General features: G+C 42.7%; 2 protein-coding genes across 2 annotated transcripts; one reads left to right on the top strand and one right to left on the bottom strand.

Annotated features, from left to right (window-relative positions):
• Window positions 1-9,374: 9,374 nt before the first annotated feature.
• Window positions 9,375-48,250, bottom strand: sec16b (SEC16 homolog B, endoplasmic reticulum export factor). Its single transcript, XM_055944090.1, has 25 exons — window positions 48,122-48,250; window positions 47,593-47,661; window positions 42,358-42,777; window positions 41,290-41,381; window positions 39,590-39,692; window positions 39,415-39,502; window positions 39,101-39,242; window positions 38,708-38,859; window positions 38,375-38,436; window positions 37,997-38,135; window positions 36,879-36,975; window positions 36,526-36,671; window positions 34,532-34,629; window positions 30,626-30,707; window positions 30,260-30,377; window positions 28,433-28,544; window positions 24,243-24,348; window positions 23,875-24,012; window positions 16,043-16,162; window positions 13,805-13,889; window positions 13,124-13,405; window positions 12,903-12,931; window positions 12,402-12,581; window positions 11,872-11,976; window positions 9,375-10,317 (listed from the first exon to the last, which is right to left on the bottom strand). The coding sequence occupies exons 3-25, from the start codon at window positions 42,735-42,737 to the stop codon at window positions 10,198-10,200; spliced, it is 2,976 nt and encodes a 991-aa protein (XP_055800065.1). The 5' UTR covers window positions 42,738-42,777; window positions 47,593-47,661; window positions 48,122-48,250; the 3' UTR covers window positions 9,375-10,197.
• Window positions 48,251-48,980: 730 nt separating this feature from the next.
• gadd45ab (growth arrest and DNA-damage-inducible, alpha, b) lies at window positions 48,981-52,386 on the top strand. The gene is made up of 4 exons (XM_055944091.1): window positions 48,981-49,211; window positions 49,511-49,612; window positions 49,817-50,030; window positions 51,083-52,386. Exons 1-4 carry the CDS (start codon window positions 49,066-49,068, stop codon window positions 51,191-51,193), a joined length of 573 nt encoding a protein of 190 aa, XP_055800066.1. The 5' UTR covers window positions 48,981-49,065; the 3' UTR covers window positions 51,194-52,386.
• Window positions 52,387-53,458: the final 1,072 nt, after the last annotated feature.

Genomic DNA, 53,458 nt, shown 5'->3' on the forward strand with positions numbered 1-53,458 from the left:
ATTATATGATGCATAACGCATCATATGATGAAAAATGCATCATACAGGGATGATTTATGTATTTTGAAGACTTTATATCTGACAAGCAAAACATTTTGGGACTATGTCAACAATGGAGTTTTCGTTTAATGCTGAGTGCCAGGCAGAGACACATCTGGTCTAATTTTTACATTATGACTCAGCTGGGGATCAAACTCCCAACCTTCCAATATCAGGGTGGACACTAACCACAAGGCCACTGAGTTAGTGTGTCTCAGGCTGTGTCACAAATGGCACTCTTTTCCCTACATAGAGCACTACTAAAGTAACACTGAAGTAGAAAAATACCATCACCACACATATACTTTAAATGCACACACGTTCATTTTCAGTTCAAGAGTCACAGTACAGTAGACATTACAGAATTGATGGAACTGGTGACAGGCACAACATACAGGTAACTGCCAAAATAAAGGAAACACTTGATTAAATGAGGGATGCAAAGTGTATTGAAAGCAGGTAATTCCACACAGGTGTTGCTCCTGAGTTAATTAATTGCTTAGGATCATGTATAAAAATGCCCAGTTGCCCATTATTTTGACTACCATGGCTAGAAGAGATCTCAGTGTCTCTGAAAGAGGGGTCTCAAAGAGGATGTGTAGGTGTGGGGGGGTGTCTGCGTGCGTGCCAGTCACCAGATCTCAACCCAATTGAACACTTATAGGAGATTCTGGAACCACACCTGATAAAGCAATTTCTACCACCATCAACAAAACACCAAATTCGGACATTTTTCATGTATATATATATTTCCACATTATGAGGTTGGAATAATACTGTGAAATTGTGAACATTATGATAATGCCCCTTTAGTGTAAGAGCTATTCGAAAAGACTGCTTGAAATTACAACTTGCTTTTGTGGGATGGAGTTTTGGCCTGCCTAGTAACATTGCCAGGTGGTAAATTAGTTAATAGACCATTAAGCTAGTTTTCAGGTTTCCCCCTCCCACTCAGACCACTCCCAGACAGTCCTAGCAACATTATTGCTTGAGAAATTTCTCTTTGCTAAAAACCTATTTTTGTTTCTTTTTGACTATTTTAATTGAAAACAATCACAGTAAGGTACTTAATTGTTACCCAGAAATGATTAGATATTTAAATAAAAACAGCTGCATTGGACCTTTAAGACACTTAATTGTTGGCATGTGTTTATTTCAGCTGTTACCTGTACATATATTTCACCCTACAAGATCCTGAAAATAAAGATGACAAAGAAAAGAGAAAGAAAAAACAAAGAATCATATAACAATAGGCCTTTTTATAAATTCTGAGTAACTTTTTCATGTGTGTGTTATACATTTTCCATTGTGGAACTTACTTTATAATTACCAGCACCGTTGCCATCTTATTTGTTTATCCATGAAATACTCCCACGTGACATCCGAGGATTGCATTTAGTCAGTGTCCCCCCCCCCTTTTAAACATGGAGACAACACTACATCATCCAGCACATGTAGGCCACTTTGTATCAGTCTATTTAAAAAGTCACATTTCGCCACGCCTTCTTTAGGGTGATGCGAAACAACACAATCAGGAATGAGGGATAGTTTTCACTGTTGAGATGTGGTCCAGACCAGTGACATGGCTGGGAATCTTACTAGCAGCTGTCTTTCTTATCTCTAGTGCTGAGAATAGTGACCCAGTGTCCAGCCAACGTGTCCTGGAATCCATTACACTGGCAGCCTCAGTAGCCTAGCACGAACCTTGGTTTGTGCCAGCCGAAACAGGTCATAGGAGCAGGTCCCTGTCTCCTGTTTCTGTAGCGTGAGGCAGCTTGATGTGCACAAAACATTAGGAACACCTGCTCTTTCCATGACATAGACTGACCAGGTGAAAGCTATGATCTCTTATTGATGTCGCTTGTTAAATCCACTTCAATCAGTGTAGATGAAGGGGAGGAGACAAGTTAACCCTTTACTGCAGTGGGCTAGTTAAAATCTACTTTGAAACAAAGTCACCTCACACATGGTTATGGGCTTAAAAAAAGAAGACACCTGTACCGTGTCAGATATAGAGTTGAAATGTATTCAATGTTGAGTTTGCACTTACTGTACATCACAAAAGACTGAAATATAGCAAAACCGTTTTTTATATATAATGTTTATTGATGCTTAAATTATGAAAAATTTGAACAACATTCCACCAAAGAGGGAACTAGAGGGCGTTTTGGTCATTTGACTGCAGGAAAGGGCTACGGATTTTTAAGCATTGAGACAATTGAGACATGGATTGCGTATAATGTGCCATTCAGAGGGTGAATGGGCAAGACAAAATATTTAAGTGCTTTTGAAGAGGGTATGGTAGAGTGTGTTAAAAACTGCACCGCTGCTGGGTTTTTCACGCTCAACAGTTTCTCGTGTGCATCAAGAATGGTCCACCACCCAAAGGACATCCAGCCAGTTTGACACAACTGTTGGAAGCATTGTAGTCAACATGGGACAGCATCCGTGTGGAACGCTTTCAACACCTTGTAGAGTCCATGCCCCAATGAAGTGAGGCTGTTCTAAGGGGGGGGTGCAACTCAATATTAGGAAGGTGTTCCTAATGTTTTGTACAATCAGTGTATAGTGCACTACTAAAGTAGCACTGAAGTAGAAAAATGGGAATAGTGTTCATTTTGGACACATCCTGAGGCTGCCAGTGTAACGGGTGGGGGCCTGAACACGTTGGCTGGACACTGGGTCACTATTCCCAGCCCTAGAGCCAGGAGTGTTGACTAATGGTAAAAGGAGATGGGACCAGGCATAATTCGAAATTCTTCACTCCTGCTTGAAAGGCATCATATGACATTTAAATTATGGACTTGCTATTCCCATGTAAATTAACATTTTCACAAGATTCAGTTTCACTGGGCCTTAACTGCAATATATTTCTGTAAAACACAGTGGTAAATAATTGTCTATCATAAATAGATATAGTAACATGATTGAATACCACTTCTAAGTATATCAAACCAAAGTTAAAACACTTGTCAATTAATATTTCTTGTAAAACATAACCAAGAGATTTAATGAATAAGGTTCTGTATTAAGCAAACCATATACAAATTACTATGGCCATAAATTACTTACCTAAAATATAATACATGTTTGCACATTGGTTTCTGGGCCTATACTTGTCTGATTAAATTAAATAAAAAACATTGATAAGACCCTGAAGGAAATTCCTTACATTTACAAATACAATGACAAGGCATTGTTTTCTGAGAGAAATATAATGAAAATAATCATACATATTGCATATCCCTTCTAGTGATAGGCTAGTTTAGATTACCTCTATGGAATAATATACTGTTAACGGTACCTGTTTTGTAGGCCATGTGGTCAGGGCCAGACTGTTCCACATGCGTATGTGTATCTGTGTCACAGAATACAGTTTATAGTGTGTGACTTTCTTCATTTTTATATACAGTACCAGTCCAAAGTTTGAACACACCTACTTATTCCAGGGCTTTTCTTTATTTGTACTATTTTCTACATTGTAGAATAATAGTGAAGACATCAAAACTATGAAACAACACATATGGAATCATGTAGTAACCAAAAAAGTGTTAAACAAATCAAAAGTATATATTTTAGATTTCAGATTCTCCATACTTTTGACTGGTACTGTAGATTATTCTCCGTTAGTCAGCACCTTTACAAATATTGTGAGGTGTGTCAGCTCATGCTTTTTATAGAATACAGTTTCCCCTCAATCCTAACATGTGCCATACTGTCTCAGAGCCAGATTTATATTTTGGCTGATACTGTGGCACATACCCCTAAGGAAAAGTTTGCCCTTGTGGTCCTGGCTGTTTGGCCTCATTATACAGGCTCCGGTTGATCAATAGGGTTTGGATGGTGTCCTGATTGAGGCACAGTATATCCAAACCCTGTACTACTCCCACTACTACGCACCATCCAATGTCACCAAAGGGAATCCTTCTCTGACGTCACGTCACCACTCCTGACATAACCAGAACATTTCTCAGGGGGGCCCTGACCTATGCCTTAGTGTGAGTTATAAACAAACTAAATAAAAACGTTCAGTCCTATACACAATACCTAGGGTATCTATCCTGTAACCAGGATTACAACAGACATGTAAAATAACAGAACTGATGCTGAGGTAAAGCTGAGATGGCTGTTATTACACATCACTCTTTCACTATCGTTGTTTCTACTATAAACTCTGTCCTCTCCTCAACTCCATTGCACTAATCTGAAAGAACTGACCAGGTGAAAAGAGACAGCCTGCCTAATTATGAACTTTCACCTGTCAAGACTTTTCCATTTATGTATGTTGGCCTGTGTCTGTTTAACTGTTTATTCCATGTCCCTGTTTAGTTGTGAATGTAACGCATTGCATTATCTGTACGAAAAGTACATTTCTGTGAACGTTTACATATTTGTCATATAGCAGGCCCTCATCCAGATTGATTTACAGTAATGCACTCATCTTAACAACAAGACAATAGGGTATATCTAATAATGTAATATACTATACAGTAATCAGTGCAGATGAAGGAGGACAGCTTTTTTGACAATTGAGAAACAACCATAGACCATGGTCTATTAAAATCAGTCTCAATCTTGACGTCTAGGGGAAAAACATCCACCTATACAGAACCTGCTGAAAAGAAGTTGCTGTATAGATCTATTTTCAACCAGCAACTATCATAGAATCACACTGATCACATTTTTTATACTATAGCGTGTTAGCATCATCAGCTATTTACTTTTAATTAAACTTCAAATTATAATTTGCAGCTAGGCAGCAACTACAGTGGACAAATCTTTCAGCCAATAACCAACATAAAGACCTTTCAAGGTCAAGATATCAGAATAATTCATGCAACCGGCGACACCTAAGATAATATGGTCCTACTGAATAAAAATATACAGTGCCTTCGGAAAGTATTCAGACCACTTGAATTTTTCACATTTTCTTAACCTTTTTCCAAAATGTATAAAATAGTTTTTTCCCTCATCAATCTACATCAATACCCCATAATAACAAAGAAAAAACAGGTTTGTAGAAATTTTTGCTAATTTACAACAAAGAAAAAACTGAAATATCACATTTACATAAGTATTCAGACACTTTACTCAGTATTTTCTCAAAATACCTTTGGCAGTGATGACAGCCTTGAATCTTCTAGGGTAGGATGACACAAGCTTCGCACACCTGTGTTTGGAGAGTTTCTCCCATTCTTCTCTGCAGATCCTCACAAGCTCTGTCAGGTTGGATGGGGAGTGTTGCTGCACAGCTACTTTCAGGTCTCTCCAGTGATATTCGATCAGGTTCAAGTTCGGGCTCTGGCTGGGCCACTCAAGGACATTCAGAGACTTGTCTCGAAGCCACTCCTGCGTTGTCTTGGCTGTGTGCTTAGGGTCGTTGTCCTGTTGGAAGGTGAACCTTCGCCCCAGTGTGAGGTCCTGAGCGCTCTGGAGCAGGTTTTCATCAAGGATCTCTCGGTACTTTGCTCCGTTCATCTTTCTCTCGATCCTGACTAGTCTCCCAGTCCCTGCCGCTGAAAAACACCCCCACAGCATGATGCTGGCACCACCATGTTTCACCGTCGGGATGGTGCCAGATTTCCTCCAGACGTGGCGCTTGGCATTCAGGCCAAAGAGTTCAATCTTGGTTTCATCAGACCAGAGAATCTTGTTTCTCATGGTCTGAGTCTTTAGGTGTCTTTTGGCAAACTACAAGCGGGCTGTCATGTGCCTTTTACTGAGGAGTAGCTTCCGTCTGGCCACTCTACCATAAAGGCCTGATTGGTGGAGTGCTGCAGAGATGGTTGTTCTCTCATCTCCACAGAGGAACTCTAGAGCGCTGTCAGAGTGACCATCGGGTTCTTGGTCACCTCCCCAATTGCTCAGTTTGGCTGGGCGGCCAGCTCTAGGATGAGTCTTGGTGGTTCTAAACTTCTTCCATTTAAGAATGATGGAGGCCACGGTGTTTTGGGGACCTTCAATGCTGCAGACATTTTTTGGTCCCCTTCCCCAGATCTGTGCCTCAACCCAATCCTGTCTCAGAGCTCTACGGACAATTCCTTCGACCTCGTGGCTTTGTTTTTGCTCTAACATGCACTGTCAACTGTGGGACCTTATATAGACTACTGTGTGCCTTTCCAATCATGTCCAATCAATTGAATTTACCACAGGTGGACTCCTATCAAGTTGTAGAAACATCTCAAAGATGATCAATGGAAACAGAATGCACCTGAGCTCAAGTTCGAGTCTCATAGCAAAGGGTCTGAAACTTATGTAAATATGGTATTTCTGTTTTTTATTTGAAATAAAATTTGCAACAATTTCTAAAAACCTGCGTTCACTTTGTCATTATGGGGTATTGTGTGTAGATTGCTGAGGATTTGTTTTTATTGAATCCATGTTAAAATAACGTAACAAAGTGTGGAAAAAGCCAAGGGGTCTGAATACTTTCCGAAGGCACTGTATACAGCTAGAAATTGATAGCTTGACTTATCACACAGCAGGATTTACAAGCTTGCATTGGAGTTTGTCGTAAAAGTGTTATTTTATGTATAAAATGCATTGGCAACTACACATGAGTTAACGCAAATGTCTAGAAGATACTGAATTACCAAGAACTTGAGACTTGGGGCATAAAACGTTAGGACTTGCACTTGCCTTGATTTGAGCTTACAATTCACAATTTGAGACTTTTTCTACATAACTTTTCTTAGACTTTAGTACTTGAAATTAACTTGTGACTCGAAATCAATGATTAGACAAAGATAGGTCTATCTAAACATGAGTCATTGTTGCATATAGCTGCAAAATATGACCAATGAGACCTGAGACTTGCTCCAAAAATAACTTTTCTTGGATCCTTTACTTATGACTTGAGATTTTTTGTGAGATTTACTTGACAAGCTTTACTACTTTCACTACTTTGCAGCGTCCGATGCTGGCCATTTCCCCATCTGTCAGCTCAGGGGAACCAGATCTCAGCTGTTACGTTATCTCAGTGAACACTGAGCCCTTAAAAGCCCACTCACTCCCGCTGCCTGCCTGCGTAGCCTACCAACTCAACACATGATGTCAAAATACTGTCCAGCTGAAAGGGCATCTGAGAATAGATATGTGGGTTGTGGCCTGGTTGGCATTGGGGTCCTGCACAGTGTTCATACATTCATACAATCCCAGTTCAGACATTTAAGGGGTCAGTATGCTGGCCTTCTGTAGATTTTGTTGTGCTTCTCTTCTGGTTCAGGGTTATTCCTGAGTGATATTGAGCTCTATTGTATATGAGATGTATACACTAGCGTTCAAAAGTTTGGGGTCACTTAGAAATGTAATTGTTTTTGAAAATAAAGCACTTTTTTGGTCCATTAAAATAACATCAAATTGATCCGAAATACAGTGTAGACATTGTTAATGTTGTAAATGACTATTGTAGCTGGAAACGGCAGATTTTTTAATGGAATATCTACATAGGCGTACAGAGGCCCATTATCAGCAACCATCACTCCTGTTCCAATGCCACGTTGTGTTAGCTAATCCAAGTTTATCCTTTTAAAAGGCTAATTGATCATTAGAAAACAATTTTGTAATTATGTTAACACATCTGCAAACTGTTGTTCTGATTAAAGAAGCAATAAAATTGGCCTTCTTTAGACTAGTTGAGTATCTGGAGCATCAGCATTTGTGGGTTCACTTACAGGCTCAAAATGGCAAAGATCTTTCTTCTGAATTCTTCTGAGAAATGAAGGCTATTCCATGCGAGAAATTGCCAAGAAACTGAAGATCTCGTACAATGCTGTGTACTACTCCCTTCACAGAACAGCGCAAACTGTCTCTAACCAGAATAGAAAGAGGAGTGGGAGGCCCCGGTGCACAACTGAGCAAGAGGACAAGTACATTAGAGTGTGTAGTTTGAAAAACAGACGCTTAACAAGTCATTAACTGGCAGCTTCATTAAATAGTACCCGCAAAACACCAGTCTCAACATCAACAGTGAAGAGGCGACTCCGGGATGCTGGCCTTCCAGGCAGAGTTGCAAAGAAAAAGCCATATCTCAGACTGGCCAATAAAAATAAAAGATTAAGATGGGCAAAAGAACACAGACACTGGACAGAGGAACACTGGCTAGAAGGCCAGCATCCCGGAGTCGCCTTTTCACTGTCGATGTTGAGACTGGTGTTTTGCGGGTACTATTTAATGAAGCTGCCAGTTAAGGACTTGTGAGTCGTTTGTTTCTCAAACTACACACTCTAATGTACTTGTCCTCTTGCTCAGTTGTGCACCGGGGCCTCCCACTCCTCTTTCTATTCTGGTTAGAGACAGTTCTCTGTTCTGTGAAGGGAGTAGTACACAGAGTTGTATGAGATCTTTAGTTTCTTGGCAATTTCTCACATGGAATAGCCTTAATTTCTCAGGACATGAATAGACTGACGAGTTTCAGAAGAAAGAGCTTTGTTTCTGGCCATTTTGAGCCTGTAATCGAACCCACAAACGCTGATGCTCCAGATACTCAACTAGTCTAAAGAAGGACAATTTTATTGATTCTTTAAATCAGAACAACAGTTTGCAGCTGTGCTAACATAATTTCAAAATGGTTTTCTAATGATCAATTAGCCTTTTAAAATGATAAACTTGGATTAGCTAACACAACGTGACATTGGAACACAGGAGTGATGGTTGCTGATAATGGGCCTCTGTACGCCTATGTAGATATTCCATAAAAAATCTGCCGTTTTCCAGCTACAATAGTCATTTACAACATTAACAATGTCTACATTGTATTTCTGATCAATTTGATGTTATTTTAAAGGACAAAAAATTTGCTTTTCTTTCAAAAACAAGGACATTTCTAAGTGACCCCAAACATTTGAACGGTAGTGTATGTGTGTGTAGAGTGTGTGTGCTGGCGTGTGTGTGCGTATGTGTGTGTGAATATCACACTCATGTTGGACATAGGAAAAACATTTCCTTGGCTGCAACTTATCTAGATTAATGACAGAATGTATGGTACTTAAAAAGTATTATTAGATTGGTTAAAGTTTTTTTTGACAGTATGTGTTGCAGAGTTTGTCAGGGTTATGCAGAGTAGTGCAATGGTTGAAATGCATACTTTGCTCCAGATTCAAAGCTCAAAGGGCAGCAATGATTTAGCAACAAGTTGTATACAACTTGTTTGTGAATAATATGACAATTAAAAACCATAGTTTAAACAAGTTAACCATATTCATCTATAGTTTAGATAATGATAAAAGGGAGGGGTACTCATAGAAATCAAGGTTATGTCTCATATACAATAGTATTCAGGTCAAATAGTACATGAGCACTGTTTTCTGATTGAGAAAAAAATATTCACAAAAAAGCATTGTTATAAACCATTTGTATTTCTCTGTTGTACCCATTCTGTTGTTTAAAAACTACTGAAAGGATTCTACAGCAGACCAAAGTTCAGACAATCACTCAATGGCACTAACACTCGAAGCACTAACACTATCAATGGAAGCACTATCACTATATGGCAGAGCATGTTGGGTATTTCATTACAAAAGAAGCACCAGTCAAAATTCCTCACTTCATGTTAGCCAAGACAAGCATACAGTTGTCATTCAGCATGAATATGTCTGGTTCAAGAGCAGCTCGACAGGAAACAATATATCGGGAGCACTACAAGTATCCCACAAAAACATCCACCATCACTCTGGAGTGGGGAATTAAAAATCTGAAAAACAGGAAAAATCCAACTAAAGAGTATAAAATTGTTTGACAAGTCTAAGTTCCAGGCACTCCAGATGGGTTTTACATTTTAAAAGCCTTTATCTACAAGGCATAGAGCAGTTCAAAAAATGTAAAGTCCCCAACCTGTTTCAGCATAGAGCCTTCATCAAAGTGTAGGTGAAAGAGAAATAGAAAACCAGCCCAAATTCGCTTCCGGGAGAATTAGATAGTGATAAGTGAGCTTTGCAGCCTCCTGTCCACAACTCTGGACAGTATTGGACACTGTTCTGCACATTATTAATGCATTTCTGCAGTTCCAACATGCAGTAATCCATTAAATATCAATATCAATTGTCACCACAAATATTTTATTATCATTAATGATTTGTGTATGTGTACTGATGTATGGTGGGTGGTTGCAGAAAAACATAAAAACTTTAGTCTATGTGTTGTCCAATACATTCCGGCCTGTTATTCACCCGCTTTCCGAGAAAAGACGTTGATACCAGTAGATGCAGGCTGGGTAGGAAAATTGGTTGCAGGGATGTTGGTAGTGGAAGGGAAAGAAAATAGGGAAGTGGGAGGCGTCTCCTGAGGAAATACACATAAATGATGTTACATTAACGCCCAAGACCCACTGACCTAGTATTGCACAATGACTTAACCGACGAATACATACCGAGGGGCACTAAGGATGCAGATGTAGGATCTTAATTTGACCAGTATTGTCATAGCAAAATAATCCTGTTGCAACAGGATTTGAACGTTTAGTCCATAATGTTGCTTGATCGGTGGTTAGGCTATTAGCTGGACAAAAGTAGGCTAAATGAAAAGTGCAATACTGTTGATTTATCCTGTGTTAGTGCGGATTTTCAATTAATTTATATAAATCACGAAGCTCATCTGCAACAAAAGAGTGATCAAATTAAGATCCTTCAGCTGTACTAAGGGGTCCTCACTCGGAAAGTCAGCCACCTTACACTAAATTCATTTTACGGCACTAGGACACGTTAGGTTTGCTTATCTCTCAGAACCTCCAGTTTAAGGGGCATACATAGACTCAATAGCTTCTCCATGGTGAGTTTTGAGAGTTTACTGTCATTGACATAAAGAAAGCTACTTGTTTCTGATTATGTAATCATGTTTTTAAGATGTTTCTGAAAAGCTTTACTTTGACAATTGGTAGGTTATATTTGCATTGTTAAAAACTATGTTTAACTTACAACAATTTATCAGCCCGTTAGTCTCAAACATTTTAATATACTGTTATCACTTAATAACAAAAAACAATAAAATCCTTCAAATTACTTGTGACTTGACTTATTGGCATATTTAGAGCAAGTTTTAAAAATCACTGTTTTAATCTAACTTGCATGATACAATGCTCTCAGGAAAGTAGTAGTTAAACCTCTACCATTTATGACACAAATAGTTATTGTATCATTGTAGCTTATGCTTTATCATTGTAACTTATGGATCGTAGCTGTACAATTCAGATGCTATGGACAACAAAATAGCTAAACTACCGTATTTATGCAGAATGTGTTGCAAACATTGCCATTGAACTGGAAAGAGTTGGTTGACCGACAGCAAATACCATACCCTACTTAGAGCTAGTACTTAAACGACAGCAAATACCATACCCTACTTAGAGCTAGTGCTTAAAGGACAGCAAATACCATACCCTACTTAGAGCTAGTGCTTAAAGGACAGCAAATACCATACCCTACTTAGAGCTAGTGCTTAAAGGACAGCAAATACCATACCCTACTTAGAGCTAGTGGCTAACCTTCATTAAAAAGGTTCAATGGGTCTACATTCAAACTAAACATCGTCACCACCTCCAATGGGTCTTATGAGAGGTACAAGGAGATCAAATTATCTGAATATCATAATAATAATAATAGCCAAAACTGCCTTAGTGGTTAATTTGAAGAATCCTTTTCATTTTAAAAGATTGTTTTCAACTAAGTTCATAATTTTCTTGCCCATCATCATCAAAATAGTATTATGTCCATCAACATCATTTGTTGGACTGTAAACTACAAAACCTAAACTTGAGATCACTGACTTGACAGCGCACACTGTTATGTCCCCCATCTAACAGCTAGCTAAGAGTTAACAGTAGGTCTGCTTGACCCTTACCATAGTGGGAACTGGGTCAGCTGAGTCTGCATCCTGAGACGCCTCACTTTGCTCCTCTGTGGGTTTGTGTTTGAACCAGCCGCTAAACCACCCCGACTTGATGCTCTGATCAGACACAGACACAGAGAGAGACAGAGAGAGAGACACACAGAGAGAGAGACACACAGAGAGAGAGAGAGAGAGAGAGAGAGAGAGAGAGAGAGAGAGAGAGAGAGAGAGAGAGAGAGAGAGAGAGAGAGAGAGAGAGAGAGAGAGAGAGATGGACACAGAGATACACAGAGAGAGAGAGCGAGAGAGAGAGAGAGAGAGAGGAGATGGACACAGAGAGAGAGAGAGAGAGAGAGAGAGAGAGAGAGAGAGAGAGAGAGAGAGAGATAGAGAGAGAGAGAGCGAGAGAGAGAGAGAGAGAGAGAGAGAGAGAGAGAGAGAGAGAGAGAGAGAGAGAGAGAGAGAGAAAGAGGCTTATTACAACAAATTCTGGTTCTTATCTGATGCTGTCGACATGACGACAGGCATCAGGCTCCACCCACCTGTTTTGGTTGGATTTTGTCCGGCTCTGAGTCCTTGCCCTCCTGCGTGATGGTGGCCTGGTGCCCTCCCTGCTGCCATGCCTGCTGATCTCCATAATCATACTCCTGGCCATAGTGCTGACCATACTGCTGACCATACTCTGCCACTGGCATCAAGCCAGCATTTATATGGACCCCTATCTGCATAGGACAGACAGATATACAGACTGTCATTTGACATCTCGATGGACACAAACAAGACACATGACCTCATCTGAGTCTCACAAATACATTTATCAAACGATTTCACATGCTTGATCAGTTTTTTAAAAGTTTTTATTTGTTTATTTATTTATGTTTTACATATAAAATACAGCACCACTGACAGAAACAGCAGGTGCTCAGGAATAAATCACTGAAATCTTTACAGAGATTACATTTGTATGCCCCAATAGGGGGTATGTTCGTGTATATACATGTAATGTATGTTTGGTAGCCAATAAAACTCTCCTGAGCACTCACCATGCCTGGGCCAGCAGAAGGATCAGCCCCTAGAACAATACAATGAAATCAAAGCATGAGGTCCTCATATCACAGTTAACAGAAACATGTAAGAAGATTCATAAGATGAGTAAAAAGGAGTTACATTAAATGAGCATGTTTCATTGTAAACCACCAGAAACAGGGTTGAATCACTAGTATGTTTGATCAATCAAAACCAGGGCCTTCATCCATGTTCTCACCTTCCCCTGCTGAAGGAGGACAGTCCAGTGTAGGATGCTGAGGTGAAGGCTGAGGCGGAGGCTGTGCAGTGTCTGTGTAGTAGTAACTGTGGTCCTGGCCTCCCACCACAGGTGACACTGCAGGCTGAGTGTTAGAAGCCATGACCGGCAGCGGAGGCTGGGTGTTGATCTGCTGTGGCTGCACGTGCTGTTGTTGTTGCTCTTCTGCTGCTTTGTGGGAGAGGAATTTAGCATCCAGTCCCTGGTCATCTCCCCTTGCAGAAAGGTCATCGGTGTCTGATTCTACAGCGAAACCAAAGGAGTGAAGACAAAAATTACAATACTAGAGTGCGTCCCAAATAGCACCCCATTCCCTATCAAATCACTACTTTCGACCTGGGACATGGTTCAAACACTGTGCAACTGGTTGATAGGAGGAGCCCTCTGATGAGTCATCATGCAACTCTGATACATGAGACACTCCCCCCAGGTGGAATAAGAGGGTACCACACCATACAGACACAGACACAGAGCAGAGAAATACTGGATGTGGCACAAATGGTGGCCATACATCACCCAAGTGGATGAAGTGAGTTCCCCCTTACTATGTAACCTCTTTGAGCATCAGGAAAAGTGCTATATGAGTCCAATAAATTGTTATTAATTGTCCATTGAAATAATGATCTGGGACTGTAGGTTTACCTGAATACACTCTGCTCTCCTCATGGGCCCATGCACTCCCGTCTGCTCCTGACTGGTATGTATCACTACAACCACTGCTCCCCATCTAAGCAAATAGATACGTTTTAACCATAGCATCATAATGTGTAGAGAATGTTTTGGAAGAGACAAAAAATACACAATTAAGATCATATGAGCCAATTGAAGAATTTCAAACTGTCTGGTATTGTTTGAAATATATAATTTAAATGGTACAAAGGGATTCTAATGTAGTAATACAAATGTTACCCGTGTCTATGTAAGGTCAACCATTGTGCTGACTGAGGCAAGTTAAAAACCTGAGTCTAGTCTTGCCAGCTGGACTATAGTAAGTACTTACCACCTAAGCAACCTTGACAAAAGTGCTAACTGACATAATTTCACTCACTTGACAACCTACCAGTACCAGTGGATTATAGGCTAATACCAATTTAGGTGAATCTTAAGATCCAACTACAGTGAGTCCCATTTACTACCATTATTCAATGAACTCTATACAAGGATGTTTATACCCAGTAAATACAGTGGGGCAAAAAAGTATTTAGTCAGCCACCAATTGTGCAAGTTCTCCCACTTAAAAAGATGAGAGAGGCCTGTAATTTTCATCATAGGTACACTTCAACTATGATAGACAAAATGAGAAAAAATAATCCAGAAAATCACATTGTAGGATTTTCAATGAATTTATTTGCAAATTATGGTGGAAAATAAGTATTTGGTCAATAACAAAAGTTTCTCAATACTTTGTTATATACCCTTTGTTGGCAATGACAGAGGTCAAACGTTTTCTCTAAGTCTTCACAAGGTTTTCACACACTGTTGCTGGTATTTTGGCCCATTCCTCCATGCAGATCTCCTCTAGAGCAGTGATGTTTTGGGGCTGTTGCTGGGCAACACGGACTTTCAACTCCCTACAAAGATTTTCTATGGGGTTGAGATCTGGAGACTGGCTAGGCCACTCCAGGACCTTGAAATGCTTCTTACGAAGCCACTCCTTCGTTGCCCGGGCAGTGTGTTTGGGATCATTGTCATGCTGAAAGACCCAGCCACGTTTCATCTTCAATGCCCTTGCTGATGGAAGGAGGTTTTCACTCAAAATCTCACGATACATGGCCCCATTCATTCTTTCCTTTACACGGATCAGTCGTCCTGGTTCCTTTGCAGAAAAACAGCCCCAAAGCATGATGTTTCCACCCCCATGCTTCACAGTAGGTATGGTGTTCTTTGGATGCAACTCAGCATTCTTTGTCCTCCAAACACGACGAGTTGAGTTTTTACCAAAAAGTTCTATTTTGGTTTCATCTGACCATATGACATTCTCCCAATCTTCTTCTGGATCATCCAAATGCTCTCTAGCAAACTTCAGACGGGCCTGGACATGTACTGGCTTAAGCAGGGGGACACGTCTGGCACTGCAGGATTTGAGTCCCTGGCGGCGTAGTGTGTTACTGACGGTAGGCTTTGTTACTTTGGTCCCAGCTCTCTGCAGGTCATTCACTAGGTCCCCCCGTGTGGTTCTGGGATTTTTGCTCACCGTTCTTGTGATCATTTTGACCCCACGGGGTGAGATCTTGCGTGGAGCCCCAGATCGAGGGAGATTATCAGTGGTCTTGTATGTCTTCCATTTCCTAATAATTGCTCCCACAGTTGATTTCTTCAAACCAAGCTGCTTACCTATTGCAGATTCAGTCTTCCCAGCCTGGTGCAGGTCTACAATTTTGTTTCTGGTGTCCTTTGACAGCTCTTTGGTCTTGGCCATAGTGGAGTTTGGAGTGTGACTGTTTGAGGTTGTGGACAGGTGTCTTTTATACTGATAACAAGTTCAAACAGGTGCCATTAATACAGGTAACGAGTGGAGGACAGAGGAGCCTCTTAAAGAAGAAGTTACAGGTCTGTGAGAGCCAGAAATCTTGCTTGTTTGTAGGTGACCAAATACTTATTTTCCACCATAATTTGCAAATAAATTCATTAAAAATCCTACAATGTGATTTTCTGGATTATTTTTTCTCATTTTGTCTATCATAGTTGAAGTGTACCTATGATGAAAATTACAGGCCTCTCTCATCTTTTTAAGTGGGAGAACTTGCACAATTGGTGGCTGACTAAATACTTTTTTGCCCCACTGTAGGTAATCATCTCCAACACAAACAGAGGAACATGTGAAAATGTGACAGGGAGAGACATGACGAGTACAATGGTGATGCATTGTGGTGTGGTCACCTGTATGCCCTGCTGTCTGTATCTCAGCTGCTGTAGCCAGTCAGGCTCCTGTCCAGGCCTGTCGTCAGCTGTGTCACTGAGCTGTCCCATTCCCTCACACTGCTTCAGCCGCTCTGCCAGCTGGGAGGGGTGGACACACACACAAACAGGGAAAGTGCTGAGCTAACACACACACACACAGTGTTTTTAAGACACTACTGTACATTAGTGCCTAATCTGGTACCCTCTGGAACAGGTCATTTTTTATTTTTTCTATTGAACCTTTATTTAACTAGGCAAGTCGGTTAAGAACAAATTCTTATTTACAATGGCCGGCCTGCCCCGGCCAAACCCAGACAGCTCTGGGGCAATTGTGCACCGCCCTACGGGACTCCCAATCACAGCCGGATGCGATTCAGCCTCGATTCAAACCAAGGACTGAAGTGACACCTCTTGCACTGGGATGCAGTGCCTTAGAACACTGCACCACTCGGGAGCTCAGGTTGTTCCTGTCCATGTAATGGTATTCATTATGACCTAAAATTGAAAACTGATCCTAGATCAGCATTCCTACTCTGAGATGCTTTATGAATACAGGCCCTGAAGTGTACTACTAGGAGTGCTAGTAATACAGTAGTAATATTAGTATTGTTATTGCAATACTATTAGTATTAGTATTGCATTCCTAGTAATATTACTAGGAATGCAATATGGCATAAAATGTGTGTATGATACATCCAGTACAAGTCAGAGTACGCTACTTTTATAAGCTCTCCCTGCAGACTGTGTTTAGTGTATGTATGGAAGTGCATAGATAGGAAGACGCTCTTATGCAGAGCAATTATGGTTAAGTGCCTTACTCAACGGCACATTGACAGATTTTTCACCTAGTAAGTTCAGGGATTCTAACCAGCTACCGTTCGGTTACTGGGCCAACGCTCTTAACCGCTAGGCGACCTACCGGCGAAGTACTACATATGATGTATTACACACAGGAGAGAAGCCATTAGTAATTTCCGGTCACAACTTGCAGACTTGTTTACGTGCTGCTGCGCGTTTTGTTGCCAACCTTACTTTGCAACCTGACAACTTTACCGTTTTTACTTTTTAATTACCGTTTATATTTTTAGTTTTTCCCTCACTCAACTTTTTCACTCCGGACGTTTTATCTGGAAATGGTTCGTCAGGACTTCCAACAGCCGAAGCTAAGTAGTAACGTAAACTCACTCACTTTTGTACATCGCCTTGGTCCGTACAATTGACCTTATTTTAGCGCCCCAAAAACGTAATACTTCCAGATCAACTGTAATGTCAATACCATTGTAAAGCACAATTTCTTCCCTTTCCAACAGAATCAATTACATGACCTAAACGCTGCCCGTTTCTGCATGATTCAAGAAGGCAATGAGCCCTGTCCGGTCTTTAAAAAAAATAAAGGTTGGGGAAGCGAAAATAATGCGTGATAGTGAGAAGGAGAGATGTTGTGTGGGAAAATTGCTTTTTCTCACTCGATCTGTCCAACTGATCACCTTATCGCCTCTAAAATGTAAATAAAACACTATAAAGAGTTTATATAATGTGTCATTATATACCTATTTGAAGGTTTGTGTCGAATTTGAATCGGGTTTTTAGGGTGGTGCCAAAGTGATCTTAGAAGTAAACAGCGGCTTTGAGAATGATAATCGCATGCAATGATGACACAAAAAATGACTAGGTATCCCCCCTTACCCCCGTCACTGTCCATTTCTTGTTTTTAAACGATGAGAGAAGTGCTACACCTGGTGGAGAGAGATTGTAAGACAGAAATAGTTGCTTTATGTGTGCTGTACGTTACGACATGACACGTCACGATGTAACGGAGGGTCCGTTTTTTCAACTTTTCTCCAATACTATAGAGCCATGTCGATCAACGCTTGAATAGAAATGTAGTTCACACCTCCGATTTTGAAGTCAACACAGTCGCTACAGTCCCATTAGTTTTCTTTGTAGCCTCGTTTGAATGTTGCGGTTGTGCACATTTGTACGGAATGGTGTGAGTTTACGTTAACATTAACATGATGCCTTCTAATTGCAGTCGCTGTACTCATAATATACAGGAGAACGATCGCCTTACGGCGAGGATAGCTGTGCTGCAAGCCCAGCTTCAGACGCAAATCGTTAGGCAAGGGTAATTTCAGTGTAAGAAAGGATGAAACAGCGTCTGTGCCACCAGTAAGTACAGATAGTAACGTTAGTATAAATCCCCTCGCACGGTCCCCGCAGCCGGACAACTTTCTCATGGCTTCTGGGGGAAATGCTGTAGGAATGCTCAACCGGTGTCGCTCATTCAGCAGACAGAAACTTTCAACCGGTTCTCCCCATTGAGCAGCGAGTCGGAATCAGAGGCCGAGCCTTTTTTGGTCTCTACTCCTCACGTTACGGGGTTTGAGACACCGAAGGCTCCCACCATTAGCTCTGACAAATTAACAACCCTAGTCATTGGCGACTCCATTACCCGCAGTATTAGACTTCAAACGAATCATCAAGCGATCATACACTGTTTACCAGCGGGCAGGGCTACCGACGTTAAGGCTAATCTGAAGATGGTGCTGGCTAAAGCTAAAACGGCGAGTGTAGAGAGTATAGAGATATTGTTATCCACGTCGGCACCAACGATGTTAGGATGAAACAGTCAGAGGTCACCAAGCGCAACATAGCTTCAGCGTGTAAATCAACTAGAAAGATGTGTCGGCATCGAGTAATTGTCTCTGGCCCCCTCCCAGTTAGGGGGAGTGATGAGCTCTACATCAGAGTCTCACAGCTCAATCGCTGGTTGAAAACTGTTTTCTGCCCCTCCCAAAAGATAGAATTTGTAGATAATTGTCCCTCTTTCTGGGACTCACCAACAAACAGGACCAAGCCTGGCCTGTTGAGGAGTGACTGACTCCATCCTAGCTGGAGGGGTGCTCTCATCTGATCTACGAACATAGACAGGGCTCTAACTCCCCTAGCTCCACAATGAAATAGGGTGCAGGCCAGGCAGCAGGCTGTTAGCCAGCCTGCCAGCTTAGTGGAGTCTGCCACTAGCACAGTCAGTGTAGTCAGCTCAGCTATCCCCATTGAGACCGAGTCTGTGCCTCGACCTAGGTTGGGCAAAACTAAACATGGCGGTGTTCGCCTTAGCAATCTCACTAGAATAAAGACCTCCTCCATTCCTGCCATTATTGAAAGAGATCGTGATACCTCACATCTCAAAATAGGGCTACTTAATGTTAGATACCTCACTTCAAAGGCAGTTATAATCAATGAACTGTAATGAAACAGCAGGGAGCAGGTCTCGAACCCTCGACCTTCTAGCCCGAGTTCCGGCGCGCTATCGACTGTGCCGCAAAAGCATGCTCGTGCGGCAGAGTCGATTTCCGCGCTTATAATGCCAGTGTCGTAACACTACTCCCTCCTTTCAAAGAGCGCGTCCTCCCGCTAACTTGCGACTCTACGTCTTACAGGAACGCGCTCACCGGCCAAGCACACGCACTGTCGTGGATGCAAGGTCCGATCACTTCTGACACCAAGGTAATGAAACAGGCAGGGAGCAGGTCTCGAACCCTCGCCCTTCTAGCCCGAGGCCCGGCACGCTATCGACTGTGCCGCAAAAGCATGCTCGTGCGGCAGAGTCGATTTCCACGCTTATAAACCCAGGGTCGTTACTGAACTAATCACTGATCCTAATCTTGATGTGATTGGCCTGACTGAAACATGGCTTAAGCCTGATGAATTGACTGTGTTCAATGAGGCCTCACCTGCTGGTTACACTAGTGACCATATCCCTGGTGCATCCCGCAAAGGCGGAGGTGTTGCTAACATTTACGATAGCAAATTTCAATTTACAAAAAAAAAAACTACGTTTTCGTCTTTTGAGCTTCTAGTCATGAAATCTATGCAGCCTACCCAATCACTTTTTTTATAGCTACTGTTTTACTGGCCTCCTGGGCCATATACAGCGTTCCTCACTGAGTTCCCTGAATTCCTATCGGACCTTGTAGTCATAGCAGATAATATTCAAATTTTTGGTGACTTTAATATTCACATGGAAAAGTCCACAGACCCACTCCAAAAGGCTTTCGGAGCCACCATCGACTCAGTGGGTTTTGTCCAACATGTCTCTGGACCTACTCACTGACACAGTCATACTCTGGACCTAGTTTTGTCCCATGGAATAAATGTTATGGATCTTAATGTTTTTCCTCATAACCCTCGACTATCGGATCACCATTTTATTACGTTTGCAATCGCAACAAATAATCTGGTCAGACCCCAACCAAGGAGCATCAAAAGTCGTGCTATAAATTCTCAGACAACCCAAAGATTCCTTGATGCCCTTCCAGACTCCCTCTGCCTACCCAAGGACGTCAGAGGACGAAAATCAGTTAACCACCTAACTGTAGAACTCAATTTAACCTTGCGCAATACCCTAGATGCAGTTGTGTAACAGATGTGAAATGGCTAGCTAGTTAGCGGGTATGCGCTAGTAGCGTTTCAATCAGTTACGTCACTTGCTCTGAAACCTAGATGTAGTGTTGCCCCTTGCTCTGCAAGGGCCGCGGCCTTTGTGGAGCGATGGGTAACGACGCTTCGTGGGTGTCAGTTGTTGATGTGTGCAGAGGGTCCCTGGTTCGCGCGAGGGGACGGTTTAAAGTTATACTGTTACAGTTGCACCCCTAAAAACTATAAACATTTGTCATAAGAAACTAGCTCTGGGTGTACAGAAAATACCCGAGCTCTGAAGCAAGCTTCTAGAAAATTGGAACGGAAATGGCGCCACACCTAACTGGAACTCTTCCGACTAGCTTGGAAAGACAGTACCGTGCAGTATCGAAGAGCCCTCACTGCTGCTCGATCATCCTATTTTTCCAACTTAATTGAGGAAAATAAGAACAATCCGAAATGTATTTTTGATACTGTTGCAAAGCTAACTAAAAAGCAGAATTCCCCAAGAGAGGATTGCTTTCACTTCAGCAGTAATAAATTCATGAACTTCTTTGAGGAAGAGATCATGATCATTAGAAAGCAAATTACGGACTCCTCTTTAAATTTCCTCCAAAGCTCAGTTGTCCTGAGTCTGCACAACTCTGCCAGGACCTAGGATCAAGGGAGACACTCAAGGGTTTTAGTACTATATCTCTTGACACAATGATGAAAATAATCATGGCCTCTAAACCTTCAAGCTGCATACTGGACCCTATTTCAACTAAACTACTGAAAGAGCTGCTTCCTGTGCTTAGCCCTCCTATGTTGAACATAAGAAATGGCTCTCTATCCACCAGATGTGTACCAAACTCACTAAAAGTGGCAGTAATAAAGCCTCTCTTGAAAAAGCCAAACCTTGACCCAGAAAATATAAAAAACAATCGGCCTATATCGAATCTTCCATTCCTCTCTAAAATTTTAGAAAAGGCTGTTGCGCAGCAACTCACTGCCTTCCTGAAGACAAACAATGTATACGAAATGCTTCAGTCTGGTTGTAGACCCCATCATAGCACTGAGACTGCACTTGTGAAGGTGGTAAATGACCTTTTAATGGCGTCGGACCGAGGCTCTGCATCTGTCCTCGTGCTCCTAGACCTTAGTGCTGCTTTTGATACCATCGATCACCACATTCTTTTGGAGAGATTGGAAACCCAAATTGGTCTACACGGACAGGTTCTGGCCTGGTTTAGGGTCTTATCTGTCAGAAAGATATCAATTTGTCTCTGTGAATGGTTTGTCCTCTGACAAATCAACTGTATATTTCGGTGTTCCTCAAGGTTCCGTTTTATGACCACTATTGTTTTCACTATATATTTTACCTCTTGGGGATGTCATTCGAAAACATAATGTTAACTTTCACTGCTATGCGGAGGACACACAGCTGTACATTTCAATGAAACATGGTAAAGCCCCAGAATTGCCCTCCCTAGAAGCCTGTGTTTCAGACATAAGGAAGTGGATGGCTGCAAACTTTCTACTTTTAAACTCGGACAAAACAGAGATGCTTGTTCTAGGTCCCAAGAAACAAAGCGATCTTCTGTTGAATCTGGCAATGAATCTTGATGGTTGTACGGTCATCTCAAATAAAACTGTGAAGGACCTCGGCGTTACTCTGGACCCTGATCTCTCTTTTGACGAACATATCAAGACTGTTTCAAGGACAGCTTTTTTCCATCTATGTAACATTGCAAAAATCAGAAACTTTCTGTCCAAAAATGATGCAGAAAAATGTATCCATGCTTTTGTTACTTCTAGGTTAGACCACTGCAATGCTCTACTTTCCGGCTGCCCGGATAAAGCACTAAATAAACTTCAGTTAGTGCTAAATACGGCTGCTAGAATCCTGACTAGAACCAAAAAATGTGATCATAATTACTCCAGTGCTAGCCTCCCTACACTGGCTTCCTGTTAAGGCAAGGGCTGATTTCAAGGTTTTACTGCTAACCTACAAAGCATTACATGGGCTTGCTCCTACCTATCTTTCCGATTTGGTCCTGCCGTACATACCTACACGTACGTTACGGTCACAAGACACAGGCCTCCTAATTGTCCCTAGAATTTCTAAGCAAACAGCTGGAGGCAGGGCTTTCTCCTATAGAGCTCCATTTTTATGGAATGGTCTGCCAACCCATGTGAGAGACGCAGATTCGGTCTAAAACTTTAAGTCTTCACTGAAGACTCATCTCTTCAGTGGGTCATATGATTGAGTGTAGTCTGGCCCAGGAGTGTGAAGGTGAACGGAAAGGCTCTGGAGCAACGAGCCGCCCTTGCTCTCTCTGCCTGGCCGTTTCCCCTCGCTCCACTGGGATTCTCTGCCTCTAACCCTATTACAGGGGCTGAGTCACTCGCTTACTGGTGCTCTTCCATGCCGTCCCTAGGAGGGGTGTGTCATTTGAGTGGGTTGAGTTGCTGACGTGGTCTTCCTGTCTGGGTTGGTGCCCCCCCCCTTGGGTTGTGCCATGGGGGAGATCTTTGTGGGCTTTACTCTGCCTTGTCTCAGGATGGTAAGTTGGTGGTTGAAGATATTCCTGCCTGTTTGGCCCTGTCCGAGGGGGATCATCGGATGGGGCCACAGTGTCTCCTGACCCCTCCTGTCTCAGCCTCCAGTATTTATGCTGCAGTAGTTTGTGTCGGGGGGCTAGGGACAGTCTGTTATATCTGGAGTATTTCTCCTGTCTTATCTGGTATCCTCTGTGAATTTAAGTATGCTCTCTCTAGTTCTCTCTGTCTTTCTCTCTCTCGGAGGAGGACCTGAGCCCTAGGACCATGCCTCAGGACTACCTGGCATGATGACTCCTTGCTGTCCCCAGTCCACCTGGCCGTGCTACTGCTCCAGTTTCAACTGTTCTGCCTGCGGCTATGGAACCCTGACCTGTTCACCGGACGTGCTACCTGTCCCAGACCTGCTGTTTTCAACTCTCTAGAGACCGCAGGAGCGGTAAAGATACTCTTAATGATTAGCTATGAAAAGCCAACTGACATTTACTCCTGAGGTGATGACTTGTTGCACCCTCGACAACTACTGTGATTATTATTATTTGACCATGCTGTTCATTTATGAACATTTGAACATCTTGGCCATGTGCTGTTATAATCTCCACCCGGCACAGCCAGAAGAGGACTGGCCACCCCTCATAGCCTGGTTCCTCTCTAGGTTTCTTCCTAGGTTTTGGCCTTTCTAGGGAGTTTTTCATAGCCACCGTACTTCTACACCTGCATTGCTTGTGGTTTGGGGTTTTAGGCTGGGTTTCTGTACAGCACTTTGATATATCAGCTGATGTAAGAATGGCTATATAAATACATTTGATGATGTGTATTTGTCAGAGTATCATGATAAAGTGTTCTACCTTGATAAGCTCCCCCAGCAGCACCATGCTGGGCTCCTGCAGTCTGAGTAAAGACATCCCTATCACCTCACAGTAGTGGAAGGCCTGGGACGCCAGCCCAGCATCCAGCAGACGACACGCATACAGGAACTTATACACCTGGGAATGACACAACAGGTTGTAACGAGACAACAACACAACAGCACAATCTACGGTAGCCACATGGAAAAAGCTAAACATAATTTCACTGTGTCCTGGACTAGAGAAAGCTTAATAACAAAATACAGATGGAATCAAAACTCTGTACTGACTTATGAGTTCCAAATCTGGCAAATTATGGACGAATCATACTAGTCATAGAAAAGCACAAAAGAATGTATATAAACTACCTGGAAGGGGGGGATACAGAAGAATTTATCTCCAAGTCTCTGGCAGTACTCGAATAACTCTGTGCACCGAATGGCAGAATTCTGAGCAAACTCTTTGAATGGCAGACTGTAGGGGAGGAAATACATTCAGTTCTTAACAGAAGTTGTTTTAAACATTAAAAAGTTACCATTGGGACTAATACTACTTGCTACCTACTAGCTTCCCTACTAAGTCTTAAAGTAACTGTCCAGTGAAAATCTCACTTTTAAAAGTCCATATTCTGTTAACTCATACCCAAATAATGTTGTTGACTTGTCCTATATTCGTATTTTTGGCCAAAGCATACAAAAAAAACACTTGAAATATCCCACCTCAAACTTGTCTCAACAACACCGTTTCCTCATAGAACATGTCATTTTAAGAGCCTGTATACACCCACACCATTCTGTTGTTGGGGTACGCCCACACCATTCCAACACAGAAAAGCTGTTTTTTAACATACTTAATTAAAAACGTTTGGAAGGAAAACTATTTCACTCATATTTTTATTAATTATAAGTAATATTTCATAGAAATCTTGAAACACTTGACAGTTACTTTAAAACCGTGTTAATCTCAATATCAAATGATTTCTGGGTAACAAATAACTACCTTACTGTGATTGTTTTTAATAAAAATGCTAAAAACGAACATAAATTGATTATTAGCAAAGAGCAATTTCTCAAGCAAGAATTTTGATATGACTGTCTGGGAGCTGTCTGAGTGGGGAGGGGAAAACTGAACCCTGTTGACAGAAAGGTTTAGAACTCTTATTGGTCTATTAACTCAGGGTTTCCACATTTAGTTATGTTACAGCCTTATTCTAACATTTATTAAATTGTTTTTCCCCCTCATTAATCTACTCACCATACTGAGCAATGAGCAAAAACAGTATTATACATTTTTAAAAACTGAAATACCACATTTACATAACTATTCAGACCCTTTACTCAGAGCTTTGTTGAAGCACCTTTGGAAGCGATTACAGCCTCAAGTCTTTTTGGGTATGACGCTACAAGCTTGGCACAACTGTATTTGGGGAGTTTCTCCCATTCTTCTCTGCAGATCCTCTCAAGCTTTGTCAGGTTGGATGGGTGTCGCTGCACAGCTATTTTCAGGTCTCTACAGAGATGTTAGATAGGGTTCAAGTCCGGGCTCTGGCTGGGCCACTCAAGGACATTCAGAGGCTTGTTACTCCTGCGTTGTCTTGGCAGTGTGCATAGGGTCATTGTCCTATTGGAAGGTGAACTTTCGCCCCAGTCTGAGGTCCTGAGCACTCTGGAGCAGGTTTTCATTAAGAATCTCTTTGTACTTTGCTCCGTTAAACTTTGCCTCGACCTCCCGGGTGGCGCAGTGGTCTTGGGCACTGCATCGCAGCGCTAGCTGCGCCACCAGAGTTTCTGGGTTCGCGCCCAGGCTCTGTCGCAGCCAGCCGCGACCGGGAGGTCCGTGGGGCGACGCACAATTGGCCTAGCGTCGTCCGGGTTAGGGAGGGTTTGGCCGGTAGGGATATCCTTGTCTCATTGCGCTCCAGCGACTCCTGTGGCGGGCCGGGCGCAGTGTGCGCTAACCAAGGGGGCCAGGTGCACGGTGTTTCCTCCGACACATTGGTGTGGCTGGCTTCCGGGTTGGATGCGCGCTGTGTTAAGAAACAGTGCGGCTTGGTTGGGTTGTGCTTCGGAGGACGCATGGCTTTCGACCTTCGTCTCTCCCGAGCCCGTACTGGAGTTGTAGCGATGAGACAAGATAGTAATTACTAGCGATTGGATACCACGAAAATTGGGGAGAAAAGGGGGTGAAATGTATTTATTTAAAAAAATAAAATAAAAAATAAAAACTTTGCCTTGATCCTGACTAGTCTCCCAGTCCCTACCGCTGAAAAACATCCCCACAGCAGGATGCTGCCACCACCATGCTTCACCGTCGAGATGGTGCCAGGTTTCCTCCGACGTGACGCTTGGTATTCAGGCAAAAGATTTCACTCTTTGTCTGAGAGTCTTTAGGTGCCTTTTGGCAAACTCCAAGCGGGCTGTCATGTGCCTTTTACTGAGGAGTGGCTTCTGTCTGGCCAGTCTACCATAAAAGCCTGACTGGTGGAGTGCTGCAGAGATGGTTGTCCTTCTGGAAGGTTCTCCCATCTCCACAGAGGAACTCTACAGCTCTGTCAGAGTGACCATCGGGTTCTTGGTCACCTCACTGACCTACTCCCTTCTCCCCCGATTGAGTCTTGGTGGTTTCAATCTTCTTCCATTTAAGAATGATGGAGGTCACTGTGTTCTTGGGGACCTTCAATGCTGCAGAAATGTTTTGGTACCCTTCCCCTTATCTGTGCCACGACACAATCCTGTCTCGGAACTCTACGCACAATTCCTTTGACCTCATGGGTTAGTTTTTGTTATGACATGGACAGTCAACTGTGGGACCTTATATAGACAGGTGTGTGCCTTTCCAAATGTCCAATCAATTGAATTTACCACAGGTGGACTCCAATCAAGTCAAGAAACATCTCAAGGATGATCAATGGAAACAGGATGCACCTGAGCTCAATTTAGAGTCTCATAGCAAAGGATCTGAATACCTATGTAAATAAGGTATTTTAAAAAAAATTTAATACAAATCTAAAAACCTGTTTTTGCTTCGTCATTATGGGGTATTGTGAGTAGATTACTGAGTTTTTATTTTTTATTTAATCAATTTTAGAATAACACTAATGTAATAAAATGTGGAAAAAGTCAAGGGGTCTGAATAATTTCCGAAGGCAGTGTATAAAACAGGAAAATCTAGATTTTGGCTGTGCTGGGCCTTTAAGTAGGACGAAGTAGTTTTCATACCAATCATGCTACGATAATAGCAGCATTATGTTGTGGCATTAGTTCCCACAATCAATAGCTATTACTTTCATGCCTATAGGGGCATCCCCCTCACATCGACACCTCCATCGTGTATACCACTAAGAATTGGGTGCATGACGTCCCTATTCTGCTTTTCCAAAATTAGCAGCTCGTTTCCTTTCAGCATGGCAAGACTGTCACTTGTGCTCCCTTTCCGGCCTCTAGGTCACCAGGCTGCTTGTTATGGCGCACATCTGTCACCATCGTTATGCGCACCTGCGCGTCATCAGACTCACCTGGACTCCATCACTTCCCTGATTAATTTCCCTATATACGTCACTTCCCTGATTACTTCCCCAGGCATTATTGTTTCTGTTTCAGTTAACTGTCTGTGAGTTGTTTGTGTTTCGTTCCTTTGTTTATTTAATTATGCACTCCCTGAACTTGCTTCCCGACTCCCAGTGTACTCTTTACAGAATAACGCCTCACCAAAGGGAAGCATCAGGAGGGCTTTTAATCTGTATTTGTTTTTGTGTTGGAGGTGATGTCGGGTCTGGGTGTCCGAACCGGAGCTACCTGGGAGGCCTCAGCCGGTTTGTCGGCTTCCCCTGCCTCAGCTGGTTCGACGGGTCTCCATACCTCAGCGGGCTCAATAGGCTCCAGTGCCTCGACCGAGGCAACCGGGGAGGTCTCAGCCGGCTCATCAGGCTCTCACGCCTCAGCAAGTTCGTCAGGTTTCTGCGCCTCTGCGGAGGCGACCGGTCCACTCCGGATCCCCGGAATTGTCCCTTTGGTTGGCGTCCTGCGTCTGGAGCCGAATGCGCCGGGGAGGGGGTATATGTCAAAGGGGGGGGGGGTATATGTCACTCCCTTTGGTTCCTTCCCCAAGCGTTGTTGTTTCAGTTTCCTGTCTGTGCATTGTTCGTGTTTCGTTCATCTGTTTATTAAATTATGCACTCCCTGAGCTTGCTTCCTGACTCCCAGTGCACTCGTTACAAATGCATTGCTGTGCTGTTCTACTGTGAGTCCCAGAGGACACCTTGTTAAGAAAACATTACAGGGATCACCCAAATACTGATACCCGCAATCAGGAACTATAACTGTATAACCCAATTTAAAAATAGGTGTCCTCTTCTTCCAACACAAGCAGCTCCTTTCTATTCATGGTGCGAGATTGGTTGCGTCTCAAATGACTGTTGCTGTGCTGTTCAACAGTGAGTCCCAGAGGACATTCCCAGTCGTTAGGAAGACATAAGAGTGAAAGAGGGGATCACCACCCAGAAAGATGACAGGTGAAAGGAACGTTAATAGAATATGGGTCATATTACAGCTGAGCTCACCTGTTGCAGTTGCCCAGAAGCACCAGTCTCTCGGTCTTGGCTGTGTAGACGCCAAAAGGAGCGTAAGCTGTCAGATAGCAGATATGAGCAGCATGTAACAGCCCTCTGGAGGCTGGGGAGAGACAACACTAAGGTTATGTAACAAATGGCACCATATTTCCAATATAGTGCACTATATAGGAAAAATGGCACGATTTGGGACTCAGACAAAACCTTTGAAGAGAATAGAAACACAGCCACTATATTAAAGTAGAAATGTGTGTGTGTGTCTGTGTGTGTGTGTGTATGTCTGTGTGTGTGTATGTACAGTTGAAGTCGAAAGTTTACATACACCTTAGCCAAATACATTTAAACTCAGTTTTTCACAATTCCTGACATTTAATCCAATTAAAATTCCCTGTCTTGTGTCAGTTAGGATCACCACTTAATTTTAAGAATGTGAAATGTCAGAATATTAGTAGAGAGAATTATTTATTTCAGCTTTTATTTATTTCATCACATTCCCAGTGGGTCAGAAGTTTACATACACTCAATTAGTATTTGGTAGCATTGCCTTTAAATTGTTTAACTTGGGTCAAACGTTTTCTATAGAATTGAGGTCAGGGCTTGTGATGGCCACTCCAATACCTTGACTTTGTTGTCCTTAAGCCATTTTGCCACAACTTTGGAAGTATGCTTGGGGTCAATGACCATTTGGAAAACCCATTTGCGACCAAGCTTTAACTTCCTGACTGATATCTTGAGATGTTGCTTCAATATATCCACATAATTTTCCTCCCTCATGATGCCATCTATTTTGTGTAGTGCACAAGTGCACCCCCACAACATGATGCTGCCACCCCTGTGCTTCACGGATAGGATGGTGTTCTTCGGCTTGCAAGCCTCCCCCTTTTTCCTTTAAACATAATGATGGTCATTATGGCCAAAAAGTTATATCTTTGTTTCATCAGACAAGAGGACATTTCTCCAAAAAGTACAATCTTTGTCCCCATGTGCAGTTGCAAACCGTAGTCTGGCTTTTTTATGCCGGTTTTGGAGCAGAGGCTTCTTCCTTGCTGAACGGCCTTTCAGGTTATGTTGATATAGGACTCGTTTTACTGTGGATATAGATACTTTTGTACCGGTTTCCTCCAGCATCTTCACAAGGTCCTTTGCTGCTGTTCTGGGATTGATTTGCACTTTTCGCACCAAAGTACGTTCAACTAAAGTAGACAGAACCCGTCTCCTTCCTGAGCGGTATGACGGCTGCATGGTCCCATGGTGTTTATATTTGCGTACTGTTGTTTGTACAGATGAACGTGGTACTTTCAGGCATTTGGAAATTGCTCCCAAGGATGAACCAGACTTGTGGAGGTCTACAATTTTTTTCTGAGGTCTTAGCTTATTTCTTTTGAGTTTCCCATGATGTCAAGCAAAGAGGCACTGAGTTTGAAGGTAGGCCTTGAAATACATCCACAGATACACCTCCAATTGACTCAAATGATGTCAGTTAGTCTATCAGAAGCTTCTAAAGCCATGACATCATTTTCTGGAATTTTCCAAGCTGTTTAAAGGCACAGTCAACTTAGTGTATGTAAACTTCTGACCCACTGGAATTGTGATACATTGAATTATAAGTGAAATAATCTGTCTGTAAACAATTGTTGGAAAAATGACTTGTGTCATGCACAAAGTATATGTCCTATCCAACTTGCCAAAACTATAGTTCGTTTACAAGAAATTTGTGGAGTGGTTGAAAACAAGTTTTAATGACTCCAACCTAAGTGTATGTAAACTTCTGACTTCAACTGTATGTATGTATGCGTGTGTATGTGCGTGCATGTATACCTAGCGTGTCTCCCATGGTAATGATGCTCTTCTGGTGCCCGATTGGATCTCCCGTCTCATTGGACAGCATGACGGCCAGGTGAGGCTCCCAGTCTCTCCATTTGTCACTTCCACAGCACTGAGGACACACACACACTGTCAGTCTATTACCAGATTTTTATATTACAATTTGGTGCAAAATACTGTAAATGTACTGTAGCATAATTACCAACTACAGTACAATAAACATAACAGCCACTGAAAACATGAACTGGTCAACTACAGTAAATGTGCCAAGACCAGCCCCAATTACACAAGGAAGGGCACAATAGAATAGACAACTATTGTACTGTGGTATGTTTATGTATTTATTAAGCATTGTTTTACCGTGGAAACAGCAGGGATCCTTCCAGAGAGCATTTGAAACAGGGTCTGTAGGGGGTCGTTGGGAGCTAGCTGGCCTGTAAACCTGCCATAGAGATGACCACGTCATGGAAATATTAAATATGTAATATTCAATATTTATATGTAATAGATATGAATATGTAAGGTCATTGTACATGGAAAGAATCCCGCCCCTGCATAGTTCCAGTCACTGAGTGCTGCAAATAGAACCACCCACTGCCACGTTCCTTACCTGTTTTCCATTGTTTTTGTGTGTGTTTGGTTGGTCAGGGCGTGAGTTGGGGTGGGCATTCTATGTGTTGTGTTTCTATGTTGGGTTTAATGTGTTGCCTGATATGGTTCTCAATTAGAGGCAGGTGTTTGACGTTTCCTCTGATTGAGAACCATATTAAGGTAGGCTGTTCTCACTGTTTATTTGTGGGTGATTGTCTCCCGTGTCTGTATGTATGTTCGTACCACACGGGACTGTAGCGTTTGTTTGTAGTCTGTACCTGTTTGTGCGTTCTTCGTGTATTTGTAAGTTCTCATGTTTTAGGTCAGTCTACGTCGTTTATTTGTTTTGTAGTTTGTTAACAAGTTTTCGTGTTCGTCTCGTTCTGTTAATAAATATTCATTATGTCTTCACAACCCGCTGCGCCTTGGTCCGCTCATTCACCACAAGACGACCTTTACAGAATCACCCACCAACAAAGGATCAAGCAGCGGTGTAACGGTAGAAAGCAACAGCGCCCGAAGGAGGAATGAACATGGGAGGATGTTTTGGACGGCAAGGGTTGCTACACATTGGAGGAGATCCTGGCTGGAAAGGATCGCCTCCCATGGGAACAGCTGGAGGCGATTAGGAGAGCAGAGGCAACCGGAGAGAGGAACCGGCGTTATGAGGGTACGCGACTAGCACGGAAGCCTGTGAGTCAAGCCCAAAAATGTATTGGGGGGGGGTTAAAAGGGAGAGTGGCGAAGTCAGGTAGGAGACCTGCGCCAACTCCCCGAGCTTACCGTGGAGAGCGAGAGTACGGGCAGACACCGTGTTACGCCGTAGAGCGCATGGTGTCTCCTGTACGTGTGCATAGCCGGTGCCGGTTATTCCACCTCCCCGCACTGGCAGGGCTAGATTGAGTATTGAGCCGGATGTCATGAAGCCGGCCCTACGCATCTGGCCACCAGTGCGTCTACTCGGGCCGGCATACATGGCACCAACCTTACGCATGGTGTCCCCGGTTCGTCTACATAGCCCGGGTTATTCCACCTCCCTGCACTGGTCGGGCTACGGGGAGCATACAACCAGGTAAGGTTGGGCAGGCTCAGTGCTCAAGGGAGCCAGTACGCCTGCATGGTCTGGTATATCCGGTGCCACCTCCCCGCGCCAGCCCAGTCCCACCAGTGCCTACACCACGTACCAGGCTTCCTGTGCATCTCCAGAGCCCTGTTCCTCCTCCACGCACTAGCCCTATGGTGCGTGTCTCCAGCCCATTACCACCAGTACCGGCACCACGCACCAAGCCTCCTGTGCGTCTCCAGAGCCCTGTTCCTCCTCCACGCACTAGCCCTGTGGTGCGTGTCTCCAGCCCATTACCACCAGTGCCTACACCACGCACCAAGCCTCCTGTGCGCCTCCAGAGTCCTGTGCGTCCTGTTGCTGCTCCCCGCACTAGCCTGAAGGTGCGTGTCCTTAGCCCGGTACCTCCAGTTCCGGCACCACGCACCAGGCCTACAGTGCGCCTCAGCCGGCCAGAGTCTGCCGTCTGCCCAGCGGCGCCTGAACTGCCCGTCTGCCCAACGCCGTCTGAACTGCCCGTCTGCCCAACGCCGTCTGAGCTGTCCGTCTGCCAAGCGCCGCCTGAACTGCCGGTCTGTCATGAGCCTTCAAAGCCGCCCGTCTGTACTGAGCCTGCAAAGCCGCCGTCTGTACTGAGCCTGCAATGCCGCCCGTCTGTACTGAGCCTTCAAAGCCGCCCGTCTGTCCTGAGCCTTCAGAGCCGTCCGCCAGACAGGAGCCGCTAGAGCCGTCCGCCAGACAGGAGCCGCTAGAGCCGTCCGCCAGACAGGAGCCGCTAGAGCCGTCCGCCAGACAGGAGCCGCTAGAGCCGTCCGCCAGACAGGAGCAGCCAGAGCCTTTCGCCAGACAGGAGCAGCCAGAGCCTTCAGCCAGCCATGAGCAGCCAGAGCCTTCAGCCAGCCATGAGCAGCCAGAGCCGCCAGCCAGCCATTAGCAGCCAGAGCCGCCAGCCAGCCATGAGCAGCCAGAGCCGCCAGCCAGCCATGAGCAGCCAGAGCCGCCAGACAGCCATGAGCAGCCAGAGCCGCCAGCCAGCCATGAGCAGCCAGAGCCGCCAGCCAGCCATGAGCAGCCAGAGCCGCCAGCCAGCCATGAGCAGCCAGAGCCGCCAGCCAGCCATGAGCAGCCAGAGCCGCCAGCCAGCCAGGATCCGCCAGAGCCGTCAGCCAGCCAGGATCCGCCAGAGCCGTCAGCCAGCCAGGATTCCCCAGCCAGTCCGGAGCTGCCCCTCAGCCCGGAGCTGCCAGTAGTCCAGAGTTTCCCCTCTGTCCTAAGCTACCTCTCTGTCCTGAGCTTCCTCTCTGTCCTGAGCTTCCTCTCTGTCCTGAGCTACCTTTCTGTCCTGAGCTACCTCTCTGTCCTGAGCTACCTCTCTGTCCTGAGTTATCTAGGGGGGACCGGTGTTAAGGTTCCTAGACCAGGGTCGGGGGCGAGGATCGCCACTCCGAGGACGCTAAGGAGGGGGACAAAGACAATGGTGGAGTGGTGTCCTCGTCCTGCGCCGGAGCCGCCCCCGCGGACAGATGCCCACCCAGACCCTCCCCTTGAGTTTTAGGGGTGCGCCCGGAGTTCGCACCTTGAGGAGGGGGGTTCTGTCACGTTCCTGACCTGTTTTCCATTGTTTTTGTGTGTGTTTGGTTGGTCAGGGCGTGAGTTGGGGTGGGCATTCTATGTGTTGTGTTTCTATGTTGGGTTTAATGTGTTGCCTGATATGGTTCTCAATTAGAGGCAGGTGTTTGACGTTTCCTCTGATTGAGAATCATATTAAGGTAGGCTGTTCTCACTGTTTGTTTGTGGGTGATTGTCTTCCGTGTCTGTATGTATGTTCGTACCACACGGGACTGTAGCGTTTGTTTGTAGTCTGTACCTGTTCGTGCGTTCTTCGTGTATTTGTAAGTTCTCATGTTTTAGGTCAGTCTACGTCGTTTATTTGTTTTGTAGTTTGTTAACGAGTTTTCGTGTTCGTCTCGTTCTGTTAATAAATATTCATTATGTCTTCACAACCCGCTGCATTTTGGTCTGATCCCTACTCCTCCTCTTCAGATGAAGAGGAGGAGAGAAACCGTTACACCCCGAAATGGAAATTCAGAATACTGAATATGTAATGTGATATTAATATGTAATTGATATGAACATGTAAGGTTACACTGTACATGGAAAAATCCAACCCTGTTCAGGGTAATAGAAATAGAAAAGCTCATGTTTTTTGTTTATTGGGGAAAAAAAGTAAAGTAAAATATCACAAAAAAGAAACGCCCACCGAAATACTGAATCTGTAATGGTATATGAAACACTGCGCTGTGTGCTGAGTATGTTGACAACCCCGACACCGACCATCAGATCATGTAAGTGAGGATGTGGATTTTTCCCACAGAACTGCAAACAAACTGCGTGAGGTCCAGACCAATGATCTGCCATGAGACCAAGCATTCCTCCATCCTCCCCGTCCCTATCCCTCACCCCAAGCTTCACTCCTCATTCCCACAGTCTTACCCTATTCCTTACCCCCCCCCCCCCCCCATGTACACCCAACCCACTAACCTTGGATCAATAGTGAATTATCTCTAAAAGCACTGTATTGTCTCAAAGATAATGTTGCCCCATGCGCTTACCTGTTCAACACAGTGGTATAGGACCTGTTGTCCATCTTGCTGGCCAGGAACAGGGCGTGGCCCCACAGTCCACTCTTCATGGCCGACTCGAGGGCCTCCTGTGAAAGAACCATAAAGGAGGTGTGGATGAGATGTGAGTGAGGGGCGGAGGAACCGTGGGAGAAGGCATAGGGGAGGTTTGGGCAGGGATGAGGAGGCTTAGGGAGGGGTGAAGGAACAGTTGGGGAGGCACAGGGAGGCAAAACTCTGTGAAACTCAAGCCTGAGCCTTTTTATTTCACCTTTATTTAACCAGGTAGGCCAATTGAGAACAAGTTCTCATTTACAACTGCGACCTGGCCAAGATAAAGCAAAGCAGTGCAACACAAACAACAACACAGAGTTACACATGGAATAGACAAACGTAAAGTCAATAACACAATATAAAAACATCTATATACAGTGTGTGCAAATGAGGTAAGATTAGGGAGGTAAGGCAATAAATAGGCCGTAGTGGCAAAATAATTACAATTTAGCAATTAACATTGGAGTGATAGATGTGCAGAAGATGAGTGTGCAAGTAGAGATACTGGGGTGCAAAGGAGCAAAATAAATATATAACAATATGGCGATGAGGTAGTTGGATGGGCTATGTACAGATGGGCTATGTACAGGTGCAGTGATCTGTGAGCTGCTCTGGCAGCTGATGCTTAAAGTTGCAATTCGTTCCAGTCAATGGCAGCAGAGAACTGGAAGGAAAGGTGGCCAAATGAGGAATTGGCTTTGGGGGTGACCAGTGAAATATACCTGCTGGAGCGCGTGCTACGGGTGGGTGCTGCTATGGTGACCAGTGAGCTGAGATAAGGCGGGGCTTTACGTAGCAAAGACTTATAGATGACCTGGAGCCAGTGGGTTTGCGACGAATATGAAGCGAGGGCCAGCCAACGAGAGCATACAGGTCGCAGTGGTGGGTAGTATATGGGGCTTTGGTGACAAAATGGATGGCACTGTAATAGACTGCATCCAGTTTGTTGAGTAGAGTGTTGGAGGCTATTTTATAGATGACATCACCGAAGTAGAGGATCGGTAGGATGGTCAGTTTTACGAGGGTATGTTTGGCAGTATGAATGAAAGTTGCTTTGTTGCGTGAGTCTGGAAGGAGAGTTTACAGTCTAACCAGACACCTAGGTATTTGTAGTTGTCCACATATTCTAAGTCAGAACCGTCCAGAGTAGTAATGCTGGACGGGCGGGGCAGGTGTGGGCAGCGATCGGTTTGAAGAAGGGGATGACCGCGGCAGTTTTCCAATCTTTGGGAATCTCAGACGATACGAAAGAGAGGTTGAACAGGCTAGTAATAGGGGTTGCAACAATTTCGGCAGATAATTTTAGAAAGAGAGGGTCCAGATTGTCTAGCCCAGCTGATTTGTAGGGGTCCAGATTTTTCAACTCTTTCAGAACATCAGCTAACTGAATTTGGGTGAAGGAGAAATGGGGGAGGCTTGGGCAAGTTGCTGTGGGGGGTGCAGGGCTGTTGACCAGGGTAGGGGTAGCCAGGTGGAAAGCATGGCCAGCCGTAGAAAAATGCTTATTGAAATTCTCAATTATTGTGGATTTATCGGTGGTGACAGTGTTTCCTAGCCTCAGTGCAGTGGGCAGCTGGGAGGAGGTGCTCTTGTTCTCCATGGACTTTAGATTGTTCCAGAACTGAAGTATCTGGAGGAGACATGAGGTGTGGGGGAGGAGTGGGAGAGTTATGGGCGAGGCATAGGCAGGGGTGAAGGAAGTGTGAAAGAACATGGAAGAGATATGGAGAAGTTGTAGAAGAACACAGGCTCAGGGGTCAGTGTTGGAGGAGTAAGAGGATAGCCCTGGTATAACATTAGTCAGACAGCTATCACTATGCTGTCTCCATGGTGTTAATCATAGACACTATCTATTCATTTCAGAATAAATAGGAGATTACTTTACCATTTTAAAATATATTATTATATGTTGTTCAAGAGATCACCCTGACCTTCTTCCGTCCAGCCAGGAGAAGCTTGGTGTATCCCTGCATGTCCTTCTCTGTGGACTCAGCCGTACAGGCACTAGTGGCTGTCCCTGTCAACAGATCTGCTCCATCCAAGGGGTCTGTCTCAGGACTGGGGCCCTCACTCAGGTCTATGAGGGTGGTATAAAAAGTGGGGAAAAAGGCCAGGACTCACTTAGATATCATTTGCAATTATTTACAAGCTTTGTTTGATTTATTTTTTAACTCATAGCAACATGTCCAACAGACAAAAAACAACATGTCTTCCTCAGTACGTGTGGTGTAGAGTCCTTTACCTATATATGCCATTTAGCAGACGCTTTAAAAAAAGGTTTTACCTATGAGTGTAGGGGCCTCTGATTCACTTCCCCCTGAACCACCATGGCCCTGAGAGTTCCTCATCAGCAGCTCTGCTATGTCTGAACCAACGATACGCTGAATGAATCCAGGGAGATAAAAAAGTAAGGCAATGTTAGAATGAGTATCTGGGCGTTTAGTTTAGTTTTGGACCATCTTGGCCAACTCTTGAGATTTCAAGAGTGCTAAGACAAAAGGGTTTTCACCTACTATAAGAGTGTGAGGAGATATATAGTACACCTACTATAAGAGTTTGAGGAGATATATAGTACACCTACTATAAGAGTGTGAGGAGATGTATAGTACACCTACTATAAGAGTGTGAGGAGATGTATAGTACACCTACTATAAGAGTGTGAGGAGATGTATAGTACACCTACTATAAGAGTGTGAGGAGATGTATAGTACACCTACTATAAGAGTGTGAGGAGATGTATAGTACACCTACTATAAGAGTGTGAGGAGATGTATAGTACACCTACTAGAAGAGTGTGAGGAGATGTATAGTACACCTACTATAAGAGTGTGAGGAGATATATAGTACACCTACTATAAGAGTGTGAGGAGATGTATAGTACACCTACTAGAAGAGTGTGAGGAGATATATAGTACACCTACTATAAGAGTGTGAGGAGATATATAGTACACCTACTATAAGAGTGTGAGGAGATATATAGTACACCTACTAGAAGAGTGTGAGGAGATATATAGTACACCTACTATAAGAGTGTGAGGAGATGTATAGTACACCTACTATAAGAGTGTGAGGAGATGTATAGTACACCTACTATAAGAGTGTGAGGAGATGTATAGTACACCTACTATAAGAGTGTGAGGAGATATATAGTACACCTACTATAAGAGTGTGAGGAGATGTATAGTACACCTACTATAAGAGTGTGAGGAGATGTATAGTACACCTACTATAAGAGTGTGAGGAGATGTATAGTACACCTACTAGAAGAGTGTGAGGAGATGTATAGTACACCTACTATAAGAGTGTGAGGAGATATATAGTACACCTACTAGAAGAGTTTGAGGAGATATATAGTACACCTACTAGAAGAGTGTGAGGAGATACAGTCTATAGTACACCTACTCCATTCTGTCTGCACAGCAGTACCAGTAGATTCCAAAGGAGGGCGGCAGAGCCCTTGTCTTGTAGTTTTTCATCTTTCATGCAGGCTTCTGCCTTCTGGTGGGCAAAAGAGATGGCATCTACTTTGTGCAGGTCTTCCCTTTGAAGGAGGAGAAAAAACGCCCGTTGAAAGAAATACACACATAATACTAATAGCTGCCATTATGACAGTAAACCTTTGTTGTTGTCAATCCATTTTGTGCGCCTGTTTTTATTGTCTCTAGAACAGTTTTATGTAGTTATTTGGTCAGTGTCTTCTACTTTGCATGCATAGACAATACATCATCAAATACAGAGTAGCATGGATGTTTGGATATTGTGTTTAAGAGTGTAAAATACCTAGCCAGTGGCCCAGGAAATTCTCTCATGTCCTGCTGCTCCTGTGTTTCCCCCAGAATGATCTGCAGACAGAACATAGATAGCCTCTCAGTAACACATTAACAGAAACTTCTCACACACCAGCTCAATACTGATAAAAACAGCTCAACAGTTCCTCAAAACCGAAACTAACAGCCCAGTAATTTAGCCATTCCTTTATGATTACTCTATTCACAAGAATGATTGCGGCCTCTTCCTATAACCTGCTAGTTCACCACAGCACTTCTGTCATGTAGATATATCCTACTATTCTCCGTACTGATTCTGTCCTGCTCTTTTAACCTAGAACTATACCTCAAGACTGTGTAGTTCCACCTTCCCTGGGTCTCCCTGCATGGCCAGACCAGGACTGACCCGGATCAACTGTCCGGCTGGACCAAAGCTGACCAGAGCATGGGGCAAAGAGTGTTTCAGAGGGGCAGTCACCTGGGGAATAGCTGCATACTCTAAGGAGAGAACATGCATTATTATCATTAATAATATTATCACTTTCATTGGAGATATTCATTGTGCTGTAATGACTGTTCATTAGACTTGAGGATGGCCAGTTAGCCTCACTGTGCTCTTTTGTTATTAGCGGAATACAATAACACAACAGAGAAGAGCATGACATTAGAATGTGACCCCTGTTTCTAAGAAACAGACCTATAGTATCTGGGTGGAGATTACATGTAACTCAATGATTACCTGTGTCTGCTGTGCTCCAGGTGGTTTGTGGGGCAGGGTCATTCTGTTCAGCACCGTTGATGTACTGGCTCAACTCATAGCTACTGGAGGACAAGCCTGAGGCCTTGGAGATGGCCAGAGCCCCTTCGGCAAAACAGCAGTCCTGGAAAACAAAATCAGTCAACTCAAGATAGGAGAATGGGCAGGGATGGAGAACATCATATGACCAGGTTCCCAAAGTAAATATTCACCAAAGTGGGCAAACAGCAACACAGATCTGTATCTTTATCATAAGAAATGTATATAATTATTAATCATAATATTTAGATGTTTACATCTCCACCAGCATCCCCATTCTCTTTAGAACGATCTTCATCAGAGCCTCTGAAGTCATGCTGAGAGCTCGCTCTTCGCTGGTCATACCTGAAAAATAATTAGAAGAAGAAATAGGGTTGAATTCATGCCCTTCAATGAAAGGAATATCATGAATCTCACATCTTTCTGTCTAACCTTTGTTGTTCTCGGTAGCCACTGCCAGTCTGGTCCTGCTCATATCTCCTCTCCTGATACTGGTCAGATCTCCACTGTTCCTGGGGAGGCCATTGACCTGCATCTGGATCAGATCAATTACAGAGAATTGTATAATTCATGTTGCTTTACTTGCACATAGTTATTGTTTAGTTTTGTTTCTTTACACATTAATTACTTTTGTACTGTGGTGCATATGTTGAAATAAAATCAAATGTTATTGGTCGCGTACACATGTTATCGTAGGTGCAGCGATATGTTTATGTTTATAGCTCACCTAACAATACAAAACAATACACACAAATCCCCAAAAATCTAAGACAAGAATTAAGAAATATCAGAATGAGCAATGTCAGAGTCCAGAACATGAATATATATGTATATGATTGTGTGTATAGACAGTATGGACAGTATATGAATAGGAAAGGTGTGTACAGCAGTAGTTATATACGATGAGCCATGACTAGAAAATAGTATATACATATGAAGTGGGTAAAACAGTATGTTAGCATTATTAAAGTGACCAGTGTTCAATAACTATGTACATAGGGCAGCAGTCTCCAAGGTACAGAGTAGAGTACTGGGTGGTAGCCGGCTAGTAACAGTGACTAAGTTTAGGGCAGGGTACTGGGCAGAGGCTGGCTAGCGGTGACTATTTAACAGCCTGACGGCCTGGAGATAGAAGCTGTTTTTCAGTCTCTCAGTCCCAGCTTTGATGCACCTGTACTTTCTCCGACTTCTAGATGGTAGCGGGGTGTACATGCCATGGCTCAGGTGGCCGAGGTCCTTGATGATCTTCTTGGCCTTCCTGTGTCATGGAGGGCAGGCACTGTGCCCCCAGTGATATGTTGGGCTGAACGCACCACCCTCTGGAGAGCCCTATGGTTACGTACGGTGCAATTGCCTTACCAGGCGGTGATACAGCCCAACAGGATGCTCTCAATGGTGCATCTGTAGAAGTTTGTGAGTGTCCTAGGGGCCAAGCTGAATTTCTTCAGCCTTCTGAGGTTGAAAAGGCATTGTTGCGCCTTCTTAACTACACTCTCTGTGTGGAAGGACCATTTCAGGTTGTCAGTGATGTGCACACCAAGGAACTTGAATCTTTTCACCCTCTCCACTGCAGCTCTGTGCTCTCTCTGCTGTCTCCTGAAGACCACGATCAGCTCCTTTGTTTCAGTTAACGTATTTTTCTGGCACCACTCTGCCAGGGCCCTCACCTCCTCCCTGTAGGCTGTCTCATCATTGTTGGTAATCAGGCCTACTACTGCTGTGTCGTCTGCAAACTTGATGATTGAGTTGCTGACATGCATGGCCACGCAGTCATGGGTTAACAAGGAGTACAGGAGGGGGCTGAGTAAGCACCCTTGTGGGGCCCCCATGTTGAGGATCAGCGTAGCGGAGGTGTTGTTGCCATTTAGCAGATGCTCCTATCCAGTGTGACTTACAAGAGCAATTAGGGTTAAGTGCCTTGCTCAAGGTGACATTGACAGATGTTTCACCTGGTCAGCTCGGGGGTTAAAACCAGCAACCTTTCGGTTACAGTCCGAACATTCTAAACCTTTAGGCTACATGCCACCCTTTTTATAACTCTGATAATAGCTTAAGTTGCTTGGCAAGCAGGAGTGCAATACTTGAGTAATATAATCCATCAGTGTAATCCACTGATAACAATATGTCAGTACCTGGGTAATGTCCTTTGTAATAGCCCTGGTCATAGTAGCCATAGTCCTGACTATGGTCCCAGTAAATCTGGGGTGGGTAGTCATATGCTTGCCTGTAAACAATAAGATAATATAAAGATATCATAGATCCATTTCTGATCATATAAAGATTCATAATTTATTAAAAACTGTATCTTACATGCTGACCACACCACTCGAGTTGCAAAATACATTTAGACATACATATTATTCAATCATTGCAACCCACACTGCTCGCGTGTGTAAATGAGCATCTACGTAGCCAGGCACTAAAATAGAACTTGGTTCTATTTGTGACACTTGATGTGCTGCAAGTCCCACCTCCTCATTGGTTTTTAAGACCATATACCCACGTGGGTGATTGAAAGATGAACTGAGGTCCACACTCCAGTCGAGTTGGTTGTGGTAATGCACCTTAAAGTTGATTGCCAACCGCCATCTAAAGTCCAAAGAAGAAGAAGCTTGAAGGAGGAGAGATTACTAGAAACAAACTCGGTTTACCCTTTTATCTGTGGATTAATTGTCGGAGTAGAGGACCTTGTTATTTTACCAGAAATGCACAACCCAATGTTTATATCCCTGGACAAATGATCTAGCAACAGCAAGCTAAATAGGACAAGCTAGCTAGCTAAATAGGACAAGCTAGCTAACTAAATTGCCATATATGTTTAATGCTTTTCAACCAGTCCCCAAATTAGTATAGTTGGTTCAGAGTTAGTTTTGATATTTCAACCTGCGTGTCCTGATCACGTCTGGTGTGGGGGGACAAAATCAACATGGGCACGATGGCGGACGCGTGCGCGAGCGGTCTGGTCAGCATGTTAAGGTCCACATAATAAAAAGCTGGCATTTCACAAGTGTCACCACCAATCCACATCAAATAATACTGAGAGATCCAATAGTTTAACATTTTCCTCAATGAATAGTGGACAGTTACAGTCAGTGCTTACTTTTTTAAAATACTTTATTTGTAACTTTTCAAATTGAGACATAGAGACATTGACATTTGACAATAATATAATAAGTAACAGTCAGTTTCTGTGAACAAACCTTGAGTGGGGTCTGTAGTGTTGTGGCTCTGGTCTGATGTAACCCATCGTGGAATGGGGTCTGTCGTACGCTGTCCTTGAGTGGGGAGTGCTGTAAGAGCTGTGTGAGAACTCTAGAGGTGGTCTGGAAGGGGGAGGGCTGGTGAGGTAGACCCTGTAGCGAGGGTCCTGGTGGGACCACTGCCTCTCCCTCTCCCTGGGGTCCGGTGGTGGTGGGTAGTGCTCAGTGATAGCATCCCCAACATTTGGTGCTGGTGGGTAGTGCCTGGTTCCAGTCCCCTGGTGAGGGTGAGCAGGCCTATGGTAGTCCTCTCTTTCCCTGGGTCTCTGTGGGTGACGACCAGGGCCTGGCTCGGTCCAGTGGTAACTTCTGGGGTCCATGATGACCACTCTTTATGTTGAGAGGAGAATGCTTCAGTACCTGAGAAGAATAATGGATCATCAGTATTTTCACATGAAAAGGATTGGTAGAGCTCTCTGAGGAAGATCTCTGGAGCATTACAATAAATTAAGGACAGATCAAAATGTACTTGGGTGGAGGGCTGGTCCAAAATAGTGGAAGGTTGACAAACTTTTGGGGAGGGTAGTGCCTTTTTGGTGTGTCATTGAACATTAAAGATCAGTCAAGACATGAGACATGCAGCTCAAAAAGCTCCCCTATTGATCTCTAAATTGACTATATAGCAGATGCCCCTCTTCACATTTCTCAAAATAGTAAAAAAAATATTATAATAATTTGATTCATATGAAAATATTATTTTTTAAACGATTCTTTTTGACAAATTGAATGATGTGCTTCGCAATTGTAGTAGTTGGGGGGATCGGTTCAATTGTGCTGCATTGAATCATAGGAATCAAAATAATAATTTGTGAATTGAATCATAGGAATCAAAATAATAATTTGTGAATTGCAAACAGTAGCTTGGTTTTCATCCAATTGGTGACAGATTCCAAAAGCCGCATAAAAACTATTTGCACATGTTCCCACCAGAGACGTGTTTCCATCAAATTGACTTGTGCGGATAAAAGGCTGTGCATGATGACAGAGTGCACATAAAAATAACTTTTGCGGTGAAATTCCCATGTACCGAATAAAAAATAAAGTCAAATGTGTTTCCATCGCATTTTCAAGTCTACTGATTGTTTTCTCACAATTATTTTTTGTTATATAGTGAGTGTGCTCACTCTGGTATTGGCATGTGCGCTCTAGCCAGCCAACAGCGCGCAGGGCCCAGATTGGGTGCTGTTGGCTAGAGTGCACGTATAGACTACATTATGAGATTATTATGGGCAAAAGACCAAGATGATTTTTATTTGTCAAATGGCAGACAAGCATTGATCATCACATCACCAGAATAAGACCCTCAATATGTATTGGAAAGGAGCATCAAGCTCATCACCTTTCACTTTCACCACCCTGTGAAGTTCATCATCATTTATTTAATCTGGAGCCTAATAAACTGCATGTTTTCCCAGAGGAGTCGTAGTGGGAGGACCACACTACATGTCATCCCGTGACTCCAAGCTTACTTCGATATGAGTGTTATTATATCAATATTTCAACATAAAAGCATTTCCACCGACATTTCACGCACAATTCCTTTTACCAACAGAAAAAGATCCCACCTTTTCTAGTGTACTTTGTTTTGTCGACATTTGGCAAGTTTCCATCAGGCCTGTCATGACATTGTGTTATTCAAAACGCACTTTGTTTGCGTAAAAAGTAGGAGGCAGTGTTGCAAACCTTGCTATGAGCCACGTTACAAATCCAAGCAAGTGGGTTAACCCTATTGGCATGATGCGTAGGGTGTTTGTCTTTCACACCAGCGACCCAAATTGTAATCTCGACAGATTTTAAGCTCTATAAAGGAACAGTAGAGGACAGTCTGGCTGTATTTTAACTTCTGATACGCTGCCTGTTACCAATCATCATTCTCCCAAGTTGTCCTATATAGTGCAGACACATAGGCCTATTTTCCCATCAAGCCCAGATATTCAGGAAAGGGATTACTGTTCTCCTAGCAGCAGGTTATTATGCTGGCATCACAATCGCAGATGTTTTTCCGCAAAATAAGAGTCTTGCAAAGACACACTGAATTTAGGGAATATTGATTTTCTTTAGCACTCTAGTGCAGTGCGTCAGCCTCCTGTCCAATCAGAGAGGCTATTCCTCGACCGAGAACCTAATGCTTCAATATAGCCTAAATATTTGTAGTTTAACTTTTAAAATGTATTACCTTTTCTGTGTAGCATAAACACAACCAGTTATAATGCAATACACTGTAATAAACTGCACATGGGATAAATATTGGCTTGTAGAGAGATACGTTTTCTACCTGTCTCAGCTAAAGTGGGTTGGGAAATACTCAGTAGAGTCTCTACTTACGAATGATGTGTAGTTTTGGAGGGGGACTGTGTTATAGACATATGCATTTGTCCTGCATGTTATATTAATCCCAAAACAATAACTGAATGTACTGTTGTTGTGTTGAATATCAGCTGTAAAGATAAAATACAAGGGTTTATTACGTTATTAATCCGGTGTTTCTATGTCAAATGGTTTTTATATTTTTCAGACTTCTGTGATGTATATAAAGTGCAATTATGTAATGCAAACTCAAAATGTAATACATTTCAAATCTATATCTTACATGCTACAGGTGTCTTCTTTTTTAAGACCCTAACCATGTGTGTGAGGTGTATACTTTTGTTTCAAATTAGATTTGTTTAAGACTACCAAGAAACACTCGGTGTGACCCTGATTTAACCCACTTCAGAAAAAGGTTAAGCAATGACTACAACTGGTTCAATGACCGAATACTTGAGGGGTACAATGGTCTTTTGAAGTCGCATCTCAAGGAACAATATGCGTTAATGTCCCCTGTGTCTTTTCCGAGTCAGGAATTACAGAGTCTTTTTTGTGAGAGCAAAGAGGTTGTGCCTGGAACGGTAAAAAATTGGTGGCATTTTGAGCATGTGATATTGCTTGTGAATGTAAAGTCACATTAGACAGTTATAGTCATAGATATGCAACACCTTCCTAATATCAATTAGTCGGGGCATGAACGAAAGCGTTCCACAGGGATGCTCGCCCATGTTTACTCCAATACTTCCCTCTGTTGTGTCAAGTTGGCTGGATGTTCTTTGGGTGATGGACCATTCATGATACACACGGGAAACTGTTGAGCGCTCAAAGACATTTAACTTTTTTGTCTTTCCCCATTCACCCTCTGAATGGCACATACACAATCCATGTCTCAATTGTCTCAAGGCCTAAAAATCGTTATTTAACCTGTCTCCTCCCCTTCATTAACAGGTGACATCAATAAGGGATCATAGCTTTCACCTACAGTAGAGTCACCGGGTCAATCTATGTCATGGAAAGAGCAGGTGTTCCTAATGTTTTGTGTAATCAGTGTATTTAGTAGCAGTAATTGCATTACATTAAATCTTAAAATGATGGATTCCGTAAGCCAGAAAGAACGAGAATTAAAGGATACACTACTTCTACTTCAGAAATACCTGGCATTACAGTATCTGGCAATGCATGGCGTTGTGGTAGATGTGACATTTTCTCATCGGCGCCCCTATTTTAGAAAACAGTCAGATGGTAGAGGTTGTGGTGTTTATGTGTGCTTATTCTCATAAACAGTCTTAGAGGGAAACGTGAATACACTTTGTCACAACGGCATGCGAGAGAATGTTTTATATTACTGATCAGAGAGAAAATTACAACGTAATACATTTTAAACTCTACAGAAAATGCCTTTGCTGACCTTGATAGATAATCATCACATATCTGTTGTATGTATTATCATGCAATCTTGTCTCTGATAATGGTTTTGAAAACTTGGTTAATAGGCCTTAACTGTATACTGGTAACATTGATAGAGATGCAAAACATAGAGGCATATAACTTGTAAATAATGTTCTCCATTGTTGTTCTGAAAGCTTGATTATACTGTATACTGTCAGCCTTGTAGCCTTGTTGTCTCATGTAACGCATTTTAAACTCTACAAAAGTGCCTTTTCTGACCTTAATCAATAATCATTACAATATAGCTTGTAAATAATCTTGTCTCTGTTATAATTTTGTAAAACTATTTAATAGGCCTAATAACCTTCATAGATAAGCAGTACATATTGACCTAAAACTTGTAAATCATTTTCTCCATTGCTGTTTAGAAAGTGTGATTATACTGTTTCCTAATAGCCGGGTTAATATTCGTTACATTTAACACATAAATAAAATAGATTTTCATTTTGATAAAATAGTGTTGCTTTAGTGTGTGTTTTTTGTTGTTGTCTGTATTGACGTCAGGACCATGGATAGCACCAGATTATTTAAAGCTGTGTTGCTGGATATGTATGACACAGTCCCCCTCCAAAACTACACATATTTGGTTAGTAGAGACCCTACTGAGTAGTTCCCACCCCACTTTAACTGAGACAGGTAGAAAAGTTATCTCTCGACAACCCAATATGTATCCCATGTACAGTATTACAGTGTATTGCATTGGGGGCTATGGAAGGGGTGGAGAACAAAGTGCTGTTGGATATGTAGGACACAGTACCCCTCCAAAACTAACCATATTTGGTTATTAGAGACCCTACTGAGTATTTTCCACTTTACTATAGCTGAGACAGGTAGAAAAGTTCTCTAAAGACCAATATTTTCAACAAACCAGTGCCAACATAGTACTTTTTTCATTAATGGTAAAAATATGTTTAAACCATATTTCTTATTTGTTTTAATAAATTACTCATTGCCTTTTCTTGTTGGCAAAATAAAAGTGTCCATTGATTAAAATTACATGTATTTTGAATGAGTTATCCACATTGCAATGTTTTGAAATGCGGGCTTTTATTTTGAAGGTTAGCTCATTACCATTCAAACTTGACATCATCATTTGTGCTCCTGGCAGAATAATAGTGCTACATGGTTAGGCTAATTTAGACCATAATATAGCAACACGTTCACATTTGGTCAATATCATGTGTAGCCTACAGATAATAAAATAAAAGCGAGAGATATCTTGAAATTGAGATTGACAGTTCTCTCTCGAAAATAGGTTCTCAATCTTGATTTCTGCAACATAAACCAACAAGGCTATAGCTACCTACCAATACATACATACACATGTACTTTGTCTTTCCTTGACAGCGCATTTAACATTCTATTAATAATTTTCTTAACAAAATAAATACCAAATATATTTGTAAAGTTCAAACTTACAGTTCACATCTGTTCAAAGCGCTTCCACCCAGGCAGTAGCAGTCAAAGTTCATCTGCCACATAATTTCACTGGAAAAGAAACACACAACATTAAATAAACCGACCCGAACCTGACAGATAAAGTTCTCAGGGGTACAAAGTCCAACAGTCCAAATGAGCCGGTAAATAAAAGCATGGCGTAAGCGAGGTATTTTCATTGGATAACAAGGGCCAAATTGCGCATTACAATTAGAGCTTGCCTTTGCGCACATGTAAAATAGTTTCCCACATATATATATGTGGGAAACTATATATATATATATAAAATAAACGTTTCATTGATAGAAAATTAATATATAAAATATTGTACCCATCTATCAAAATGTATTTCAAAACAAATGTCTAATCTGTGGCCCCGACAAAATCCCGATGCACGTTGTTCAAACAATTGTTAGTAAACATATATTGGCAAACACCCTTGACAGCAGAACCGTTGTAATAAACATGATATTACTTTTAAGAAGAGATTAGGCTACTTTGAATTACTTACATCATGTCTTTATATCTATCATTTGCGATATTTTGTGTCTGTGAAAGATAACTGTATCCATTTCCATGTTTACATTTTTTATTTTATTTGGATGTCTGGACATGCCACGTTGCGTTGAACCCCGGGCGGTTGACAGTGGAAATGGAAAAAAACAAGCCACCAGCGCATACCATTTAGCTGGAGATTGGTATCCTAAAACCTCCATATTGGGAAGGGAAAAAGTTAGAGGCTGGCTCCCACATAAGTGAGGACCTGAAAGAACAGAGTGGCTATGAAATGAGACTAGGGAGAACCATGTGTAGGCCTACTGGTGTCTTCTGTGGACAAATCACTATGGACTTTTGCATAGCTGTTATTATATCAAGTGTATATCAAATATCTTAAAAGAGTGTGCTGACCAAATTTAAATGAGCTATTTCAAGCGAAGGCAAGGAGTTTCAAAACCATAGGCCTTCTGTACACTCTTTGGCAAGGCGTCTTGTATACATCCGCTATGAGATCATTGTTGGAATCACAGCAAATGGAGATAACATCTATTTGATGTGCTCTGCTTGAGTTTCTCCCCACTCATTGGTTGAATCAACGTTGTTTCCACGTGATTTCAGAAAGTTTACAATGTTGAATTAGCCTTCAAAGCAAACGGGTATAAAATATGTTGGCTATAATAACAAGTGAAAATAAAAATTATTGTCCACAATTCTGCAAACTATCAACAGTCTTGCATTTACCACGAATATACAATGAAATAGTTAGCCACTGATCAATTTCATCGTTTTTCCAGCAGTCGTCGCAGTTTACCGTGGAAGTTACATAGGTGTACTGATACCTTGAGGGGCGCTCCTCATTCCCTTGAAACACCGTGAAAATTAGCATGTGACCAATGGGGTTTGATATGCAAATATGAGGCGCTCGAACTCCAACTTCCACGGTGAACTGCGGGAAATATGAGAAAAAGAGCAGACACACAAGGTCGCGAACTTAACTGGGACGTAAGGAGAGACCATCTGTGGATATCCTGTCTTCAACGTGGATATTTTCTAATGTGCAATATGACTTTTGAGGAAACCAGCGGAGAAAACTCTACAGAAAGGTAGCTAGCTGAGATTATTTTTTGCAACTTGTTGAAAATTAAAGCTTCAGTTGTCAGCTAAATTTACTTCATTTGGCAAGCGATCCAGTTATAGCAGCTATGTGATGTCAATGTCCCGGTATGCACGAGCGTTTGGCTGAGCATGTCTAAGCTAACCTAGTTAGCTATTTAGTTAGCTAGATATGTAGGTAGTTATATACTTTCTATAATGTTGCATGCTGACTAAATATCGATACTTAGTGTTTTGGTCTATGTATCACCCACCATCAATATGCTTATTTGTTGTTGTGCAACCACAGGATGGATTCGGTGGCTAAAGCACTGGAGGAGGTCCTCAGCTCCGCGTTACCTCAGGGTTGCGTCACTGTCGGGGTATACGAGGCAGCCAAGTCACTCAATGTGTAAGTAGATAGTAAATGAAGCACATTCAGCAATATTATAACGTTATTAGCTAGTAATAAATCCATTCTGAAATAACTAAATGCAAGGAGTGAAGTACATTATGTTTCAATATATTCTTACGCAATGAAACTAATAAACATTCTGGCAACTAAATTAATATATACTGCTTGTTTAACAAATTGTGTTGTCATTTAAATCATCAGTGACCCGGATAATGTGGTGTTGTGCCTCCTGGCTACGGACGAGGAACAGGTAGAAGACGTGGCCCTCCAGATCCACTTTACCCTTATCCAGGCATTCTGCTGCGAGAACGACATCAACATCCTGCGGGTCAGCAACATGAGGCGCCTCGCTGAGATCCTTGGAGGAGTGAAGCCAGGAGGAGAGCCAATGGACATGCACTGTGTACTAGTTACTGTATGTGTCATTACATTATTCATACTCCCCATATCCCTGCACTAAACAGTGCTAGACCTTTATATCAGTTACTCAGCTGGGGTCTCTGCAGGTGTGGCACTTTTAACCTGGACCGAGTTCATTATGCCAGCTAGGTTATTAAACATTATTTGTGGATGCTAAAGATTTGCAGGTCAAGAGCATTGAATACAGAATCAAAGGCCTAGATGCGTACAAATATTCGATTTTAATGGCCACAACATCTGGTCTAGTAGTTTTATGTCTTCATTCATTGCTCTGCTCTTTTAAATGTAATCCAGCTGACTGCAGCCACCTGATCTGTAGTGATGTGGGTTGCGTAGTGGTCTGACGTAGCTTACGCTGGCTGCAGTACTGCAAGTGATCTAAAAATAAATAAAGCTGAGCTCATAAGAGAAAGAGGATGAATGATTGCATGTTTGCAGAGCGATTCTTAGAATGCAGAAGTCAGCATGGAGACATTTTTATGCCCTGCTCATACACTTCCTTAGTAGTGATCTGATCTATGAAGCACACTAGCAGGCCATACAGATCATATAGGATCTTAATTTGATCCCCCTGTTGCAGAACCTTCCTGCAATTCAAGAAATGTAAAACTTGTAATGTATTTGAGGTTTAAAAAGGCTTCTCAAGTTTAGTCATTTCTACTTGTATCAACCCCTACAAAAATGTCTATTAATTATAATCCACATAATACTTTACATGTCCTGTTGCTGCAGGAATATTTTTCCTGCTGTAGCAAACTGGCTCTACTTGTCACTGTAACCACACCAGTTGCAGAGAACCCTTATCTTATTATGGTTGTTAGAAATGACTTTTTATCCCTATATTTGATGAATACATTTAGAAAGCACAGCAGTAGATGTGTGCGGATTAACTGTGTGAGCAGTTATGGTAACCATACTCACTTGCAGAGAACCCCTTAGGCCTAACTGATTAGGGTTGTTCTTACACATTTATTAGGTCTGTATTTGAATGCATACGTTTTTAGAAAGCAGCATTAGCCTGACTGTGTTTTCCCTTCCTCTTCACAGAACCCCCAGTTGACCACATGGAAGGACCCAGCTCTGAGCAAAGTGAATCTCTTCTGTAGAGACAGTCGAATCCTGGACCAGTGGGTTCCCATTATCAACCTACCTGACTGATGACTCTACCCATGTTGTGCACTTTATATGGAAACATTGCACACTGCACTAGATCTGTGTAATAACCCCTTTGTTGGACCTCTCATGAACAACCTTGATTCTGCCAGAGGAAGATAGAGGACCAGGACATCTCCCAAAAAATAACAACAAAATCTCCAACTCCAACAAAACTTGCTGGATCGGTGTGGATTTTAATGCAGAGGTTTCAGCTGAGGAAGAGTGATTCAGCGTTCTGGGTTCCAAGACTGCCATGGTAACAATAATGACTGTAATCACAAGGCAACGGTTGGTCATTGGTATGACTGTGCCCTCCTTGCCGGGAAGAAAGCCATTGCAGGAAGCTGAATCATGTGAGCACACACAGCAGAACACACTAGACACAGGTGGTGGTGAGCAGAGCAGAGAACACTAGGCAGCAGGGGATTGGAATCTACTGGAGGATCAGACAACTGACTCCAAGGACTGGACCGGACTCCATTTAACCGGACAGGATTTTACTGAACTGGACTGGAGTAGTCTGGACTACAGGTTGGATATTGCCTCAAGGAAAGTGGACAAATCTCAACTGTAATTTATATGATGTTGATCATCTCAGAATTTTTGTTTTGAGAATTATTTAAATAAAAAAAGGGAAGATATTGTCAGGACAAAGCAATGTATTGTCTTAAACAATTAACTTGTTGTTTTGTTTTAATTAATATATTTGCGTTAATTTAATTAATTGTATTTATGTTGCAATGTTCATCAACAGCTACCTTTGTGGAGAAATAAACTGAACTGAACTAAACATTTAATTGTTTTGCTTGTTTGGAATTAATGCAGTGAGTTATGGGTATAATTCTGCAGGTTTTTGATTAACCTGTAAGCAACATCACTCACAGGACTAATAATGCCTCTCTGTCAATCCAGTGGAAAACGGGCATTGAACAAGGATTCTGTTTGCACCAAGCTTGGTCAAAGAGGCTTTTCACCGAGGTCGCTAGATAATTCAGTGAGGTCGCTAGATAATTCAGCACAATTCCAGCTGCAGCACCTTTTGTCATTTCTCGTAGGTAGTGTTTTTTTTCTCAGCTGCAGGTGTTAACTGCAAGCCTCAGTTCAGGGGAATGGAATGGCATGCAACACTTTCAAGTGATCTTTCATATTCAGCTGAATAAAGAAAGGTGCACTGTTTAACCGAGTGCAAAAAGCTAGTACTTAGTTTTGCGTGTATTTATTATGTAACATACACCATGTCTCAACAATACATCACTCCATTGACACCAATGGTAAACACTACAGTGTTGGTTATTTACATCCAAGGACACAAAGCCCATGTAACAACAGTTCCACACCCTGCATTCACATCAAAAATGTTTTATAAAAACGTCACACAGGAGGGAGAAGGAGAATTTCCACATACATATAGTTTCCTTGTGTGATGAGCAGCATCAGGGTGTTTGTGTGATCACCATGACAACCCTTGCTGTCACCGAGGCCCTCTGTTCGAACACAGAAACACCCTCTGTTCAAACACCTGTCAGGGACAAAAATAGCCAGAGAGGAAAGAAAATAGATATTACTAACCAGCACACTCAGAGGACACCAGAAGTGATTGTGTGTGTGTGTGCAGCAGAGCAAAGCAGGGGGACAAAGCCCTCAAAGAGCAGCTGATGAAACAATGTGTGTGACTGAGTCAAGGCCCATTCACACCCTCACAGTGGGGGTACTACTGACCACTGATTTCATCATGGCTATAAATAGACCCTATGAATGGAGGTGATGCAATCACACTCACAGTGACGCACTGATAGTAATAATAGTGTTACTAATTAGAAGGCAACACAAGCAGTGCAGGCTGTTAACCACAAACCACCTAATGTCACGTCAGCATGATGACCTGAAATGTAGCTGTACTCCTGTGGCATCTTAACACAATGGAGCATTCAATGATACATTTTTGTAATTTAGCTTTCCCAACCTTTCCGGGGGCCATAACCACACATTTTACTGGTTGGTAGGTGTTCAAATACTTATGTCATGCAATAAAATGCAAATGAATTACTTAAAAATCATACAATGTGATTTTCTAGATGTTTGTTTTAGATTCCGCCTCTCACAGTTGAAGTGTCCCCTCATAGTAGGCTATTTGCCTCCATATAGAGGTCTGTAAAAGGTCTGTAGAGGTCTGTAAAAATTACAGACCTCTACATGCTTTGTAAGTAGGAAAACCTGCAAAATCGGCAGTGTATCAAATACTTGTTCTCCTCACTGTATATGGCCTGA

Source organism: Salvelinus fontinalis, chromosome 14 (genome assembly GCF_029448725.1).
Source record: "Salvelinus fontinalis isolate EN_2023a chromosome 14, ASM2944872v1, whole genome shotgun sequence".
NCBI lineage: Eukaryota > Metazoa > Chordata > Actinopteri > Salmoniformes > Salmonidae > Salvelinus > Salvelinus fontinalis.

Coding starts and splice junctions, on each gene's coding strand:
- sec16b (XM_055944090.1), bottom strand. CDS start 42,737: ATGGACCCCAGAAGTTACCACTGGACCGAGCCAGGCCCTGGTCGTCAC. Junction 36,672..36,878: donor AGAGGCCCCTACACTCATAG/GTAAAACCTTTT, acceptor CCACCCTCATAG/ACCTGAGTGAGGGCCCCAGT. Junction 10,318..11,871: donor CTGACCCAGTTCCCACTATG/GTAAGGGTCAAG, acceptor GTATTTCCTCAG/GAGACGCCTCCCACTTCCCT.
- gadd45ab (XM_055944091.1), top strand. CDS start 49,066: ATGAGAAAAAGAGCAGACACACAAGGTCGCGAACTTAACTGGGACGTA. Junction 49,212..49,510: donor GGAGAAAACTCTACAGAAAG/GTAGCTAGCTGA, acceptor GTGCAACCACAG/GATGGATTCGGTGGCTAAAG. Junction 49,613..49,816: donor GCAGCCAAGTCACTCAATGT/GTAAGTAGATAG, acceptor TTAAATCATCAG/TGACCCGGATAATGTGGTGT.